The sequence below is a fragment of the Scyliorhinus torazame genome, chromosome 5, assembly GCF_047496885.1.
Source record: "Scyliorhinus torazame isolate Kashiwa2021f chromosome 5, sScyTor2.1, whole genome shotgun sequence".
NCBI classification, from domain to species: Eukaryota; Metazoa; Chordata; class Chondrichthyes; order Carcharhiniformes; family Scyliorhinidae; genus Scyliorhinus; species Scyliorhinus torazame.
Window position 1 is genome coordinate 171,361,618 of NC_092711.1, and position 56,326 is coordinate 171,417,943.

At 46.1% G+C, this 56,326-nt stretch overlaps 1 long non-coding RNA gene across 1 annotated transcript; it reads left to right on the forward strand.

The window, feature by feature from the left end:
* Positions 1-202: 202 nt before the first annotated feature.
* Positions 203-29,687, forward strand: LOC140420663 (uncharacterized). Its single transcript, XR_011946503.1, has 2 exons — positions 203-356; positions 29,313-29,687. It is a non-coding gene; the product is annotated as an uncharacterized lncRNA (long non-coding RNA).
* Positions 29,688-56,326: the final 26,639 nt, after the last annotated feature.

Here is a 56,326-nt window from a genome sequence, read left to right on the forward strand (position 1 = left end):
ACCAACTGAGATAATGTCAGAATGAACACGTTTCAGTCCTGACTGTAATTAGCAGCAATAACAGCAAAGTGCAATCTCTGTTCTCACCGGTAAACTCGCTGGAGTCTCAGCAGGGTGGATGACCCAGGGAATCCCTTTCCAAACTGGATACAGGTGAACGGCCTCTCCACTGTGTGACTGGGTTGTTGTGACAGCAGGCGGGATAACTGAATGAATCTCTTCTCACACAGGGAGCAGGCGAATGTCCCCTCCTCATTGTGAACTCACTGGTGGTTGGCAGAATCTGGAAATCCCTTCCCACACATGGAGCAGGTGACCAGCCTCCCCCTGGTGTAAACACGCTAACGTAACAGCAGGTCAGTGGAAAGGGAAACAGCTCTCACTGGTGTGACAATGTTGATGGGTTTCCAGTGCGAATGGGATTTGAATTCATTCCCACAATTCCTACATTACCACGCGTCTATGGTCTCTCCAAAACCTGAATGGTCCAATGTTATTTCAGGCTGTGTAACTGGTTGAAGCTCTTTCCACAGTCAGTGCTCTGGAGCACTCTCACTTCCCTGTGTGTATTTCACTGCTTTACCATTCACACTCCCATTTAACATGTTTCAAACTGACAGAACAAAAAATCACTTCTCCAAGATAAAAAGACTGATGATATTCATGACCTGAGAAATCGAGCGCATCAATCAGACCCTGCCGTGACATTTGATTTAGTTTCCAGTCTGTAAAAGCTCCCCTTCTAAAATGCTACAAAAATGGTCATTACTGTCAGTTGCATTCAGTTCAAAGCACTCTCGCCTCTGAATCACAGGTCCCAGTATTTATATCTTACTCAAGGATTTGAGCATAAAAACCAAGGATGACTATTTACTACAGTCCTGAAGGTGAACTGCAATGTAGAATTTCAGATGAGGCATGACACCGAGCTTTGATGGATGTTTAAGATTCCAGGTCACTGTTTCAAAGAAGAGCAGGGGAGTTATTCCTGACGTCCTGGTCAACATCTATCCTGTAATCATCAATACAAAAAATGTTGGTGGAATACAGATTTTTATCTCTGATGCCAACACAACTGCAGCAAAAATACATGACAGAAATTCAGAATACAAAATTCTACTTGCCATGAAACATCCTTCTCCCTCTCAAACTATAAAGCTCTGTCCCCCCACGCACTCCCTCCTCCCTATTTATTTTAACTGTAATTCATCCCACTATCCTCCTCCTGCTTTTCCCCAATTCTCCTCCCCTGAAGGTGCTGGCTCTTGGGTTCAGTTTCACTCTCACCTATTGTCCTCCCCAATATGTCACCCAGGTGTCGAAATCTTTACACCTTAAGTTAACAAACTGTTTTGCTAAGGGGAGGGAAGGCATGGTGGTGCAGTACTTAGCACTGCTACCTCATGGCGCCAAGAGAAGTTTGCACATTCCCCCGTGTCTGCTCGTGTCTCATCCCTACAACCCAAAGATGTGCAGAGCAAGTGGATTGGCTATGCTAAATTGACCCTTAATTGGAAAATAAATGTAGCAGCACAGTGGTCAGCACTGCTGCCTCATGGCGCTGAGGACCCAGGGTCGATCCCGGCCCTGGGTCACAGTCCGTGTGGAGTTTGCATATGAGAACATAGAACATAGAACATTACAGCGCAGTACAGGCCCTTCGGCCCTCGATGTTGCGCCGACCTGTGAAACCACTCTAAAGCCCATCTACACTATTCCCTTATCATCCATATGTTTATCCAATGACCATTTGAATGCCCTTAGTGTTGGCGAGTCCATTACTGTTGCAGGCAGGGCATTACACGCCCTTACTACTCTCTGAGTAAAGAACCTACCTCTGACATCTGTCCTATATCTATCTCCCCTCAATTTAAAGCTATGTCCCCTCGTGCTAGACATCACCATCCGAGGAAAAAGGCTCTCACTATCCACCCAATTTAATCCTCTGAGCATCTTGTAAGCCTCAATTAAGTCACCTCTTAACCTTCTTCTCTCTAACGAAAACAGCCTCAAGTCCCTCAGTCTTCCCTCATAAGATCTTCCCTCCATACCAGGAAACATTCTGGTAAATCTCCCCTGCACCCTTTCCAATGCTTCCACATCCTTCCTATAATGCGGCGACCAGAATTGCAGCAATACTCCAAATGCGGCCGCACCAGAGATTTGTACAGCTGCAACATGACCTCGTGGCTCCCAAACTCAATCCCTTTACCAATAAAAGCTAACACACCGTACACCTTCTTAACAACCCTCTCAACTTGGGTGGCAACGTTCAGGGATCTATGTACATGGACACCAAGATCTCTCTGCTCATCCACACTACCAAGAATCTTACCATTACACAGTACTCTGTCTTTCTGTTCATAGAATTCATAGAATTTACAGTGCCGAAGGTGGCCATTCGGCCCATCGAGTCTGCACCGGCTCTTGGAAAGAGCACCCTACCCAAGGTCAACACCTCCACCCTATCCCCATAACCCAGTAACCCCACCCAACACTAAGGGCAATTTTGGACACTAATGGCAATTTATCATGGCCAATCTACCTAACCTGCACATCTTTGGACTGTGGGAGGAAACTGGAGCACCCGGAAGAAACCCACGCACACAGGGGGAGGATGTGCAGACTCCGCACAGACAGTGACCCAAGCCGGAATCGAACCTGGGACCCTGGAGCTGTGAAGCAATTGTGCTATCCACAATGCTACCGTGCTGCCCTGTTATTCCTTCCAAAATGAATCACCTCACACTTTTCTGTATTGGACTCCATTTGCCACCTCTCAGCCCAGCGCTGCAGCTTATCTATGTCCCTCTGTAACTTGTAACAAACTTCCGCACTGTCCACAACTCCACCGACTTTAATGTCATCTGCAAATTTACTCACCCATCGTCCTACGCCCTCGTCAAGGTCATTTATAAAAATGACAAACAGCAGTGGCCCCAAAACAGATCCACTAGTAACTGGACTCCAGGCTGAACATTTCCCATCAACACCACCCTTTGTCTTCTTCCAGCGAGCCAATTTCTGATCCAAACTGCTAAATCACCCTGAATCCCATGCCTCTGTATTTTTTGCAGTAGCCTACCTTGGGGAACCTTATCCAACGCTTTACTGAAATCCATATACACCCCATCAACTGCTTTACCCTCATCCACCTGTTTGGTCACCTTCTCAAAGAACTCAATAAGGTTTGTGATGCACGACCTACCCTTCACAAACCCGTGTTGCCTATCTCTCATCAAAATATTCCTTTCCAGATGATTATACATCCTATCTCTTATAAACCTTCCCAAGACTTTGCCCACAACAGAAGTAAGGCTCACTGGTCTATAGTCACCGGGGTTCTCTCTACTCCCCTTCTTGAACAAGGGACAACATTTGCTATCCTCCAGTCTTCTGGCACTATTCCTGTAGACAAAGATGACTTAAAGCCAAAGGCTCAGCAATCTTCTCCTTAGCATCCCAGAACATTCTAGGATAAATCCCATCCGGCCCAGGGGACTTATCTATTTTCACACTTTCCATAATTGCTAACACCTCTTCCTTATGAACCTCAAGCCCTTCTAGTCTAGTAGCCTGAATCTCAGTATTCTCCTCGATAACATTGTCTTTTTCCTGTGTGAATACTGATGAAAAATATTCATTTAGCACCTCTTCTATCTCCTCGGACTCCACGCACAACTTCCCACTACTGTCCTTGACTGGCCCTACTCTTACCCTAGTCATTCTTTTATTCCTCACATATCTATAGAAAGCTTTAGGGTTGTCCTTGATCCTACCTGCCAAAGACTTCTCATGTCCCCTCCTGACTCTTCTCAGCTCTCTCTTTAGGTCCTTCCTAGCTAATTTGTAACTCTCGAGCACCCTAACTGAACCTTCACGTCTCATCTTTTCATAAGCCTCTTCTTCCTCTTGACAAGTGTTTCGACTGCTTTAGTAAACCACGGTTCCCTCGCTCGACCACTTCCTCCCTGCCTGACAGGTACATACTTATCAAGGACATGCAGTAGCTGTTCCTTGAACAAGCTCCACATTTCCATTGTGCCCATCCCCTGCAATTTTCCTCTCCATCCGATGAATCCTATGTCTTGCCTCATCGCATCATAATTGCCTTTCCCCCAGATACAACTCTTGCCCTGCGGTATATACTTATCCCTTTCCATCACTAAAGTAAACATAATCGAATTGTGGTCACTATCACCAAAGTGCTCACCTACCTCCAAATCTAACACCTGTCCTGGTTCATTACCCAGTTCCAAATCCAATATGGCCTCTCCTCTCGCTGGCCTATCTACATACTGTGCCAGGAAACCCTCCTGCATACATTGGACAAAAACAGACCCATCTAAAGTACTCAAACTATAGTGTTTCCAGTCAATATTTGAAAAGTTAAAGTCCCCCATAACAACTACCCTGTTGCTTTTGCTCCTATCTAGAATCATCTTTGCAATCCTTTCCTCTACATCTCTGGAACTTTTCAGAGGCCTATAGAACATCCTTAACAAGGTGACCTCTCCTTTCCTGTTTCTAACCTCAGCCCATACTACCTCAGTAGACGAGTCCTCATCAAACGTCCTTTCTGCCACCTTAATACTGTCCTTGACTAACAATGCCACCCCTCCCCCTCTTTTACCACCTTCCCTGAGCTTACTGAAATATCTAAACCCCGGCACCTGCAACAATCATTCCTGTCCCTGCTCTATCCATGTCTCCGAAATGGCCACAACATCGCAGTCCCATGACCTCACTTCTCTCAACCTCCTGTATACTGGAGCTACAATTCAGGTTCCCAATCCCCTGCTGAACTAGTTTAAACCCTCCCGAAGAGCATTACCAAATTTCCCCCCCCAGGATATTGGTACCCCTCTGGTCCAGGTGTAGATCATCCCATTTGTAGAGGTCCCACCTACCCCAGAATGAGCCCCAATTATCCAGGAATCTGAAACCCTCCCTCCTATGCCATCCTTGTAGCCACGTGTTCAACTCCTCTCTCTCCCTATTCCTCATCTCGCTAGCACATGCCATGGGTAACAACCCAGAGATAATAACTCTGTTTGTCCTAGATCTAAGTTTCCACCCTAGCTCCCTGAATTCCTGCCTTACATCCCTATCCCTACCTATGTCGTTGGTACCTATGTGGACCACAACTTGGGGCAGCTCCCCCTTAAGGATCCTGAAAACATGATCAGAGACATCACGGACCTTGGCACTTGGATCTCTCTCGTTCCCACAGAATCTCCTATATATCCCCCTAACTATGGAGTCACCAATGACTAATGCTCTACTCCTCTCCCCTTTCCCTTCTGAGCAACAGGGACAGACTCTGTGCCAGAGACCTGTACCCCATGGCGGACCCCTGGTAAGTCCCCCCCCCCCTCAAACAGTATCCAAAGCGGTATACTTGTTACTAAGGGGAACGACCACAGGGGATCCCTGTACTGACTGCTTCCTCCCAGCCCCTCTATCTTTATTCTTCGGAGTAACTACATCCCTGAAACTTCTACCTATGACCACCCTCTGCCTCCCGAATGATCCGAAGTTCATCCAGCTCCAGCTCCCTAACACGGTTTCTGAGTAGCTGGGTTCACTTCCCACAGATTAAATCAGTGGGGACACTGACGGCGTCCCTCACCTCAAACATTCTGCAGGAGGAACATTGAAATGCCTTCCCTGCCATCCCCTCTAGATTAAAAAAAAGAAAGAAAGAGCTTACCTGTTATTCACTCTACCCCTTAGGTTAAAGGAGGTGGAAGGGTGGGGGACACTACAAGTGTAGTGTCTAGGGTTTAGAAACTGCCCAACTTAAATACAGGCAAAAATAAAACACTTAACCAGCAACCACTTTTCCCAGAGGAAAACAGCAATCAGCTGTTATTTATTTATTTATTTTTTTTAATTCAAAAAATATACTTTATTCATAAAATTTATCATAAGCATTGCAGAGCATTTCGAATTGTCTTGACTGTACATTTCCATCAGAGTTACACATTGCCTTGACTTTCTTCCATTCGATTCAATTTTGATAATATTATACACATATCACTGTTTACATTACAATTCCTTCTTAAATATTTACATTGTCATGTTTGTTTTATACATTGGAGTGTTGGTGGCCCAGACCGAGGGGGGTTTACACTGTTACCCGCCCCTCGGTGTACATTTGCTGGAAAGACCTTACACAGTGGTCTTTCCCCATTGCGCCTTGGCGGCATCTGCCCCAAGCTTGAGTGCGTCCCTCAGCACGTAGTCCTGGACCTTGGAATGTGCCAGTCTGCAACACTCGGTCAAGGACAATTCTTTGCACTGGAAGATCAGCAAGTTTCGGGCAGACCAAAGCGCGTCTTTCACCGAGTTGATGACCTTCCAGCAGCAGTTGATATTTGTCTCAGTGTGTGTCCCTGGAAACAGTCCGTAGAGCACAGAGTCCTGTGTCATAGATCTGTTCGGGATAAACCTTGACAAATACCACTGCATCTCTCTCCAGACCATCTTTGCAAAGGCACATTCCACAAGGAGGTGTGTGACCGTCTCATTTCCCCCACAGCCACTCCGAGGGCAGCGTGCATTGACGCAGAGCCTTCGGGTGTGCATGAAGAATCTGACAGGGAGGGCCCTTCTCACCACCAGCAATCAGCTGTTATTGGCCTGCGCAAACAATTTAAATCTTTACTACTTACCCAGCAGTCACTTGAGTGACACTTGACAACAGGTCCTCCACAAACCATCTTCAAGTTAGGGTGACCACAATGCACGTATGCAAATTTCCCCGCAACAGCCAATCAGCAGCTCCGCTCTACTGCCCTCTGCAGGATGCTTGCCTTCACTTGAACACCTAGGGTCTCTTACTCAGGTACACCTTTAAGTTAAGGTGACCCCAATGCACGTATGCAGATTTCTCCGCAACAGCCAATCAGCAGCTCTGCTCTACTGCCCTCTGCTATTTTCCCTGTATCTGTGTGGGTCTCACCCCACTACCCAAAAGGATGTGCAGGGTTGGTGAATTGACCATGCTAAATTGTCCCAGCATTGGAAAGAAAAGAATTGGGTACTCTAAATTTATTTTTTTAATTGGAAAATAAATTAATTGGCTATTTTAATTTTTTAAAATAACTTTTCCTAAGGAAGGCATCACAACCAATGACTGTCCACAATTACTTTGCGTTAGCGCGGGGTTACTGCTATCCCTCCTCCTCACTTTTCATCCCTCCTCCTCACTTTTCATCCCAGTCTCTGAAATTTGGAGACTGGGCTCAGTATGGGTAATGGCGGGTTGGCCTCCCACAATCCCACGCCCTCGAGAAACCGCTTTATCCGCAGTGCTGGCAGGGAGCACGGGACTGCGCATGTCCAAGGGAGAAGTCAGCTGCGCATGCGGAAAAAGGCTATTCCATTGGGCACGTGGTCCGCTCTTCTTGAGGTCGAGACTGCATCCGTGGCCATCATCCATTTCCCTTTGTCTTCAAGCAGCTGGCAACCAATGGGAAGAGTTGAACGACCGGAAGGATACTGCTCCTCCGCCAATCAGAGCTCCCTGATTGTCTCAATGCGGAAGCTGGACTTGGAGGTTTCTGCCCAGCAAAGCTGTTGTTCCCCCAACCCTGAATGAGATTGAGCTTCACACAGACTCCTGTCTCCAACATCTGTGAATAAAACACTTTCTTTTCTCCCCATTTCCATTTCTTTTCTCATTCTGACCTTCAATTGGTCACTAGCAGCAACTGAAGGGAAAAAAGTGAATCCAGGGAGGGTGCAGACCCTGGAAAGCTTGGCCCAGGTCTCTCTCTCTCTGACATTGTCATCCTTTGCTCCCTCAGCTTGACACATTTATTTGTCTGGCTAAAAGGATGGTCTCTTTCCTAATGTTCACAACTAAAGGCTGGTTTCCCCAGGAGATGGTTGAACATTTAAGGTACATTGGATAACGAGAGATATTGGAGGCCTCGTCAAAAAGAAAAAGGAGGCATTTGTCAGGGCTAAAAGGCTGGGAACGGACAAAGCCTGTGTGGAATATAAGGAAAGTAGGAAGGAACTTAAGCAAGGAGTCAGGAGGGCTAGAAGGGGTCACGAAAAGTCATTGGCAAATAAGGTTAAGGAAAATCCCAAGGCTTTTTACACGTACATAAAAAGCAAGAGGGTAGCCAGGGAAAGGGTTGGCCCACTGAGGATAGGCAAGGGAATCTATGTGTGGAGCCAGAGGAAATGGGCAAGGTACTAAATGAATACTTTGCATCAGTATTCACCAAAGAGGTTAGGTGGATTGGCCATGATAAATTGCCCTTAGTGTCCAAAATTGCCCTTAGTGTTGGGTGGGGTTACTGGGTTATGGGGATAGGGGGGTGGGGTTAACCTTGGGTAGGGTGCTCTTTCCAAGAGCCGGTGCAGACTCGATGGGCCGAATGGCCTCCTTCTGCACTGTAAATTCTATGATTCTATGAGAAGGAATTGGTAGATGTTGAGTCTGGAGAAGGGGGTGTAGATAGCCTGGGTCACATTGTGATCTAAAAAGACGAGGTGTTGGGAATCTTGAAAAATGTTATGGTGGATAAGTCCCCAGAGCCTGATGGGATCTACCCCAGAATACTGAAGGAGGCTGGAGAGGAAATTGCTGAGGCCTTGACAGAAATCTTTGGATCCTCACTGTCTTCAGGTGATGTCCCGGAGGACTGGAGAATAGCCAATGTTGTTCCTGGAGGAAATTTGGAGGAAAATGTAACTGGTCTGATTAGTAAGTTTGCAGACGACACAAAGATTGGTGGAATTGCGGATAGCGATGAGGACTGTCAGAGGATACAGCAGGATTTAGATTGTTTGGAGACTTGGGCGGAGAGATGGCAGATGGAGTTTAATCCGGACAAATGTGAGGTAATGCATTTTGGAAGGTCTAATGCAGGTAGGGAATATACAGTGAATGGTAGAGCCCTCAAGAGTATTGAAAGTCAGAGATATCTAGGAGTACAAGTCCACAGGTCACTGAAAGGGGCAACACAGGTGGAGAAGGCAGTCAAGAAGGCATACGGCATGCTTGCCTTCATTGGCCGGGGCATTGAGTATAAGAATTGGCAAGTCATGTTGCAGCTGTATAGAACCTTAGTTAGGCCACACTTGGAGTATAGTGTTCAATTCTGGTCGCCACACTACCAGAAGGATGTGGAGGCTTTAGAGAGGGTGCAGAAGAGATTTACCAGAATGTTGCCTGGTATGGAGGGCTTTAATGAAGGAATCTTAAATTTAAGGAATCTTAACCTGTCGAACCACGCCAAGTTTGGGGGAAGCTTAGTTGATGAATCAAGTCCTGGCGCAATACGACAAGTTGTAAGATTTGTACTATTTATAGACTGTGTTAAGTTGTTCGATTCCTTGTATTATTCGACTGTGTATAGTTGAAGGAATTTATATCATCTCTGCTATTCGGTTATCAGTAGCACTTTGCGAATACTGGAACTCAGCAGAAATTTGCAGTATAAACTCCTCAGGTGCCAAAAAGAATTGTTTTATTTGTAGTCGCTGGATTACAATTTGAAAGTCATTTAAAAGGCAATTCGTAGACAATTCGAAGCTTTCAGAGAATTACAGACATTATCTTTCTTTGCTTAGGCAGACAGCTCGAAAGTAACTTTTAAAAGGTCAAAGTCTGGCAATGAAACATGAAAAGAGAGAGAAAGCTAATCTTCAGCTAAACTCAAACTCAAAGTCAAAAGTGGACTAACATCACTGACACAGACTGTTAGACTGACAGAACCCCCAAACCTAACCTAAAAACTAAACACTAAAACAAAACTGGAGACTAGAATCAAAGGCAAAAACTGACTAAACTAACAGAAAGACAACGCAGCACAACACACCTTCAAAGACACTAAAACCACAGACAACACACTAAAAACTAAACTTAACCTACAAAGACAATACTCACAAAGACAACAAAACCCCAAAATGGCGGGGAGAAACTTTTCAGTTATACACTTTCATATCTGTCTTAAGTCATCTAATTTAACCCCAATATAATCCTAATTGGTTTGGGTTAGACTCAAACACATTTGATTTGATGGCAAGCCGTCCATCTTCAATGTGCAACATCAGCTTTTCTGACCCAGCTGTTATCACCATTGTGAACAATGGTGCCTTCATGTTGCTGTGTATTCAATCCCTTGGCCTTGACAATTAGCACAAGACAGTGTCAAATTATCTTGCAACTGTGTTTTTTTTTTAATGTCACACTGTCTTTGAAAATATGCATTTGCCAGAACAACGGACTTCAGTATAAGTGAATTATGCTGTATAAATGGGTATTAAAAGTGGGGCTCAACATTTATGCTTAAACAGCTATCTTTTACCTATACTAGTTGTATTTGAAATACTTGGCTTCTACAGTCGGCCCTTTGATAAATCGAAAAATTGAGATATATCAGAAAAGATTAAAATACATCATTAATGCGATAGGATAGGTAAAAGCGCAAAGAATCATTGCAGTTTTAAACAATAAAATGGAATTAACATTGCAACAGGCATTTCAAAATAATTATTAAAATTATTATACAATAAAAGTTGAACATATGATCTAGTAATAAATGGTAAAATGATTATCAAAATTGATGTCAAGTCTTTGACATCTTCTGGATAATACACAAAAGCTTGTTGAAAGGGTTAATTTTCTTACAGAGACAAAAGAGGCGTATAGCTTGGAATGATGCCATTCGCATCTTTAAACTTTTTTTTTGTCACTCAAATGGACTGGGAGTAAAAGTTTGATTGCTGCCAAATTCCCGTTATCAAATTTCTTTGAACAACCTGTTCTTTTGGCTTTTAATCAAAGATTGTTGGTTTTTTTTAAACCAGCTTCCACATTGTTTGAAGTTTTAATTTCCAGGCTAATTCCAAACATTTATTTTAAAATATCAAATACAATAACTTATTAAATATATAACTGAACCAATCTTGTGCTGTATCTTGATTTTCTGTAGATGAATTTGCCGATTCTGTTAAAGGAAACACAGCTAACAAGATATGTTAATTTCTTTAAATTAATAAAGCAACGTTCAGAATGACAGTTTTCTTAAGTTGACAGTTCTTGGCAACTTTTTAGCGATACATTGAGGGTTCTTTAGCTGCTTTGATGGCAGCCGTTCTCTTCTGAGTAAGTTCCCTTTTTCGTTTGGAAATTTTCTGTCCCAAGTAAACATCTTTCTGGGCAATTTGTGCTTTGTGAAAGCTAGCTTTGCGACTGTTAGTACTGAGGTGGTTCAAGACCATCCGTAAATCTTTGTCATGATCATCTTTATTGATAGAGGTTATCAGAACATCATCTTCATATTGGATAATGGTGGAAGGCCGAACAGGCAGTTGCCTGAGATGATTCTGTAAAGCCATGTGGTAAACAGTTGGGCTATTATGATACTGTTGTTGATTAACTGTAAAAGCAACCCATGGTTGTAGTTGCTTAGCCAGTGTTGCTGACCAGAAGCCATACTGGGTGTGTCTTGTTGGTACGTGTTACATGGTTGACCACGAGGTGGAGATGTATTGTAGTGAACATTGTCTACTTCATTATCATCTCTTGAATCCATCCGTTGTTTTTGATAGCATTTTGCCATCCAGTGTCCTACTCTACCACAGGAAAGACATTGTGGTATTTTCTTACGTGATTTTAATGGAGCAAGGGTACATGTTTGCTCTGGCGCTGGTGGTGAAATTGTAGTTACAGCTGATATTCCTGCAGGTGCTGCAACAGCCGCCGCTGGAGCAGCAGGTAACATGGGCTGGATTTGAGCAATAGGCTGCATTTGAGCAGCTGCAGTGTTAAAAGTTGCCTGATTGTGCAAACCACGATCTATCTGAATGCATCGTTCAACTATGTCTCGGTATGTGCCAGCTGTGGCCCAAGCTGGTAAAACCAAATTCAAGGCAGCAGAAACTCCAGGTTTAACACCGGCTATAAAAGCCGTTTTTAATGGACTTAAAGTGCTTGCATCCCATGTGTCATTTTCCTGGTCGAGTGTCATCCCTGAATATTCCATCCAAGTACGTAAAAATCTTTCCTCAAAATCCTGAATATCTTCATTCTTTTTTTGAAAGCAAGCTGTGATCTTAGACCAATTGGTCCTCGGGGGGCGAAATTGTAATAGCCAATTCTTGATTGTTAGCCAACCAGCTTCTAAATTTTGCAAATCGTCTCCAAGGGCAACTTCTACTTCATTTCTAAGGGTTGAACTTATACGAGTACCTAGCATGATAGTCAGAATTTGTACTCCATCAAATGGGTGGAGACTGTAAATGGCTTGTAATCTGTGAATTCCATCCCATGTGATCTTACCACCCTTTTTAGGGTGTGGAAGACCCTTGGACCATTCGTCAATTTTAGAAGGATCAATTTGTTCATGAACCCATTGGTGGTCAAATATGTTTCTAGTGATAGTTTCACCATCTTCTTCTATTTTTTTGCTTCCAACTCTAACCCGTTTGCGTTTTAAAGGGGCTAGTCGAATTGCTTTAGTATTTTGTATTGTAGGAACACTATCTTCGTCTGATTCATCCGACAGAGAAAATGATTTATTTTTAACAATTGATCTCGGCTGTGCAATTGCCGATTGTGCCACTAGGTGGGTGGCTTGGACTGCTTTCTGAGTTTGTTCAATCTTTTGTACAGAAAGCATGTTTGTCAAAGAATTACAATGTTCAGTCACGCTGGTTATATTTCTTTCTAAAACACATCTTTCTTTCACTAACTTGCAATTTTCAAGTTCAATTCGCTCAGTTTTTAATTGCAATTGTCGGTATTTTGACTCCACTTCAAAGACTTGATTTTGGAATTCTGTTATTTGAAAAGATAACTGCTGGAGTTCAGAGGTTTTGTTTTGCAAATCTGTTTTAATTTCATCATGATGCTCAAGTTTGGATTTTGCAACTCGTAAATCTGTTTTAATTTCATCATAATGCTCAAGTTTGGATTTTGCAACTTGCAAACCTGTTTTAAGTTTGGATTTTGCATCTTGCAAATCTGTTTTAATTTCATCATAATGCTCAAGTTTGGATTTTGCAACTTGCAATTCTGTTTTAATTTCATCAGAATGCTCAAGTTTGGATTTTGCATCTTGCAAATCTGTTTCAAGTTTGGATTTTGCATCTTGCAATTCTTCAACAACTGTAATTAATTGCCTTTTAGTAGACCTATACTCATCATCACTTCGTTCAGTATTTAATTGCAGCTGTTGGTATTTTGACTCCATTTTAAAAACTTGATTTTGGAATTCTGACTCCACTTTAAAAACTTGATTTTGAAATTCTGCGATTTGAACATTTAACTGCTGGAGTTCAGAGGTTTTATTTTGCAAATCTGTTCTAATTTCATCATAATGCTCAAGTTTGGATTTTGCAACTTGCAATTCTGTTTCAAGTTTGGATTTTGCAACTTGCAAATCTGTTTTAATTTCATCAGAATGCTCAAGTTTGGATTTTGCATCTTGCAAATCTGTTTCAAGTTTGGATTTTGCATCTTGCAATTCTTCAACAACTGTAATTAATTGCCTTTTAGTAGACCTATACTCATCACCACTTCGTTCAGTATTTAATTGTAATTGTTGGTATTTTGACTCCACTTTAAAAACTTGATTTTGAAATTCTCCGATTTGAACAGATAACTGCTGGAGTTCAGAGGTTTTATTTTGCAAATCTGTTCTAATTTCATCATAATGCTCAAGTTTGGATTTTGCATCTTGCAAATCTTCAAGAACTGCACTTAGTTGGTCTTTAGTGGACTGAAGCTGATGATCACTTTTATTTTTAACAATGATCTCTTGCTGACTGTGTATCTGTCCCGTAATTACCAGGGACCATTTTACACGTTCTGCACCATGTAATCGTGTGCATTTTCCCCATGCTCTCTTGATATTATTGAAGGACCACTGTCCTCTGGGGATATCGTACTTTGATTCAATTTTCTTTGAGGTTTCACATAGGTTAAAATGTCTACGAGTGAAAGATCTACAATCCCCCAACATATCTTCAACAGAAACATCTGGTATTCCAGCACCCCCCTTGGATGTAGTGGGGAGTAATTTTCTGTCTGCTAAAGGCTCTGAATCTACACTTTGATTTGGATCAGCCATAACTTTTCTTGATCGTTGACTGCCGTTTTATTTAAGTTACTGCAGTGACTAATCTTCCAGTCACGTCTGATAGTCTGACCGAAGGCACTTGATTTATTTAACACAGTCTATAAAAAATTTTCTTTTCAAGGGTCGAAGTACTGATTGAAGCGGCTTTAAGACTTTTAATGGGTGAAAAAGATATTTCTTACCCCAGTCTAGCCGTGGGTTCCGGCTGTCTTCTGGGCCTCCTCCGATTATCTCCGAAGCTTCCCAAAGGTTCCCGACCTCCTCCGATTATCTTCGAAGCTTTCCGTCGTCACCTGGGCCTCCGAAGGTCGTCCTCAGTACTCCCCCCCCCGACTGCCTGACTACGCCAATTAAAGGAAACTTTAATTTATGGGATCTTAACCTGTCGAACCACGCCAAGTTTGGGGGAAGCTTAGTTGATGAATCAAGTCCTGGCGCAATACGACAAGTTGTAAGATTTGTACTATTTATAGACTGTGTTAAGTTGTTCGATTCCTTGTATTATTCGACTGTGTATAGTTGAAGGAATTTATATCATCTCTGCTATTCGGTTATCAGTAGCACTTTGCGAATACTGGAACTCAGCAGAAATTTGCAGTATAAACTCCTCAGGTGCCAAAAAGAATTGTTTTATTTGTAGTCGTTGGATTACAATTTGAAAGTCATTTAAAAGGCAATTCGTAGACAATTCGAAGCTTTCAGAGAATTACAGACATTATCTTTCTTTGCTTAGGCAGACAGCTCGAAAGTAACTTTTAAAAGGTCAAAGTCTGGCAATGAAACATGAAAAGAGAGAGAAAGCTAATCTTCAGCTAAACTCAAACTCAAAGTCAAAAGTGGACTAACATCACTGACACAGACTGTTAGACTGACAGAACCCCCAAACCTAACCTAAAAACTAAACACTAAAACAAAACTGGAGACTAGAATCAAAGGCAAAAACTGACTAAACTAACAGAAAGACAACACAGCACAACACACCTTCAAAGACAATAAAACCACAGACAACACACTAAAAACTAAACTTAACCTACAAAGACAATACTCACAAAGACAACAAAACCCCAAAATGGCGGGGAGAAACTTTTCAGTTATACACTTTCATATCTGTCTTAAGTCATCTAATTACACCCCAATATAATCCTAATTGGTTTGGGTTAGACTCAAACACATTTGATTTGATGGCAAGCCGTCCATCTTCAATGTGCAACATCAGCTTTTCTGACCCAGCTGTTATCACCATTGTGAACAATGGTGCCTTCATGTTGCTGTGTATTCAATCCCTTGGCCTTGACAATTAGCACAAGACAGTGTCAAATTATCTTGCAACTGTGTTTTTTTTTAATGTCACACTGTCTTTGAAAATATGCATTTGCCAGAACAACGGACTTCAGTATAAGTGAATTATGCTGTATAAATGGGTATTAAAAGTGGGTTTCAACATTTATGCTTAAACAGCTATCTTTTACCTATACTAGTTGTATTTGAAATACTTGGCTTCTACAGCTATGAGGAGCGGTTGAATAAACTTGGTTTGTTCTCACTGGAACGACGGAGGTTGAGGGGCGACCTGATAGAGGTCTACAAAATTATGAGGGGCATAGTCAGAGGCTTTCCCCCAGGGTCGAGGGGTCAATTGCTAGGGGTCATAGGTTTAAGGTGAGAGGGGCAAGGTTTAGAGTAGATGTACGAGGCAAGTTTTTTACGCAGAGGATAGTGGGTGCCTGGAACTCGTTACCGGAGGAGGTGGTGGAAGCAGGGACGATAGTGACATTTAAGGGGCATCTTGACAAATACATGAATAGGATGGGAATAGAGGGATATGGACCCAGGAAGTGTAGAAGATTGTAGTTTAGTCGGGCAGCATGGTCGGCAGGGGCTTGGAGGGCCGGAGGGCCTGTTCCTGTGCTGTACATTTCTTTGTTCGGTACAGTAAATTAACATCGGCCAGAGAAATGTCCAGTGTTGTTATAAGGGACAGATTTGATATATTATTATTGGTTCTATAAAGTACATTTATTATTTCTAGTCTTGTAATATAGTAATGTAACCATGTTATACATTTTCAGTACTCTCTTACCTCAGAGGGTTGTTTATCTCTGGAATTCGTATCCTAAAGGGACCAGTGGAGTCTGGGGGAGTAATTGAATATATTCAACGATGAGCTAGACATAATTATTTGTTTTATTATAAGTGCCCAGTCTTTTGTTTCAATTAAGGGCCCCTCTCCTTTGGACATGTGCAGTTCCAGACTACCCACCTACCTGGGATCAAGTGGTTTCTCCAGCATGGGGAGATTGTGGGAGCTGCGCTCGCCATTATTCGTCTGGAGCCATCTCCAACCTCCTGAGACTCGGATGAAAAGGGAGGGGGTGGACATTGACCCCAACCTGACACAAAGTACATGCGGGTAGTCACTGGATTTGATTGTAACGCCCCCCCCCCCCCCTCCCCCACCTGACCAAAACATATTTTTTTCATTTAAGGTACCCAATTCATGTTTTTTCCAATTAAGGGCCAATTTAGTATGGCCAATCCACCTACCCTGCACATCTTTGGGTTGTGGGGATGAGACCCACACAGACACGGGGAGAAAGTGCAAACTCCCCATGGCCAGGGCCGGGATCGAACCTGGGTCCTTGGTGCCGTGAAGTTAGACAGAATTCTGATTGACGAGGGAGTTGAGGGTCATGGGGAACAGGTAGGAAAATGGACTGAAAGTTAAGATGAGGAGTGAATTCTTCACTCGAGGATGTGGTGAAGCTTTGGCATCCTCTCCCCCAGAGGACTGTGGAGCCTCAGTCATCAAGTATTTTCCAGATCGAGATTCATAGGTTTTGAGATGTTGAAGTCACCAAGAGATATGGGGGAAGAGTGTGGGGAAATGGTGCTGAGCTAGATCGGCCATTGAGCTCATTACAGGGTTGAACAAGTTCAATGGGCTAAATAGCCGACTTCAGCTCCTATTTGTTATGATCTCTGTGTCCAGGACAGGAAGCAGTGAGCATGAATCTGTCAGTCAGCCTGAATCAGCACTTTCAGGAGAATCGGGAGGGTGAATATTTGATACAGCAGAGAGAGAATGGAGGGAGAGTGTGTGGGATGGCAATGTACAGCTTTTGGGGAATGAGTTAAAAGAATGTTCCATAGGAACTAGAATTGTCTGTTCTGAATTTCTATCCTATGCTGACAGAGATGACTTTTGTAAATTGTTCTTCCAGGATATTATAAGAGGATTTACAGACAGAAATCACAAACATCACATCTTAGCACAGTGGGCTAAATAGCTGGCTTTTATAGCAGACCCAGGCAGGCCAGTAATGCGGGTTCAATTCCCGTATCAGGCGCCGGAATGTGTCGACTAGGGGCTTTTCACAGGAACTTCATTTGAAGCCTACTTGTGACAATAAGCGATTTTCATTTCATTTGATTTTCTTGTTATGACAGTCACTTGATTCCTTGGGGAACACACACCCGAGTGAGAGTGTTCCAGAGCACTGACTGTGGAAAGAGCTTTAACCAGACACACAGCCTGACAAAACATCGCCCATTCACAGCGGGGAGAGACTGTTCATGTGCTCTCTGTATGGGTAAGGCTTCAATTGTCTAACCTGGAGAGACACAAGGAGACTCAGAACATGGAGAAATAATGGAAATGCCGGGACTGTGGGAATGGATTCAAAGCCCCATCTGCACGGGAAGCTCATCGGCGCATTCACACTGGGAGAGGCCATTCAGCTGCTCTCAGTGTGGGAAAGGATTCAGTCAGTCATTCACCCTGCAGAGACATCAGCGAGTTCACACTGGGGAGAAACCGTTCACCTGCTCCCAGTGTGGGAATGGATTCACTCAATTATCCAACCTGCAGAGGCACCAGTGGGTTCACACTGGGGAGAGGCCATTCATCTGCTCTCAGTGTGGGAAGGGATTCTGTGTTTCCTTGTACCTGCTGAGACACCAACAAGTTCACAATTGATTACAGGGTTTGGATTCTGCTGTTATTGTTTCTGCTCTCAATTACACCCAGGACTGCATTTTGTTCATTCTGACAGTTGGTCAATGGGGAGGGTCGGAGGGTTTCTTTCTGCTGGACTGGCCTTGTGACAAATTTCATGAAGGATCACAGAGTGAAAGGGTGTTTGGAAGGTAGATGACAGATAGTTCCTGTTTCTGTTTGAAACCCTGAAAGAATGCAGGTTTAGATGAAGATAGGCTTTGGTGGTTACATGGTTCTGTCTCAGAAGGAAACTGTCAAGCTATGAGGGGCAAGTTGATTGGGAACTTACAATAAAATGTATAATGATACATAGGTAATCGCGAGCATTTAAGGAATTATTTCATATTTACATAAACTATAGATTCATTTAAGAAACAAAATTCCAACAGGAAATGTGACGCAACCGTGGCTAACAAGAAAAATTAAAGATTCCATTGGGTCAAAGGAAGAGGCTCATTAATCGATTAAAGATTTATTGCTTCACTGATTTATTGGTACCTTGAAGAATCAATGCAGTATAATTCTTTAAATTCAGTATACATACAGACAGAAAATGGAATATACACAAGGCAAAGTCATTGTTTCAGATAAAAACATGAGAATTGCTGCACAGGAACTTAATTATGTATCAGAATCGAACACTGTTTCAAGAAAAGTTACATAAAAGTCCTCGTAGTGAATAAACCATTGTTCTACAAATACATCTAGTAATGAAAAAGTATTGCAGCTTTAGTAACACAAACATTTACAATATGTAGCAAAACCTTAGCAACAAGCAAGGTTAATGCAGAACACCTTATCTTCAGAGGATTGGTACACGTGGCGGGAGCATGTAGACATTTAATTAATTTGATAGACATTAATGAATCTAAGTAATGACCAATGCCTGGATAACTAATCATGCTCCAAGTGACAGAGAGTTATTTGAATAAATCAGGAAGCCTCAGCTGAGAATTTGAAACCAATAAGGGGGTTAGACCATTGATAAGAATTTATTCAAGAATAAAGTTTCATGACTAAAGTTTGTTCTGTATTCATGCTTTAAGAAATTCTGAACCATCTATTCATTTCCTAATATTTTCTTCGGTTTTCGTTTATCTCCCTTTATGATTTGATGTTTTATTGAATCTAAGTTTTGATTTATTTTTATGTAAGAGAATCAAGGTGGATAATTAGCAATAAAGTTGTATTTCTGGACACCTCCAATCAACCAGATCTTGGGCTCTTATTGAAGATAAAATAAGAGATCTTATCACTCATATAGTTGCCAAAATAAGTGTAACCCTGAGGATTGGAAACTTCTCTTCGAATTCAGCAAAGGAGGATCAAGAAACTCAAAAAGAGAAAACTGAATATGAGAGCAAACTGGCGAGAAACATTAAAAAACGATTGGAATAGCTCCTTTAAAATGTGAAAAGGAAAAGATTAGCAAAGGCCAATGTGGGTCCATTTCAGGCAGAGACAGGAGAGTTTATAATGGGGAACAATGAAATGGCAGAGAATCTAAACAATGTGTGTCTGTCTTCATGGAGGACATGAAATCGGCCCAAAGGCACGAGAGAACCAACGGACTAGTGAGCACGAGGAACTGAAGGAGATTTGTATTAGTGAAAAAGTAGTACTGGAGAAATTAATGTGGTTCAAAGTTAATAAATCCCCAAAAGCTGCTGCTCTACATCCCAGAGTGTTGAAAGAGGCGGCTGTAGAGATAGTGGATACACTGGTGATCATCTTTCAAAATTCTATAGATTCTGGAATGGTTCCTGCAGATTGGAAAGTGGTAAATGTAACTCCACTATTTAAGGAGGGAGAGAGAAAACGGGGAACCACATACCCATTAGCCTGACATCAGTAGGAGGGAAAATGCTACAATCGATTATAAAGGATGTGATAACATACGAATTAGGAGCAGGAGTAGGCCACTCGGCCCCTCGAGCCTGCTCCACCATTCAATAAGTTCACGGCTGATCTGATTGTAACCTCAACTCCACATTCCTGCTAACCCCCCGATAACCTTTCACCCCCTTGCCTATCAAGATTCTATCCAGCTCTGCCTTCAAAATATTCACAGACTCTGCTTCCACTGCCCTTTGAGGAAGAGAGTTCCAAAGACTCCCGACCCTCTGAAGAGAAAAGAGTTGTCCTCCGCCTTAAATGGGCAAGTTGTTACTTTTAAAGTGACTCCAATTTCTAGATTCTCCCACAAGAGGAAACATCCTTTCCACATCCACTCTGTCAAGTCCCTCAGGATCTTATGCGGTTCAATCAAGTCACCTAAACTCCATCGAACACAAGCCCAGCCTGTCCAATCATTCCTCATAAGACCAGCCTCCAATTCCAGGTATGAGTCCAGTAAACATAAGAACATAAGAACTAGGAGCAGGAGTAGGCCATCTGGCCCCTCAAGCCTGCTCCACCATTCAATGAGATCATGGCTGATCTTTTGTGGACTCAGCTCCACTTTCCGGCCCGAACACCATAACCCTTAATCCCTTTATTCTTCAAAAAGCAATCTATCTTTATCTTAAAAACATTTAATGAAGGAGCCTCTACTGCTTCACTGGGCAAGGAATTCCATAGATTCACAACCTTCTCTGAACTGCTTCCAACACATTTACATCATTCCTTAAATGAGAGCTATACTGCACACAGTGCTCCAGATGTGGTCTCACCAATGTCCTGTATAACTGAAGCATAATCTACTTTTGTATTCAGTTTCCCTCACAATAAACAATAACATTCTATTAGCTTTCCTAATTACTTGCTGTACCTGTATACTCACCTTTTGTGATTCATGCTCTTGGACACCCAGATCCCTCTGAACCTCAGAGCTCTGCAATCTCTCACCATTTTGAAAAGAAGCTTTTTTATTCTTCTGGCCAACATGGATAATTTCACATTTTCCCCACATTATTCTCCTTTTGGCAGATATTTTCCCACTCATGTAACCTATCTATATCACTTTGTACCCTTTGTACCACTTTGATCAGGGGGTTGGATAGGGTGGACAGTGAGAGCCTTCTCCCGCGGATAGAAATGGCTGGCACGAGGGGACATAGCTTTAAACTGAGGGGTAATAGATATAGGACAGAGGTCAGAGGTAGGTTCTTTACGCAAAGAGTAGTGAGGCCGTGGAATGCCCTATCTGCTACAGTAGTGAACTCGCCAACATTGAGGGCATTTAAAAGTTTATTGGATAAACATATGGATGATAATGGCATAGAGTAGGTTAGATGGCTTTTGTTTCGGTGCAACATTGTGGGCTGAAGGGCCTGTACTGCGCTGTATTGTTCTATGTTCTATGTACCCTCCTTATGTCCTCTTCACAATTTACTTTCCTACCTATCTTTATATCATCGGAACCAGAGTTAGTCATTCAGCCCATCGAGCCTGCTCCACCATTCAATACGATCGTGGCTGATCATCCACTTCAATGTCTTTTCCCCCACGCTATCCCCATATCCCTGTGTTATTGATATTTAGAAATCTGTCAGTTGGGGAGCACGGTGGCTCAGTGGCTAGCACTGCTGTCTCACGGCACGAAGAACCTGGGTTCGATTCTGGCCCCAGGTCACTGTCCTTGTGGAGTTTGCACATTCTCCTCGTGTCTTGTGGGTCTCAGCCCCACAGCCGAATTAGATGTGCAGCGGAGGTGAATTGGCCTCGCTACACTGCCCCTTAATTGGAAAGAAATAATTGGGTACTATTAAATTTATTAAACAAAAAAAACAAATTTGTCAGTCTCTGCTTTAAACACACTCAGTGACTGAGCTCCCACAGCGCTCTGGGGTCGAGAATTCCAAAGATTCACAACCCGAGGAGTAAAGAAATGTCTCCTCCGAGACCGGTCCTACATGGCTTCCCCCTTATTTTGAAATTGTGTCCCCTGGTTCCAGATTCTCCAACCAGGGGAAACCTCTCACCTGCACCCACCCTGTCTATTCCTTTCTGGATTTTGTAAGTTTCAATGAATTCCCCTCTCATTCCTTGAAACTCCAGAGAAAAGAGGCCTAGTTTCCCCAATCTCCTTTCATAGGAGATTTGCCTGGTTCTTCTTTGGCCCCGGTATGATGGTGATCTTCTTGAAGCAAGTGGGAAACTCAGAACGGAGTAGGGAGAGGTTGAGGATGTCCGCAAACACACCTGTCAGTTGGTCCACGCAGGATCTGAGTGCATGGCAGGGACTTCATCAGGACCTGTCGCTTTCCGAGGGTTCGCTTTCAAGGCGGCCAATCTGACTTTGAAGGCTGTGACGGTGGGTATGGGTGTGTCCAAGGCTCCTGGGGCAGTTTGTTGGTTTCCTGCTCGAAATAAGCATAGAATGCATTGAGTTTGTTGGGAGGGCTGCGCTGCTGCTGAAGACTCTACTTGGCTTTACTTTGTACCCATTATGTTATTTAAGCCTTGCCACAACCAACGAGAGTCCATGTCGTGAATCTGTGATTCGAGCTGAGTCTGGTATTGTCTCTTGGAGTCTGTGATGGCTTTGCGGAGTCATACCTAGATTTCTTGATTAGGTCAGGGTCGCCCGTCTTGATCTCCTCATACGTGGCCTTCCGCCGGGAGTGAATCTCCCGATTAAACCATGGTTTCTGGTTGGGTAACGTACGTACTACCTTCTTTAACACACAATCTTCTACACACTTGCTGATGAAGTCTGTGATGGTGCTGGCATACTTGTTTAGGTTGCCTGCTGAGTTCTTGAATATGGACCAGTCCACTGACTCCAAGCAGTCACGTGGGAGCTCTTCTGTTGCCTTGGACCAGCATTTGCACAACCTTCTTAACCGGATTCTCCGCTTCAATTTCTGCTTGTATGCCGGGAGAAGGAGCACCGTCTTGTGGTCCGATTTTCCGAAGTGCGGTCAGGGGATGGAGCATCAGGCGCCCTTGATGTTTGTGTAGCAGTGGTCAGGGATGTTGGGGCCCCTGTCGGGACAGGAGATGTGTTGGTGGAGTTTTGGCAGTACACTCGAGGTTGGCCTGGTTAAAGTCCCCGGCCTCGATGAACAAGGCCTCCGGGTATTCTGCTTCATTGTTATTTATAGCGGTTACAATTCATCAAGCGCCTTCTTCACTTCCGCCTGGGGTGGGATGTAGACCGCCGTGATGATGGCAGAAGTGAACTCCATGGAAGGTAGTATGGACGGTACTTCACAGTCGGGTATTCCAGGTCCGGGGAGCAGTAGTTCGCCAGGGTCGCCACGTCCGAGCACCAGGAGTTGACGAGGAGAAAAACCCGTCCACCCACTTCAGGGTCAGTCCTGGATGTGATTAACAGCAGGAATAACAGCAGAATCTAACCCATCATCACTTGTGAACCCTTTGGTGTCTCAGCATGTTGGACGACTGAGTGAATCCCTCCCCACAGTGAGAGCAGGTGAATGGCTTCTTTCCAATGTGAACTCGCTGGTGTCTCCGCAATGTGGATGATGTTTGAAACCTCTTTGTGCAGTGAGAGCAGCTAAACGGTCTCTCCTCAGTGTGAATGCGCTGTTGGGACAGCAGTACCTGAGAGCTTTTAAACCCACTCCCACAGTCGGAGCATTTAAAGGTCTCTCATTGCTGTGAGTGACATTGTGGCTCAGCAAGTGATGACTGAGTGAATCTTTTCCCAGTCGGAGAGGTGAACGGGCTCTCCCCAGTGTGACCTCGCTCGTGTTTCATCAGGTTGGATGAGGTTCTAAAGCTCTTTGTGCAATGAGAGCAGCTGAACGGTCTCTCCTCAGAGTGAACACGCTGGTGGGACATCAGTAGCTGTGAGCTTTTGAAACCCCTCCTGCAGTCAGAGCATTTAAAGGGCCTGCTCTTGGTGTGAGTGACATTGTGTTTCAGCAGGCTGGATAACTGAGCAAATCCCTTAGCACACACAGAGCAGATGAACGGCTACTCCCCGGTGTGAAGTCGATGGTGTGTCTGCAGGTGGGGTAACCGAGTGAATCCCTTATCACACACAGTGCAGATGAATGGCCTCTCCCCGGTGTGAACTCGTTCGTGTCTCCGCAGGCTACCAATGTTAGTGAATCCCTTTTCACGCTGAGAGCAGGTGAAAGGCCTCTCTCCAGTGTGAACTCGCTGGTGTGTCTGCAGGTGGGATAACCGAGTGAATCCCTTATCACACACAGTGCTGATGAACGGCTTCTCCCCGGTGTGAACTCGCTGGTGGTTCTGCAGGTGGTGTGACTGAGTGAATCCCTTATCACACACATTGCAGATGAATGGCCTCTCCCCAGTGTGAACTCGTTCGTGTTTCCGCAGGCTGCCAATGTCAGTGAATCCCTTTTCACACTGAGAGCAGGTGAAAGGCCTCTCTCCAGTGTGAATTCGTTCGTGGCTCCGCAGGCTGCCAATGTCAGTGAATCCCTTTTCACACTGAGAGCAGGTAAAAGGCCTCTCTCCAGTGTGAACTCGTTTGTGTTTCCGCAGATTGCCAATGTCAATGAATCCCTTCCCACACACAGAGCAGGTGAAAGGCCTCTCTCCAGTGTGAACTCGCTGGTGTGTCTGCAGGTGGGATACCCGAGTGAATCCCTTCCCACAGTCAGAGCAGGTGAACGGTCTCGCCCCAGTGTGAACTAGTTTGTGTCTCTGCAGGGTGCCAATAGTAGTGAATCCCTTTAAACACTGAGAGCAGGTGAACGGCCTCTCTCCAGTGTGACTGCGTTGATGCCTTGCCAGCTCGTGTAGGGCTTTGAACCCCTTCCCACAATCCTCACATTTCCATGGTTTCTCCATGGTCCGGGTGATCTTGCGTCTCACCGCGTTGGACGATCAGTTCAATCGTCGTCCGCACACTGAACACCTGTACAGTCTCTCCCTGCTGTGAATGGTGTAGTATTTTTTCAGGCTGTGTCACTGGTTAAAGCTCTTTCCACAGTCAGTGCTCTGGAACACTCTCACTCGGGTGTGTGTGTGTGTCTCAGTGCTTTTCCAGACACACTGTTGTTTAAAATCTCTTGAAGCAGACAGAATAGACAAACATTTCTCCTTCTAGATTCTAAGGCCGATGATCCCAAGAATTGAGTGACTCAGTCAGTTCTTGACGTGATATTTAGTTTGAGATATCGGCCTCAAACTCCTCTCGTTCGAACTTCCTGCAAACAGATTTTACAATAGTAATCATTGTCAGTACAGGATAGAAATTCAGAACAGACAATTCTAGTTTCTATCGAACATTCTTTCCTCTCTCTTTCCCTGAAATGCTCTAAATCTCTATCCCACACACTCTCCCTCCATTCTCACTCTGCTGTATCTAATATTCACCCTCCCAATTCTCCTGAAGGTGCTGATTCAGGCTGATTGACAGATCCAAGCTCACTGCTTCCTGTCCTGGACACAGAGACCTGAAAATCTTCATGCAGGCTGCCAGACAGATATATGTCTAGATTACTGGATGAAAAATGTGTGTAATATACAGACTGTATTCACTTAATTTCCCTCCCAATTTTCCTGAAGGTGCTGATCAACAAATCTAAACTCACTAAAACCTGTACAAGAGTAGAGAATCTCCAGACAAGTACACTTACTGATTAGAGATAGGGAAATAGGAGGAAGAATTTTATTTAGCCATGGAGTAGTCATGACAGGGAACTCACTGCCCACAAGGTTTGTGGAAGTCGAGATGATCAATAATTTAAAATAAAATAGGATGGTCACTTGAAGAAAATAAATTTGCAGGGGAACAGGGATATCGAGGGGGAATGGGACTGACTGGATTGCTGTACAGAGACTCAGCATTGACTTGAGTTCCCAAATGGATTCTGTCAGTGCTGCAATGACTGTATGACTGGAAATATATAATGTAGGTCCAGTACTATTTACAAAACTAGAAATAATAATACATGTATTTTATTACAGAACCATCAATAATATATATAATACATACTATATAACAACACTAAACAAATCTCTGCCGATATTAAATTTTTAGAAATTAATTTACGGGATGTGGACAATGCTGGTCAGGCCAGCATTTATTGCCCATCCCCAGTTGCCCTTCCGAAGTAGTGGTGCGTTGCCTTTTTGAACTGCTGCAGTCCTGGAGGTGTAGGTACATCCCGTGCTGGGTTTTTTCATTTGCTTTTTATAAATTTAGAATACCCAATTCATTTTTTACAATTAAGGGACAATTTAGCGTGGCCAATCCACCTACCCTGCACATCTTTGGGTTGTGGGGGCGAAACGCAAGCAAACACGGGGAGAATGTGCAAACTCCACGCAGACAGTGACCCAGAGCCAGGAGTGAGCCTGGGACCTCGGCGCCGTGAGGCAGTACTAACCACTGCTCCACATCCCCCGTGCTGTTAGGGAGGGAATTCCAGGATGTTGCCCCAGGGACAGTGAAGGAACGGCAATATATTTCCAAGTCAAGGTGGTGTGTAACTTGGAGGGGAACCTCCAGGTGGTGTGGTCCCAGATATCTGCTGCTCTTGTCCTTCTAGATGGTAGTGGTTGTGGGTTTGGAAGGTGCTGTCTGAGGAACCTTTATGAGTTACTGGTGTATCTTGTAGATGGTATACACGGCTGCTACTGTTTGTCGGTGGTGGAAGGTTTGAATGTTTGTGGAAGGGGGTGCAATCAATCAGGCTGCTTTGTCTGGATAGAGTCAAGCTTCTTTGTTGTTGGAGCTGCATTCATCCAGCAAACTGGAGTGCATTCCATTACACTCCTGACTTGTGCTTGTAGATGTCTGGTGGACAGGCTTTGGGGTATCAGGAAGCGTGTTACTCGTCGTAGGATTCCCAGCCCTTGATCTGCCCTGGTAGCTACAGTATTAATATGGCTAGACTAGTTCAGTTTCTGATCAATGGTAACCCCCAGGATGTTGGTTGTGCGGGTTTCAGCGATGGGAATGCCACTGAATGTCATGTCAAGGGGTGGTGGTTAGATCCTCTCTTTTTGGAGATGGTCATTGCCTGGCACTTGTGTAGCGCGAATGTAACTTGCCACTTATCAGCCCAAGTCTGGATATTGTCCAGGTCTTACTGAATTTGGGCATGGACTGCGTCATTATCTGAGGAGTTGAGAATGGTGCTGAACATTGTGCAGTCATCCGCAAACATCACCACTTCTCACCTTATGATGGAAGGGAGATCATTGATAAAGCAGCTGAAGATGGTTGGGCCTGGGATACTGCCCTGAAGAACCCCTGCAGTGATGTCATGGACCTGAGATGATTGACCTCCAATCACCACAACCATCTTCCTTTGTACCAGGTATGACTCCAACCAGTGGAGAGTTATCCCCTGATTCCCATTGACTCCAGTTTAGCTGGGGCTCCTTGATGCCATACTCGGTCAAATGCTGCCTTGATGTCAAGGAGAGTGACTCTCACCTCACTTCTGGCATTCAGCTCTTTCGTCCAAGTTTGAACCAAGCCTGTAATGAGGTCAGGAGCTGCGAGACCCTGGCGGAACCCAAACTGAGCGTCCAGGAGCAGGTTATTGCAGAGTAAGTGCCACTTAATCAGACCTTTGATGACTCCTTCCAACACTTTGCGGATGATGGAGAATGTTCTGACAGGGAAGTAATTGGCTGGGTTGGATTTAGCCTGTTTACTGACCCCTTAAATGCCAACCATCTCCTGGAGAAACCAGCCCTTTAATTGTGAACATCCTTTTAGCCAGACAAATAAATGTGTCAAGCTGAGGGAGCAAAGGATGTCAATGTCTTTAAGAGAGAGAGACCTGGGCCAAGCTATGCAGAGTCTGCACCCTTCCTGGATTCACTTCCTTTCCCTTCAGTTGCTGCAAGTTACCAATTGAAGGTCAGAATGAGAAAAGAAATGGAAAGGGGGAGAAAATAAATAGTTTTACTCACAGATGTTGGAGACTGGAGTCTGTGTGAAGCTCAAGCTCATTCAGGGTTGGAGGAACAACAGCTTTGCTCGGCAGAAACCTCCATGTCCAATTTCCGCATTGAGACAATGGGGGAGCTCTGATTGGCGGAGGGGCAGAGTCTTTCCGGTCCTCCAAATCTTTCCATTGGTCAACACCTGAGCGGAAAGGTCAGCGGAAGTTAGCTCCGCGGCGCATGCACATCTGCCCCTCTCCCTGAGACATGCGCAGTCCCGGGTCAGGGGAGGAGGAGATCACCGACGGCCGGAACTCTCAGCCGGTGGCTTGGAAACCGTCTCGAGAATGTGTTGGGGGAGAGGGAACAAAGGGTGGGGGCGGGGCTCGCGTGTCCGCGCGCCGGCGTGTGCGCACTAATACAGTGACGTCACCGCGGAACGGATCGATTCCTATTGGCTGATTTAGAGGATGAGCACCTTTGTGATGTCACAATGTGGAGGTTGAACAATGAGTTTCAGACGAAAACTTCCTCCGGGCAACATCTGGGAGCAAATCAATGTCTCCCCTTTCAGAAGTTCATTAGATATAGGAGCAGGATTAGGCCATTTGGCCCATCGAGTCTGCTCGGTCCTGGCTGATCTCATCCTGGCCTTATCTCCACCGTCCTGAGAGTTCTTCAGAACCCTTCAACCCGATTAAAAATCTATCCAACGCCTCCCTAAATTTACTCAGTGTCCCAGCTCCACCGCACTCTGGGGTAGTGAATTCCACAGATTCACAGCCCTTGGGAGAAGCAGTTTCTCCTCAACTCTGTTTTGAATAGGGCAGCACTGTGGCCCAGTGGTTAGCACTGCTGTCTACGGCGCTGAGGACCTGGGTTCGAGCCCGGCCCTGGGTCACTGTGTGGAGTTTGCACTTTCTCCCTGTGACTGAGTAGGTTTCACCTCCACAACCCAAAGATGTGCAGAGTAGGTGGATCGGTCACACTAAATTGCCCCTTAATTGGAAAAAAAAATAATTGGGTACTCTAAATTTAAAAAAAAAATTAAAACTGTTTTGAATTTGCTACCGCTTATCGTTCTGGAATGCCGAAGAGGCAGCAGCCGCTCCAAGTCTGCTTTATCTTTTCATTTATTTTCTCATCCTGAGGGGTCATTGGTAACTTGCAGCAATTGAAGAGAAAGAAGTGAATCTAGTCTGTATGTTCCACACATTTTGAGTTCAGTCTGCATGGAGATTTTCAGGCCTCTCCAAGACGGGAAGCAGTGAGCAGGGATCTGTCAGTCAGCCTGAATCAGCACCTTTTAGAGAATTAGGAGGATGGATATTACAGAGTGAGAATGGAGGGAGAGTCTGTTGGATGGAAACTAGAATTGCCTGTTCTCAATTTCCTTTTATAAATTCCTTTTTCAGGATATTAGATGAAGATTTGCAGAAAAAAAACGAACGCCACTTCGGGGTTTGGAAGAGTCACTTGGTTTATCAGGACCTGAATATCATCAGGAAAACTATCACTGCAAAAGACACATCTGGGGTTAAGGGTTGCCAGTCAGGCGAAGGAACAGAATGGAAGTAAACACAGGAACGAAGAATCACATTGGGCTGGTTCCAGGAGAATTGAGTGACAACTTCAGCGACGTAACCATGGAGTGTGATTTTTGATTGTGTTAAAAGTAAAAGGGCTACATTCTTTTTATAGTTTAAGGGATACGTTCCCTATTAAAATAGTGTTAAGGCATTGTTGCTTCTAGTTTGTTGCAGTAAAAGTAATAAAACCTGAAGTTTTTGTCTTATGACTCATTAATTTGTTCACTGGGTTTAGAATTTATCTTTTAAAATTCCTGATCTTTTCAGAGATCTTACACAGTTGGTTTTGAGTCACAAGTTTCAACTTCCCATTCAGCCTCAGGCAACTTGCTGTCTCTCTGTTGCTCATGTCAATGACAGCCCAGTAACAGAGCTGAGGGCAGGAGATGCTGTGACCCCTTGTAGTAGCTGGGATCAGTAGAAAGAAGAACCATAATTTCTGGTTGAGCTTTGTGTGAGCTGTCTGACCATGATGACCATATATAAATAGCGAACCAGGTAATATGTTGTGATGAGGGTTTAGAAACAGACCCTGGGTAGACGAGTTCACTGAAGCTGTGGGCTTGTCAGCTGGACAGTGAAACCAGGCGTCCAACAGCCACAGAGACCTCTAATATTGGACACTGGGTTTAATCCTGTTCTGTATTAAACATACCTATTTCATACTGGGTGATTGTGATATAGTTAATCTGACCCTTTATTCATTCAATTCCAAAAGTGAATAACATTGATTCAAGTACAGTGACTACCTTGTCAATCTGTCAATAAAGTGGTGTCAGTTCATGCAGATCCATGTCTGAACTCAATTCCATTACTTATTTTTGTTACTGACTAGACTGTCTCTCTCGTCTCTCCTCTCTCTCTCCTGCCTCTCTCAGTCTCTGGTGCTCCTCTCTCTCTCTCTGGTGCCTCTCACTCCCTCTGCTTCCTCGCTCTCCCTCTGTCTCTCTCAGCTGCCTCTCACTCTCTCTCTTCAGTGCTTAGGAAGGCAGTTGGGATAGTTTCCTTTGGTAGCCAAGGGCTGAGATTATGAGAACAGGGAGATTGTGCTGGAACTGCATCAACCACCAATTTGACCACAGCCATATTACAGGAAGGATGTGATCACACGAGAGAGACTGCAGAGGAGATTTATTTATTTATTTAAATTTAGAGTGCCCAATTAATTTTTTCCAATTAAGGGGCAATTTATTGTGGCCAATCGACCTACCTGCACAACTTTGTGTTGTGGGGGCGAAACCCACGCAAACACAGGGAGAATGTGCAAACTCCACGCGGACAGTGACCCAGAGTCAGGATCGAACCTGGGGACCTCATGCCCCCCGTTGCAGAGGAGATTTATGATGATTTATGGGATGGAGAATTTTAACTATAAGGAAAGCATTGGGGCAGCACGGTAGCATTGTGGATAGCACAAATGCTTCACAGCTCCAGGGTCCCAGGTTCGATTCCAGCTTGGGTCACTGTCTGTGCGGAGACTGCACATCCTCCCCGTGTGTGCGTGGGTTTCCTCCGGGTGCTCCGGTTTCCTCCCACAGTCCAAAGATGTGCGGGTTAGGTGGATTGGCCATGCTAAATTGCCCATAGTGTCCAAAATTGCCCTTAGTGTAGGGTGGGGTCGCTGGGTTATAGGGTGGAGGTGTGGACCTTGGGTAGGGTACTCTTTCCAAGAGCCGGTGCAGACTTGATGGGCCGAATGGCCTCCTTCTGCACTGTAAATTCTCTGTAAACTCTGAAATATTGGATCTCCCCAGTGTGAATTCGCCGGTGTACAGTGAGATGCTTCGATCGCATTAATCTAGTCCCACAGTGAGAGCACCTGAACGGTCTCTTATCAATGTGAACAAGCTGATGGGACATCAGTTTCCCGGACGTTTTATAGAATTTCCCACAGTTTAGACATTTGAAAGTTCTGTCTTTAATAATAATAATCTAGGAGTAGATCCCTGGAGATTTGCTAGACCGAGGAGTAAAGAGTTTTCCTTCTTCTCCCACGTCCATAAAGTATACTCCCGGATAGACTTTTTTGTCCTAGGAAGGGCGCTGATCCCGAAAGTGGTAGGAACGGAATATTCGGCTATAGCCGTTTCAGATCACGCCCCACATTGGGTGGTTCTGGATCTAGGAGAGGAGAAGGAGCAGCACCCACTTTGGAGATTAGACAGGGGACTGTTGGCGGATGAGGGGGTATGTGGAAGGGTGAGGGGATGTATTGAAAGATACCTAGAGGTCAGTGATGATGGAGCGGTCCAGGTGGGAGTAGTATGGGAGGCGCTGAAGGCGATGGTTAGGGGGGAGCTGATTTCCATAAGAGCCCACAGCGGGAAACAAGAGGGTAAAGAAAGGGAGAGACTGATCGGGGAGATTCTGAGGGTGGATAGGCAATATGCGGAGGCCCCGGATGAAGGGCTATACAGGGAAAGACGGAGACTACAGACGGAGTTTGACCTGCTGACCACGGGTAAGGCAGAGACGCAGTGGAGGAAGGCACAAGGAATACAATACGAATATGGGGAAAAGGCGAGCCGATTGCTGGCCCAACAACTTAGGAAGAGGGGGGGCGGCGAGAGAGATCGGAGGAGTTAGGGACGGGGAGGGAAGGATGGAGCAGAGAGCGGGGAGGGTGAAGGGGGTGTTTAAGTCATTTTATGAGAGGCTGTATAAGTCCCAACCCCCGGAGGGGAAAGAGGGAATGATATACTTCCTGGATCAGCTGGAGTTCTCGAGGGTTGAGGAGCAGGAGGTGGCAGGTTTGGGAGCGCAGATCGAGGTGGAGGAGGTGATTAAAGGAATTGGGAACATGCAGGCATGAAAGGCCCTGGGACCAGATGGGTTCCCGGTGGAATTTTACAGGAAATATGTGGACCTACTGGCCCCACTCCTAACGAGAACCTTCAATGCGGCTAAGGAAAGGGGGACACTACCCCCGACAATATCGTTGATCCTGAAACGAGACAAAGACCCGCTGCAGTGCGGGTCATACAGGCCCATCTCCCTCCTAAATGTAGATGCCAAGTTACTGGCCAAAGTGATGGCGACAAGGATAGAGGACAGTGTCCCAGGGGTAGTACATGACGACCAGACAGGGTTTGTTAAAGGGAGGCAATTGAATGCCAATATACAAAGGTTGCTGGGGGTGATGATGATGCCCCCACCAGAGGGGGAGGCGGAGATAGTGGTGGCGATGGATGCAGAGAAGGCATTTGATAGAGTGGAGTGGGACTACCTGTGGGAGGTACTGAAGAGATTTGGATTTGGAGAGGGGTTCATCAGATGGGTTCAGCTCCTGTACGGGGCCCCGTTGGCAAGCGTGGTTACAAACAGGCAACGATCCGACTATTTCCGATTACATAGGGGCACAAGACTGGGGTGCCCCCTGTCCCCGTTACTGTTCGCGTTGGCAATCGAGCGATTGGCCATAACGCTGAGGGGCTCTAAGAAGTGGAGGGGGGTGCTCAGAGGAGGAGAGGAACATCGGGTGTCATTGTATGCGGATGATTTGCTGCTATATGTGGCGGACCCAGTGGAGGGGATGCCAGAGATAATGCAGACACTCAGGGAGTTTGGAGAGTTCTCGGGATTTAAATTGAATATGGGAAAGAGTGAACCTTTTGTGATGCACCCCGGGAAACAGGGCAGGGGGATAGACGATCTGCCGCTGAGGAGAGTAGCAAGGGATTTTCGATATCTAGGGATCCAGGTGGCCAGGAACTGGGGAACCTTGCATAAACTTAACTTGACGCGACTGGTAGAGCAGATGGAGAAGGACTTTAAGAGGTGGGACATGGTGCCCTTGTCATTGGCGGGTAGAGTACAAGCGGTTAAAATGGTGGTCCTCCTGAGGTTTCTTTTTGTGTTTCAGTGCCTCCCCATACTGATTACAAAGGCCTTTTTCAAGAAAGTGGACAGGAGTATCATGAGCTTTGTGTGGGCTGGAAAGACCCCGAGGGTAAAGAGGGGGTCCCTGCAGCACAGTAGGGACAGAGGGGGACTGGCACTGCCGAGTCTGAGTGACTATTATTGGGCCGCCAACGTGTCTATGATATGTAAGTGGATGAGGGAAGAAGGGGCGGCGTGGAAAAGGCTGGAGATGGCGTCCTGTAAGGGAACAAGTTTAAAAGCACTGGTGACGGCGCCGTTCCCGTTCCCCCCGAAAAAATACACCACAAACCCAGTAGTGGTGGCGACTTTAAAGATTTGGGGGCAGTGGAGACGACATAGGGGAGTGACGGGTGCCTCGGTGTGGTCCCCGATAAGGAACAATCACAGGTTCGTCCCGGGGAGGATAGATCCTCCAATCTTGGCAGCGAGCAGGAATTGGGCAGTTGAAGGACTTGTTCTTGGACGGGATGTTCGCGTGTTTGGGAGCATTGGTAAAAAAATATGGGTTGCCACCTGGGAATGCCTTCCGATATATGCAAGTGAGGGCATTTGCGAGGCAACAGGTGAGGGAATTTCCGCAGCTCCCGGCGCAAGGGATCCAGGACAGAGTGATTTTGGGGGCATGGGTCGGTGAAGGTAAAGTGTACGATATATACAGGAAAATGAGAGACGAGGGGGAGACGATGGCAGTGGAGCTGAAGGGTAAATGGGAGGAGGAGCTGGGGGAAGAGATTGAGGAGGGGCTGTGGGCAGATGCCCTAAGTAGGGTAAATTCCTCGTCCTCGTGTGCCAGGCTTAGCCTGATCCAATTCAAGGTTCTACACAGGGCGCATATGACGGGAGCAAGGCTGAGTAGATTTTTTGGAGTGGAGGATAGGTGCGGGAGGTGCGCGGTAAGCCCGGCGAACCACACCCACATGTTTCGGTCATGTCCGGTATTGCATGGGTTCTGGGTGGGTGTGGCAAGAGTGATCTCAAAGGTGGTGGGGGTCCGGGTCGAACCGAGCTGGGGGTTAGCGATATTTGGGGTTGCAGAAGAGCCGGGAGTGCAGGAGGCGAGAGAGGCCGATGTTTTGGCCTTTGCGTCCCTAGTAGCCCGGCGAAGGATTCTACTTATGTGGAAAGAAGCCAAACCCCCGGGCGTGGAGGCCTGGATAAACGACATGGCAGGGTTTATAAAATTGGAGCGAATAAAATACGCACTAAGAGGTTCGGCTCAGGGGTTCACCAGGCGGTGGCAACCGTTCCTTGACTATCTCGCAGAGCGATAAGGGAAAACAGGAAAGACAGCAGCAGCAACCCAGGGGGGAGGGGGGGAGGGGTGGGGGGTGGGGAGGGGGAGGGGGGAGGGGTGGGGGGTGGGGAGGGTGTATTCGGTGTTTGGGTTTTTTTTGTTGTTCTTTTCTTTCTTTCCATGCTAGTTGTTTATATTTATTTTTTCAGTATTATTATTTCTCTTTTCTTGTTCTTTTTCTGCACTTGTTGTTAGTTTAATATATTGTTTAAATAATGGTCAATGTACATTTTGTTACAAAGTTGTAAAAATGGAAAATTCTTTTTGATCGAAAATCTTTAATAAAATATATTTCAAAAATAATAATAATAATCATCTCTATTGTCACAAGTAAGCTCACATTAACATTGCAATGAAGTGAAAAGCCCCGAGTCGCCACATTCTGCCGTCTGTTCGGGTACACGGAGGGAGAATTCAGAATGTCCAAATTACCCAACAGCACGTTAGATAAACTCGGTCAGTTCTCACTGGAACGACGGAGGTTGAGAGGCGAGCTGATAGAGGTTTACAAGATTATGAGTGGTATGGACAGAGTGGATAGTCAGATGCTCTTTCCTAGGGTAGGAGAGTCAAGTACTCGGGGACATCGGTTTAAAGTGCGCGGGGAAAAGTTCAGAACAGATGTGCGAAGCAGGTTTTTTACACAGGGTGGGAAATATATGGAACGTGCTGCCTGGGGAGGTGGTGGGAGCAGGTACGGTAGTGGCATTTAAGGGACAATTAGATAAATATATGAATAGGGTGGGAATGGAAGGATATGGACTCCATAAGTCCAGACGGTTTAGTTTAGGCAGGTACCAGGGTCGGCGCAGGCTTGGAGGGCCGAAGGGCCTGTTCCTGTGCTGTATTGTTCTGTTTTTTTTAAATTTAGAGTACCCAATTCATCTTTTCCAATTAAGGGGCAATTTAGCATGTTCAATCCACCTACCCTGCACATATTTGGGTTGTGGGGGTGACACCCACGCAAACACGGGGAGAATGTGCAAACTCCACACGGACAGTGACCCAGAGCTGGGATTGAACCTGGGACCTCGGTGCCGTGAGACTGCAGTGCTACCACTGCGCCACCGTGCTGCTCTTGTATTGTTCTATGTTCACCTCTTTCGGGACTCGGAGGAAACCGGAGCACCCATAGGAAACCCACGCAGACACGGGGAGAACGTGCAGACTCCGCACAGACAGTGACCCAGGCCGGGAATCGAACCTGGGACCCTGGTGCTATGAAGCAACAGTGCTAACCACTGTGCTACTGTGCCACCCCAATATGATCCCACTAGTATTTCAGCAAGGTGGATGACTGCATGAATCCCTTCCCACAATCAGATGAATGGCCTCTCCCCAGTGTGAATTCGCTGGTGGGCAGTGAGTTGAGATGATCGCCTGAACCCAGTCCCACAGCGAGAGCACCTGAACGGTCTCTCATCAGTGTGAATATGTTGATGGGACATCAGCGCCCAGGAGCCTTCATAACATTTCACATAGTCTGGGCATTTAAAATGTCTCCCATCAGTGTAAACATGTTGATGGTACATCCGTTTTCCAGAGCTTTTAAAGAACTTCCCACAGTGCAGACATTTAAAAGGTATTTTGTCAGTGTGAACTCGCTGGTGTCTCAGCAGGGTGGATATATGAGTGAATCCCTTCCCACACTCAGTGCAGGCAGATGGTCTCTCCCCGGTGTGAACTCGCTGCTGTTTCAGTCGTTTGGTGGATCATGAATCCTTTTCCACACACACAGCAGGTGAACAGCTTCCCTCCAGTGTGAACCCGCTGTTGTGTCAGCAAGTTTGATGACCAAGTAGATCCCTTCCCACACACGGAGCAGATGAATGGTCTCTCCCCAGTGTGAGTGCATCGATGAGTTTCCAGCTCAGACGGGAAACCAAATGCTGCCTTACAATCCCCACATTTCCACGGTTTCGCGCCAGTGTGAATGCGCTTGTGTCTTGACAGGCCAGAAGATTGGCTGAAACCTCGTCCACACACACAACACATGTATGGTTTCTCTCCACTGTGAACAGTGTTTTTTCCTTCCATGTGAATCGATGGAATTCCCTGCCCAGTGAAGCAGTTGAAGCTCCTTCATTAAATGTTTTCAAGATAAAGATAGATAGTTTTTTGAAGAATAAAGGAATAAAGGGTTATGGTGTTCTGGCGGGAAAGTGGAGCTAAGTCGACAATACATCAGCCATGATCTCATTGAATGGCGGAGCAGGCTCGAAGGTCCAGGTGGCCTACTCCTGCTTCCAGTTCTTATGTTCTTATATTATGTTCAAAACCTGCTGATATTCAGTAACGATAACTGAAGCGACTCCGTCAGATCCTGATGTGATGTTTCCCAAATGCAAACCTTCCCCTTCCAATATCCTGTGAAATCAGTTTAGACAGATGAGGTACCCTCAATAATGATGCTTAGAGATTAAACTGTAAAGAAGGCTTTATTAGGCTAATAACTATGCTACAGATTTGGACGAGAGCTGACTGCTATACAGACCATGAGGCAGGCCTTTATGTATGGCTCCCAGATGGGCGGAGCCAGAGGCGGAGTCCCCAGGGTTCCAAGCCTGGTCTTAAAGGGGACATCACCTTACATGATGATAAGGCAGTAACCGTTCATCACACTCACCCCCTGTTTAAAAAGGAGTCCGGCGGGGGTGAAGTGCCATCATAGGTCCATCCGTCTCGGCGGCCGGATCGTCCTCCTCGATCTCCTCAGTTCGGGCGGTGGTGCGGCGGGCACGGACGTCCCGGTTGAGGGCACATCCGGGAGCACAGCGGTCGGAGCTTTGGTCTGGGTCGGGGCAGAGGAACTAGGCAGGGCCGGGGGTAACGGAGCCGCGGGGTGTGTAAAGGGGGGGCGCAAGGGGGGGCGCACGGTAGGAGCTCACCAACGGGTGGTAGGGCCGGAAGGGGGTGTGTTGTAGGGGGCGACGGGTCCTGCAGGGGAGCGGCGCGGGAAGGGGCGTCTGTGGTGGAGGATCCAGCGGGCGCCAGATCCCGGAGGGAAACCGTATCTTGCCTGCCGTCGGAGTACTTCACGTAGGCGTAACTGGGGTTGGCGTGGAGCAGTCGGACCTTTTCAACTAGGGGGTCCGTTTTATGGCTCCTCGCGTGCCTCCGGAGAAGAACAGGTTCCGGAGCCGTCAGCCAAGGTGGAAGCGAGACCCCGGAGGTAGACTTCCTGGGGAAGAGAAACAATCGCTCATGAGGGGTCTCATTTGTGGCCGTGCAGAGGAGTGACCTAATGGAGTGTAGGGCATCGGGTAGGACCTCCTGCCAGCGGGTGGTTGGGAGATTTCTCGACCGCAGGGCCAGAAGGACAGCCTTCCACACGGTCGCGTTCTCCCTCTCCACCTGCCCGTTTCCCCGTGGGTTATAGCTGGTCGTTCTGCTCGAGGTGATGCCTTTGCTGAGCAGATACTGACGCAGTTCGTCGCTCATGAACGATGTACCCCTGTCGCTGTGGATATAAGCAGGGAAACCGAACAGGGTGAAGATGCTGTGCAGTGCCTTAATCACCGTGGCTGAGGTCATGTCGGTGCAGGGAATGGCGAATGGGAAACGGGAGAACTCATCGATCACGGTGAGGAAATAGGCATAACGGTTGGTGGACGGGAGGGGCCCCTTGAAGTCCACGCTCAGTTGCTCAAAGGGGCCCGAGGCCTTCACGAGCCGAACCTTGTCTGGCCGATAGAAGTGCGGTTTGCACTCCGCACAGACCTGGCAGGCCCTGACCATGGCCTTGACCTCCTTGGTTGAGTAAGGTAGGTTGCGGGACTTGATGAAATGGACGAGCCGGGTAACCCCCGGGTGGCAGAGGTCATTGTGGATGGCTTGCAGGCGGTTCTCCTGCGCGTTGGCGCATGTGCCACGGGACAGGGCATCTGGGGGCTCGTTGAGCTCCCCTGGACGATACTTGATATCGTACGAGTAGGTGGAGAGTTCGATCCTCCACCTCAAAATTTTATCGTTTTTTATTTTGCCCCGCTGCATGTTATCGAACATATAGGCGACCGACCGTTGGTCGGTGACGAGGGTAAACCTCCTACCGGCGAGGTAGTGTCTCCAGCACCGCACAGCCTCCACAATGGCCTGTGCCTCCTTTTCGACTGCAGAGTGTCGAATCTCGGAGGCGGTGAGGGTTCGGGAGAAGAACGCTACTGGTCTGCCTCCTTGATTGAGGGTAGCAGCCAGGGCGATGTCTGATGCATCGCTCTCTACCTGGAAAGGGATGGTTTCGTCCACCGCGTGCATGGCGGCCTTGATGATGTCGGCCTTGATGCGGTTGAAGGCCGATTGAGCCTCAGCCGAGAGGGGAAAAGTGGTGGTCTTTAGGAGTGGGCGGGCTTTGTCCGCATACTTGGGGACCCACTGGGCGTAATAGGAGAAAAGCCCCAAGCACCGTTTGAGGGCCTTGAGGCTGCGGGGGAGAGGGAGTTCCTTAAGGGGGCGCATGCGGTCGGGGTCGGGACCTAGGACCCCGTCTTCCACGACATAGCCGAGGATGGCCAGCTGGGTGGTGTGGAAAACGCATTTGCCCTCGTTATAGGTCAGGTTAAGGGCTCGGGCGGTCTGGAGGAACTTATTGAGGTTAGCGTCATGGTCCTGCTGATCATGGCCGCAGATGGTGACATTGTCCAAGTACGGGTATGTAGCCCGCAAACCGTACTGGTCCACCATTTGGTCCATCGCCCTTTGAAAGACGGAGACCCCATTTGTGACACCAAAGGGGACCCTGAGGAAGTGGAAGAGCCGGCTGGCTGCTTTGAAGGCAGTATAGAGGCGGTCTTTTGGTCGGATGGGGAGCTGGTGGTAGGCAGATTTGAGGTCGACCGTGGAAAAGACTCGGTATTGGGCGATCCGATTTACCATTTCCACGATGCGAGGAAGGGGGTACGCATCAAGCTGCGTGAATTGGTTTATGGTCTGGCTATAATCCACGACCATCCGTTTCTTCTCCCCGGACCGGACTACCACCACTTGCGCTCTCCAAGGGCTGTTGCTAGCCTCGATGACCACCTCTCCCAGTAAACGCTGGACCTCTGACTTGATAAAAGCCATATCTTGGGCACTGTAGCGCCGGCTCCTGGTGGCGACGGGCTTACAGTCGGGAGTGAGGTTAGCGAATAGCGAGGGGGGTGCGACTTTCAGTGTCGCAAGGCAGCACACCGTGAGGGGGGGGAAGGGTCCGCCGAACTTCAGTGTCAGGCTTCGGTGGCTGCACTGGAAATCCAGTCCGAGCAGCAGGGGGGCACAGAGGTGAGGGAGGATATAAAATTTGAAACGGGTGTATTTGGCACCCTGGATCGAGAGATCCGCAATACAGTACCCCGTGAGTTGTACCGAGTGGGACCCAGATGCGAGGGCTATGGTTTGGGATGTGGGATGGGTGCGTAGGGAGCAGCGCCTTACCGTTTCAGGGTGGATAAAGCTCTCCGTGCTCCCGGAGTCGAAGAGGCATGCAGTGTCGTGCCCGTTAACCTGGACCTGCATCATGGAGTTCTGCAGGTGTTTTGGCCGAGTTTGATCGAGGGTGATCGCACCCAGTCGCGGGTAGTCGGAGTCGTAAAATGGCCGCTGCCGTTGGTCGCACGTGTCGGGTCGAGAAGATTGTCGCCGACCAGATGGCCGCTCCCATGATTCGCACGAGGCTGATGACGCGTCAGAAGGGGACGTGTCGGGTCAGTGCGCAGCAGCATTGCGAGGCTTACGGGCCTGAGAGCCTGATTTTCGGGCCGGCTGTTCTTTGTTTTTCTGGCCTCTGGGTCTGGCCAGGCAGACCCTCGCAAAGTGCCCTTTCTTCCCGCAGTCGCTGCAGATCGCAGAGCGAGCTGGGCAGCGTGGGCGTGGGTGCTGGCCCTGCCCGCAGAAGTAGCAAGGTGTGCCCCCATGGTGAGCGGGTCGCCGCGTGGCGCAGGCCTGTACTATGGGCGAGTCTGAGGAAGTCCGGGGGGGGGCTGGCAGAGTCCGCGGGGTACGTACCCAAGTTACGTCGGGCCACCTCCAGCGAGGAGGCGAGCGTTAGCATCTCCTGGAGGTCTTTTGCCCCGTTTTCGAGCAGTCGCTGCCGGATGTAGGTCGAGCGGATGCCGGACACGAAAGAATCTCTGATGTGCAGGTTCATATGGACTTCCCCTGTCACATCCTGATGGTCACAGTCCCTGGCCAGCGTGGTAAGTTTCTCAACAAACTCGCCGAGCGATTCCCCCGAGCGCTGCCGGCAGGTAGAGAGCAGATGCCGGGCGTGCACCTCATTGACGGGTTTGACAAACCGCTTGCGGAGCAACTCAATCGCTTCCTCATACATCGTCGCCTTTTCGAGCGTGGCGGAGATTCTGTGACTCACCCGAGCGTGGAGTAGACGCAGCTTGCGTGGCCCCAGGATGGGAGTCTCTGCGGAGTCCAGGTAGGCCTCGAAGCACCGCAGCCAGTATTTAAAAATTTCCTTTGCCTCCGGCGTTCGTGCTTCCAGATTGAGCTTCTCTGGTTTAAGGCCTGCGTCCATCCTGAATCTAGTTTAGCCTAATAAATTGAGGTACCCTCAGTAATGATGCTTAGAGATTAAACTGTAAAGAAGGCTTTATTAGGCTAATAACTATGCTACAGATTTGGACGAGAGCTGACTGCTATACAGACCATGAGGCAGGCCTTTATGTATGGCTCCCAGATGGGCGGAGCCAGAGGCGGAGTCCCCAGGGTTCCAAGCCTGGTCTTAAAGGGCACATCACCTTACATGATGATAAGGCAGTAACCGTTCATCACAACAGAAAAAAAGGAGTGAGAGAAAATCCAGAAAAACACAAAGGTGGATTGTAAAATTGAGCTGAAATCTGGTCATTTGTGAGGCCGTCACGAGGAAAAGGTGACCTTGAAAACTGCCAGATTTTCACAAAAGAACAACTGATTCACTGATGTCGTTCAGGGAAGGGAACCTTCCACAGCTCTGGGCCAGAAGAGTTTCAGGCTTCTGTGGGGGAAGGAGAGTGAGAAAAGATTGAGAGCAGAGGCGGAGAAGGAGAGGGAATTTCTCTTTCCAAAATCTAACCAGAACATTGACAGAATCTCCCAACCCCTCAACCTCCACCTCCTTGAAGGACCAGGATATCGGGTCTGTGAACACCATCACATCCAGGTTCCCCTCCAAGGCACACACAGTTCTGACAGTAAGTAATGGGTGAGCAGAAACTTTCTCCACTTCAACATTGGGAAGACATTGCGTTCAGCCCCTGTAACAAACTCAATTTATTAGCCACTGACTCCATCCCTCACCCTGGTCGAGATTGAGGTTGAAAGACATTGTCCAAATGGTTGGTGTGATATTTGACCCCGTGAATTGCTCCCAACCACATATTTACATAATCTTGAAGACTGGATTCGACCTCAGTAACATTGCCTGACTCCAGCCAAGGCTCAGAGCATCTGTTGCTAAAACTCTGATCTATTCCTTTGTTACCACTGAGAGATCTATGCTCCTCGAATTGATACTTCCTGAGTATTCCTGATTTTATTTACTCTGTCTTAGGTGGCATCACCTGAAGGAGCCAAGACCACAAGACTTTGCACCCTGTACACCACCTGCAGCGGTATCAGTCCCAGCCTCGCACACAAAGTCGAGGCGTTTACCCTCCGCAGCACCTCAAAGCACACCCCCTCCTCCAGCGCTTTTCCTCCCACTTTGCCTTAACCCCTCCATGGACATGCCATCCTCCTCCAAAACCCCCTGTAAATCACCGAGACGAACCCCCCCACCCCCCCCCCCCCCGTCCGCTGACAGCACAGCCTCCAACAGCGAGGAGACAGGCATTATTGGGAAGGTCGGGAAGACCTTCCTTGCAAAGTCAAGCACCCGCATATACCTGAAACATTCTCCCCACGCCAACCCAAACATCTCTGTCAGCCCCTCAAAGCTCGTAAACTGCCCTCCCAGAAGCAAGGATTCTATAATTCTAACTTTTAAAAAATATTTTAGAGTAGCCAATTATATTTCTTTTCCAATTAAGGGGAAATTTAGCGCGGCCAACCCACCCAACCAGCACATCTTTGGGTGTGAATATAATTCTAACTCAGGATGACCACTCGTGTGCCCTACTGAACTTAACTTTACCCCTTGTCATTGTCAGCAGTCCCTTCTTGGTGCAATATGTAGATAGTCCAACGAGGGAAGGGGCAGTACTGGATCTGGTGGGGAATGAGCCTGGACAGGTGGTTGAGGTTTCAGTCGGGGAACATTTTGGGAGCAGTGAGCATAATTCCATATGTTTTAGGGTACTTTTGCCACAGATCTTTGGGCACATAAGGCAGGACGTCCCTTGAGGTAGTAGGATCCAGAGAGCAGGATTTACATCCTTTTCTTTCCTTCCCTGCTTCCACCCTGCCTCCTCATTAAGACACTGGGACTCGAAGGGTGACCCAGTTTGATGGACAGGTTGTCTCTATTCGAAACAATGGGGAACAAGCTCCACCCAGCTCTGAAAATATTGCCCCCAATGTGATGGCGGCCGCACATGCTCAGTGCTGCACATTGCCCACAATAAAGATGGTGATCATTAACCGGGATGACTTAAGGAATCTTTGGACCCGCTCAGTATAAATGGGATTGATGGGTTTTTGAGGGAGTTTGTAGATGACAGAACCTGTATAGAAATCTTCCCGTCCACACGCCGGTTCCATCATACGCTCCAATCTGCGATTTTCCGCTTACAAATTACAGATCCGAGAAAAAAAGCATCCACCCCTCGCCATTTCCCGCATTGCGCATGCTTCATTCACTGCCCCTCATTCGCTCCAATTGGTTGGAGGACCAGCTGCTCCCATTCGGTCCTCCATCCCGCCCCCTATTACTAGTGGTCCGGAGCCGCCGTCAATCATTCCCCTGGGCATTGTGATCTGGAGCATGTGCAGTGCGTTTGATGAGGTGAGACAGTAGCGCGCAGGCGCAATGCTATTGTTTGTCTGGAGGAGAGTCCTTTGTCCCGGGGAAGCAAAGTTAGCGTCAGGCGGTGGGAGGGAGGATCCGCAAACCCTTCACAATCATTGTCAGCTCCCTGATTTGCAGCTGCGGGGCTTCTCCCTCCTAGGAACAGGCCCAGGTTAAAGGTCACCATCCTGCTTCAGCGACTGGAGGATGGTTCACATCAGAGGATGGGGGAGGGAAACAATAAATAGTAGCTGACACTTTGCACTCAAATCAATGAGGACTCTGATCTCTGGAAAGGAAGGAAGCCCTGGGAGGTGGGCGGGAGGATTCACAAACACCCGCTGCAGGCCCCAAACCGCCAAAAAGAACCCACAGATCCTGATTTTGAGCTCACGGGGCTTGTTTGCTTCAGCTGCGGCCGCCTTGGTGAAACAACAGAGTGGGCGGGGCATCAGGATTCCAGTGACCAGGAGAGAAAATTACCGATTTATTCTCACTTTACACAGAGGGACTTGAGAACTGAACCCAGCCAGAGTGGAGGGAGCGGGTAAACTGTAAAGAAAGGAATTTTGAAGGTGGTTTGAAAGGTTTGGCAGACTGACAAACTCTCATGGTGAAAATTAAAGGTAAGCTTGCATGGGTCTGTGTGAAGAGGTGGGCGGTGTTGGGTGGGCTGCTGACAGAAATGTGAGGCCAGGGAGGGGGTGGTTGGCTGCCAGAACGGTTGGAACAGAGTTCTACATAGGTCCAGTTGATGAGTCAGACACCCAAGCAGCAAATCTCAGTGGATTCAAATATGGCCCATAAAATGTGGGCTGGTTTGTCACCCTGGATTTGGATTCCAGCATAGGGAGGAGGGAGAATGGATGTGATGAGGATTTACTGTTTCGCAGAAAGAAGTGCAGAAAACCTGTTCCATACAAACTAGAATTGTCTCTCCTTCATTTTTATTCGGTGTTGACAATGATGATGTTTATAAACTCTTTTTATGGGAAATTTGAAATTTACAGGTGTGAAATCGTCCAACCTGGAGAGACACAAGGACATCCACACCACAGACAAACCATGGAAATGCGGGGCCTGTGGGAAGGCATTCATATCTCCATCCCAACTGGAAACACATCTGCGTAGTCACTCAGGGGAGAGACCTTTCACCTGCTCCATGTGTGGGAAACAATTTCATCGATTGTTCAACCTTCGCACACACCAGCGAATTCACACTGGAGAGCGGCCATTCATTTGCTCTGTGTGTATGAAGGGATTCAGCAGTTCATCACAAACGTGGTCACACTGGGGAAAGACCGTTCATCTGCTTCAAGTGTGGGAAGAGATTTACTAATTCACCTGACCTTCTAACACACCAGCGAGTTCACACCGGGGAGAGGCCTTTCAACTGCTCCATGTGTGGGAAGAGATTCACGCAGTCACAAAACCTAATGAGACACAGGCGAGTTCACAAATAACTTTTGGAAGTATATTCAACTGAACGGATGATCTCAGTGTCAGTGACAAAGAAATCAATGAGCTCCTTGCACTTGTTTGAAGTCAGGAGAGAGATTTAAGAAGATGATCATGAAGAACAGAATCTGGGTTGTCCTTGCTGCCAGGATCAATCCAGAAATAGTGATCAGTTTAGGCAGAGGTGAGCAGGGCCAGGTAGAGCTGGATGTGTTGCTGCTGCCTCTGGTAATCAACAGTTCAACCAGTTGATAAGACTGCGCCAAGTGAAAAGGGAATTGGTAAGAGTGAGAAAATGGGCAGCAAATTATCTTCAAGTTTACAGATGATAAAAGTTGGGATGCTGTTCAGGAGTGTGTTGCAATTATCAAGTTTAAAGATAACAGTTGCATAGATGTTGGTTTCAGAGCAGACACACTGAGGTGAGGGCTAGGGCGGGCAATATTATTGAGCTGGATATAAACAGTCTTAGTGATGGTGCAAATATGTAGTCAAAAGCTCATCTGGTCAAATATGACATTGAAATCTGCATTAGTCGCACACAGTGCGCGTACCACCTACAAGATGCACTGCAGCAACTCATCAAGGCTCTTTAGACAGTACTTTTCAACCCGTGACCACCTCATACGACAAGAACAGCAGACACATGAGAACACCATCACCCGCAGGTTTCCCTCCAAGCCACACAACATCCTGACTTGGAACTATGCCACTGTTCCTTCACTGTTGTTGGGGGAAAATCCTGGAACTCCCACCCTGGCTACGCTGTGGCTCAACCTACACATCATGTATTACATCGGTTTGAGAAGACAACTCACCACCATCTTCTCGAGGGCAATTAGGAGTGGGCAATGATTTCTCCCAGCAATATCCACTCCCTGTGAAAGGATAAAATGAACACAGTTGCCAGGGATGTAGATGGTGACTAGAGAATAGAGTTTGTAGCAGGGCCGTAAGACAATGGCTTCACTATTTCTTTGTTAAAATAAATTTAGAGTACCCAATTATTATTTTCCAATTTCGTGTGGCCAATCCACCGATGCTGCACATCTTTGGGTTGTGGGGATGAAACCCACGCAGACACTGGGAGAATGTGCAAACTCAATGACTTCACTATTTCCAATGTTTAATTGGAGGGAATGTCTGTTCACCCAATTCTGGATGTCAGACAAGTCAGGACAATGTGTGAATTGGAGGTGGTGGTTTTCATATACACCTCTTACTTTGGGGAAGTTGGGGGTTTGAGATTCTGTCAAAGTTATTGTTCAAGTTGTAGTTGTATAAAATCTGTCTCCTTCACCTCCTGTCTCTCCACTTCTATTTGTCCCCTTCTGCTCCCAAAGTGTCCAGAGTCTAGTGTCAGCCCACTGACCCAGGGTGACCGGCCGCCAGCTTGGTAGAAACAAAGTAGAAACTTGGTAGAAGCGGCGCATGTGCGGCCATTTTGGTGAGGGAACAGGAAGTGGAGGCTTCAGGGTCCCAGTGACCAGGAGAAAAATCATTCTGAACCCTGGACCAGCTCTACCCTCCCATCCAATAATTTTAATATTCAAACATATTTTTCTGTTGATATTTTTGAAATACCCTCGTACTGCCCACTGCAAAACCTTCATTGAACTACCTGTATCACAATGGCAATTGATCAAAACTCAGTGAGTTCCAGGTTCTGCCTGAAAAGGCAGTGCGATATGACATACTAATTAATTTTAAAAGAGAGGTGAGGATGAGAAGGTGCATGGTGAGGGACATGAAACGGGAATGAGGGACTGAACAAGTCCGTTCTTTCTAAAAGGCAGCACAGGAAAGATGGGCTGAACAACCCCCATCGCCCCCTCTTGTGCAATGCACTTCTACAATTCTCTGAACCTGAATGGAACCAAAATAACATCCGAAATCGTTATTGGTCATTTTACTAAATGTAAAGAGGACACTGTCCATCAAGAACCACTTAAGAGCAGAATAAACAGGAGCAGTTGGAGGACATAGAGCCTGCTCCACTTTTTCTCCTTGTCGCCATTTTCCTTCTTTCCCTCTGTATCCAATAATCTCTTGAATTCAGTCTTGAATATACTCAGCGACTGAGCATCCACAGCCTTCAAGGGTGTCGAATTCCAATTGACAAACTTGAATGAAGAAACACCTCATCTTATTCACATATCGCTATTAACATCTCAAGATGTTTTACCGGAAGATAGGCAGACAGTGGTTCCTACAAATAGTTGTTTGTGGTTCATTGCAGTTCCTTGACAAGGTATCGGCTGTATTCTGAGTGTTGTAAAGGCTGAGCTGCCTTTGCTGGTTTGCCTGCTTTCCAGAGATGATCAGACAAGAGTAATGCTGCTGGGCTCAACGCTTTTTCATCAACAATGATTCAGCCTCTGCAGGAAATTGAGAAAAGAGGCAGCATTGCTCTGCGGCCACACAGGATAGTACTGGTTAGATTCAATGTCTTTATCCAGAGGGTGTGGAACTTGCTGCCACGGGGACTGGTTGAGGAAAACAGCATGAATGCACTTAGCAAGTTGCAGACACAAGAGAGAAAGGAATAGAAAGACCTCCAGACAGAGAGAAGTGATAGGCTCATGGGGAATATATACACTGACACTGGGTACAGTGACCTGTTTTTGTGCTGTCCATTGAGTTTCATTCTACTTTGATTCTTTTTACAGGGTATGGAATGGAAAAACTTACAGGCAGCAAACTCAAGGTTTGAGAGCCTTTTGATTTGTCAGGATATGAATATCATCGGCCCCTGAATGTGGAAGGAGAAATGTTTGTCTTCTATCTGTGGGAAGGTCAGTGTGACTGGAAAAAGCACCGAGACACATAAATACGCAAGTGAATGTGTTCCAGTGAGCTGACTGTGAAAAGAGCCTTAACCAGTTACACAGCCTGAAAAAACATCACATCATTCACAGCAGAGAGAAACTGTACACGATGTTCTGTGTGTGAATGAGGCTCCAATCTGGAGAGACACAAGGTCATCGGCACCATGGAGAAACGGTGGAAATGTGGAGACTGTGGGAAGGGGTTCAAATCTCCATCCCTGCCGGAAGCTCATCAACGCAGTCACACTGGGGAGAGACCATTCACCTGCTGCCTGTGTGGAAAGGGATTTACTCAGTCAGCACACCTTATGAAACATCAACTTGTGCACAGTAATAAGAGATCTTTTAAATGTTCTGACTGTGAGAAGAGCTTCAAAAGTGAAATGGATCTGCTGAGACACCAGCGAGTTCACACCGGAAAGAGGCCATTCACCTGCTCCGAGTGTGGGAAGCGATTCACTCAGTCAGCCAACCTGCTCACACACCAGCAGGTTCACACTGGGGAGAGGCTGTTCCCTTGCTCTGTGTGTGGGGAAAGATTTAATCATTGATCTAACCTGCAGAGACACCAGACAGTTCACACTGGAGAGAGGTCGTTCACCTGCTCCAAGTGTGGGAAGAGATTCCTTCACTTATGGAACCTTGCTACACATCAACTTGTTCAGTGATCATAAGAACTAGGAGCAGTAGTCGGCCATCTGGCCCCTCGAGCCTGCTCCGCCATTCAATGAGATCATGGCTGATCTTTTGTGGACTCAGCTCCACTTTCCGGCCCGAACACCATAACCCTTAATCCCTTTATTCTTCAAAAAACTATCTATCAGAAACCTTTTAAATGTTCTGACTGTGAGAAGAGCTATAAAACTACATCTGATCTGCTGAAATACCAACGCACTCACACTGGGGAGAGGCCGTTTATCTGCTCTGTGTGTGTGAAAGAGATTCACTTGGTCATCCCACATGCTGAGACACCAGAGACTTCAAGAGTGACTGCAGGGGTTGGATTCTGCTGTTATTGCTGCTGTTAATCACATCCAGGACTGAACCATGTTCATTCTGACAGCTGGAGTTTGTTTCTGCTGATAATAATCCCTGTAACCAGTTGGAGTTTAATATTTTGATACTTGTCAAATGAATTAATGTTTCAGACACACACTTTGTTGGGACCTTAATTTCTCCAGGATAAGAGGCAACTAATTTGTGTCCTGTCACAGATTGCTCCATTTTGGGGACTTTTCTCCTTTCTAACTCTAGATTATTTAAATTCTCATACCTTATTACTTCCTTGGGTTTGGGGGTGAGACCCACACAGACACAAAATACTGTGTTTTCTGTATTGGGCAATTACATTAAAATCTGGAACACATGTAGATAGGGATTGGTGTCTCCATATCATGTGTATAAAGTATTGATGTTCTCTAGTTATGCTCTTCCCCACATTCTCTCCATATCCTCTCTCACAAAACCTTCCATTATTTTAAAGATTTCTATTAGGTTATCCCCTCTGCCTTCATTTTGAAGGAGAGAGGAGACCCAGCCTGTCAATCCTTTCCTGATATTTTATATGTACCTACACATTTCTGGTTTCACAATTATAAATCTTCTTTGCACCCTCTTCAGTGCCTCGGTATCATTTCATAATATGGTGACCAGAACAGCATGCAGTGATCGGTGAGATACTTGATCCAGGAGTCACAGATAACCCCAAAAATGGGACCAAGCCAATATGTGATTTTACGCTGGTTTATTGAGAAACAAGAGTTTAAAAATGATGCATAATGGACACAAAAAAATCATACAGCCTGAGAATGATTTCCCAGTCCCAGAGGACAGACAAATGATGCAGAAGGAGTACTGGTCTCCATTACTAGTGGCTGCAGTCTCCTCTGGATGGTTCACTGCTGTGAGCCAGTGTGGGTGTTGGGTGAAGCCAGTCTGGACCTTTTTATTAATCTCTTCCTGTTTTAACCTTTACACAGACAAATGGTTTGCGGATGGATCCTGAGATCCAATCATATCAGGATTAGAAATGTCAATTTAAGAGCCTGTGTTGGAGAACAGTCCTGGGCAGAAAGAACAGGTCTGTCCTGTGTTTGTCACCCAGCAAGCTGCTGTGGAAGATTTCTTCACAGGCGAGAAAGGAAGTGAGCTATTCCTATAATATTCAATAAATGCCTTCATGTTTTATCATTTATTTCTTACAAATCTTCTCGTCTTGAGAAGTGAATATCCTTATTGACTTCTCTCAACTGATTTCTGATCAACCCACCTATTTCTACACTACAAGTTTGTTTTCATAATTTCTTGATTACATAGATAACACACTTAGATAACATACTAAAACTGCTAAAGTTATCAGAATCAGCAACACAAATGCTTGAGCTGCCGCCAAGAATAAAAGTAAAATCCTTTCCAGTAAAATGTGATAACTGTTCACTTAGATTCATCTTTCCCAGCTGCAGAGCATCTCACACCATTCCAAATTATTGGCATGTTGAAAATACATCAGCTTCAAACAGAAGTTCATGCACGGACTTTAAAGATTCTCCAGCTCTCTGTTCACCTACCTCCACCTTGTGGATATTTTCTAAATCCAGATTCTCGATCCCTCTTCACTTTAATTACACTCCCACTGACAGATACAAGTGTGTATAATTAGATTCTGATTGTTCTAAAGTCAGTTTTTCAGTGGAGTATGTGTCAATATCATAATGATTTAAAACGTTGTCTCATTCTACTGACCACATTAATCACTCGATGTTGTTCTGTTATCGAATAGCTGAGTATGTCTGGGACCCGTTCTTCAGTGCAGCTTCCAGCTTCACCATGCATTTCCACATCAGCACACCCACACTGGTATCCCAGTATCAGGCTCCATGTGCCATACACGTCACTCTTGGACTTTCAGGTGATCTCACCGAAAAATCTGGTGGGGGGGGGGGGGGGGGGGGGAGACGGACGGACGGACGGGGGGGGGGAGGGGGGGGACATCTCTGTCAGAGGATCTGTACTTCTCTCTCCCTGCATGGTTCCAATGCCTCAGTCAACGGCCAATCAATTCAGTTTATCTTTTAAAGTTCAGAGGCAGGGACATATTTATCTCCAAGAGAAAGTTATCAATTTATTTGTCTGATCTACACTGATTTTCACTGGAATGTACATCGATATAACATCGTTCTATTCTATTGAGCTCTCCCCGGGGTGAGTTATTCCAATTTCCATTGGGTGATGTGATTTTCTCTATATCTTATTCTAAGTGGGCCATCCTATTAATTATTATCAGTCTCATTCAGGAGTCCTGGAGAAACTTTACTGTCCAATAGTAATTGCATTCACACAATATTGTCTTTGTATATCAGAGACACAAGTATTTGAAATCAGTTTGGAGATAACTCCCATATCTCCCGTTCTCAAACACCTGTTTTGAAAGATAAGAAATGGGATAAAACCAAATCTTTAAAAGGCAAATTGTCACCGTGCTGTCAGTGGAAAGGGTTAACTTCTCTGTTTGTTTGCAAAGGGATTGGAGCAAACTTTCCCAACTGTGCCGACTTTAGGTGACTTTCCTTTTCAGATCAATGAACCAAACGCTGTCTGTGCGGAGTCTGCACGTTCTCACCGTGTCTGCGTGGGTTTCCTCTGGGTGCTCCGATTTCCTCCCACAGTCCAAAGATGTGTGGGTTAGGCGGATTGGCCATGCTAAATTGCCCTTAGTGTCCAAAAAGATTAAGTGGGGGTTACTCGGTTATGGATTACGGGGATAGGGTAGAGACGTGGGCTTGAGTAGGGTGCTCTTTGTAAGGGCCGGTGCAGACTCGGTGGGCTGAATGGCCTCCTGCACGGTAGATTCTATAGTTTTTAGTCCAGTAATTATAAACATATATCTGTCTGGCAGCCTGCATTTAAATTTTCATGTTTCTGCGTCTAGAACAGGAAGCAGTGAGCAGGGATCTGTCACTCAGCCTGAATCAGCACCTTCAGGAGAATTGGGAGGGTGAATATTAGATACAGCTGAGTGAGAATGGAGGGAGAGTGTGTGGGATGGAGATTTACAGCTTTTGGGGAATTAGAGAGGAAAGAATGTTCCAGAGAAACTAGAATTGTCTGTTCTGAATCTCTATCCTGCACTGACAGTGATGTCTTTTGTAAATTGTTTTTCCAGGATATTAGAAGAGGAGGAATTACAGACAGAAATCTCAAATGTGTCTCGATCTGATAGATTCACTCGTTTCCTTGAGACCGGAATATCATCGGCCTTTGAATCTGGAAGGAGAAATGTTTTCTGTTCTGTCGGCTTCAAAAGATTTTAATCATCAGTGTGACTGGAAAAGCACCAAGACACACACACCCGAGTGAGAGTGTTCCAGAGCGCTGACTGTGGAAAGAGCTTTTACTAATTAAAAAGCAGAAGAAATTTATCACATCCTTCACAGCAGGGAGAGACCGTACATGTGCTCTGTGTGTGGATGACATTTGAACTGATTGTCCAACCTGCAGAGTCACAAATGCACCCACACCATGAAGAAACCGTAGAATGTGGTGGCTGGGAAGGGATTCAGATCTCTATCTGTGCTGGAAACGCATCGTCGCACCTCGAAGCTGAGAACGACATCTGACCAACATTTCCCCTGGAGACGTTCTGAGACAGTGGAACACAATCAGCAGTCACAAACCTGAAGAGGAGAAGGGAATCCCAAAAGATGCTTTTTTGGACTAGGAGAGCAGATTTTGGTCTGCAGCTGCTCCACCAGCGAGAAGAGGGTCCCTGTAACTGTGTTGTCTGAAACTGGCCCTGTCTCCCACATTGTGCAAACTGAAGATCAGTGAGTGTGGAGACAACACAGATCAGTTGTTAGAGACATCCATCAATGTGCCAGTACCGTGTGTGCTAGAACTACCTCAGGATGAACCACCATCCATACTACCCGATCATGTGACTGCGACTTCTGGTCAATCTGCAGAAACCGAGATTGCTGAAGAACCCCTTGCTGCTCCTAATCTTCTGCAAAAGAGACTATAACACCTTCCAGGGGAGAGACATCTTCTGAAGACCCGGGGAGGACATCCAAGGTCAAGAAGAACCAAATCCCTTAAGTGAGCAGGCAACCAGTGCAGAATAGACACCCGCCCGATTGTCTTTCCTATTGACTGTATAATTCTTTGCCTGTTTTTGTGTATATGTTTTGATCATGATGTAAATGTGGTTTTTTTGATTTGATTTGATTTATTATTGTCACGTGTATTAGGATACAGTGAAAAGTATTGTTTCTTACATGCAGTACAAACAATGCATACCGTAAATAGGGAAGGAAGGAGAGACTGCAGAATATAATGTTACGTTGTAGCAAGGTGTAGAGAAAAGATCAACTTAATACAGTGATTGAGGCTTTCTTAACCGGCCAAATTTTAGCGGGGTCGGTTCTATTCGGTTTTGTCCCGGGTGCTCAGAGGTTCACTGAAGGGGCCAAATTTTAGGGCAGCCCGATTTCGTGTAGCAGCAAACACCAAAAGGTTCAGAAGTGTAAATAGCATGTGGGATCAGCCAAACATGACCTCCGAAAAAGAGGAAAGAGAAAGGGAAGTGGAATGAGTCGGGTTATGGGATCAATACATTCTGCATCCCACAACCAAACTGTGGAGCAGCTCCCTCAATAAGTTCACAGCTGATCTGATTGTAACCTCAACTCCACATTCCCATCGACCCCCCGATAACCTTTCACTCCCTTGCTTCTCAAGAATCTATCCAGCACTGCCTTCAAAATGGTCAAATCTCACCAGCTGATTATGGGAGGGGGTGGTGCGGATTGCAATTGTGTAAGGGAGCCAAGGTTGGATAGGTTCAGCCTTAATTTTCACAGTAACTTCATTGCAACGTTAATGTAAGCCTACTTGTGACACTAATAAGACACAGGTGCTGAATTAGGCCACTCGGCCCATCGAGTCTGCTCCGCCATTCAATCATGGCTGATATTTTCTCATCCCCATTCTCCTGCCTTCTCCCCATAACCTTGGATCCCCTTATTAATCAAGAATCTATCTATCTCTGTCCTAAAGACACTCAGTGATTTGGCCTTGATCGATAATGTCCAATTAAATCCGTTACCTTGATAGTGGGGCTTGTCGCAACCGACCATGTCGTTGGTGTCCGAGGCACGTGGGCCTTCCCAAATGAGGAAAAATCAAATGCGGCAAAGAGTTCCACAGATTCATCACCCTGTGGCTGAAAAAATTCCTCCTCACATTTGTTTTAAAGGATCCTCCCTTTAGTCTGAGATTGTGTCTTCTGGTTCCAGTTTTTCCTACAAGTGGAAACATCCTCCCCATGTCCACTCTATCCAGGCCTCGCAGTATCCTGTAAGATTCAATAAGATCCCCCCCTGATCCTTCTAAACTCCAACGAGTACAGACCCAGAGTCCTCAACCGTTCCTCATACGACAAATAAAGTGTTGAGCAAGTTTAATGGGCCAAATGGTCGACTGCAGCTCCTATTTGTTATGATCTCTGTGTCCAGGACAGGAAGCAGTGAGCAGGGATCTGTCAATCAGCCTGAATCAGCACCTTCTGGAGAATTGGGAGGGTGAATATTAGATACAGTGAATGGAGGGAGAGTGTGTGGGATGGAGATTTACAGCTTTTGGGGAATAAGGGAGGGAAGAATGTTCCAGAGAAACTAGAACTGTCTGTTCTGAGTTTCTATCCTGTATTGACAGTGATGTATTTTGTAAATTGTTTTTCCAGGATATTAGAAAAGGAGGTATGACGGTCAGAAATCCCAAACATCACATCTTGATCTGACAGTCACTTGATTCTTTGGGACACACACACCCGAGTGAATGTGTTCCAGAGCACTGATTGTGGAAAGAGCTTCAACCAGTTACAGAGCTTCACAGCGGGGAGGGACTGTACACGTGTTCTCTGTACGAGTAAGGCTTCAATTGTCTAACCTGGAGAGACACAAGGAGACCCAAAACATGGAGAAACAGTGGAAATGCCGGGACTGTGGGAAGGGATTCAAAGCCCCACCTGCACTGGAAGCTCATCGGCGCATTCACACTGGGAGAGGCCATTCAGCTGCTCTCAGTGTGGGAAGGGATTCAGACATTTATCCACCCTGCGGAGACATCAGCCAGTTCACCCTGGGGAGTGAGCATTCACCTGCATTCAGTGTGGGAAGGGATTCTGTGTTTCCTTGTACCTGCTGAGACACCAACAAGGTCACAAGTGATTACAGGGGTTGGATTCTGCTGTTATTGTTGCTACTCTCAATTACACCCAGAACAGCATTGTGTTCATTCTGTCAGTTGGTCAATGGGGAGGGTCGGAGGGTTTCTTTCTGCTGGACTGGCCGGTCTCACGACTTTGCCTCCAGTGGGCTGATGCTCTTGAGCCTTGTGGCAAATACTTGGCTTCAAATTTCACAAGGATCACAGAGTGAAAGGGTGTTTGGAAGGTAGATGACAGATAGTTCCTGTTTCTGTTTGGAACCCCAAAGCATGCGGGTTTGATGAAGATAGGCTTTGGTGGTTACATGGTTCTGTCTCAGAAGGAAACTGTCAAGCTATGAGGGCAAGTTGATTGGGAACTTACAATAAAACGTGTAATGATACACAGGCAGTCACATTTAAGGAATTATCACATATTTACATAAAATATAGATTCCTTTAAGAAACAAAATCCAACTGGAAAAGTGACGCAACCGTGGTTAACAAGAAAAATTAAAGATGTCATCAGGTCAAAGGAAGAGGCTCATTAATCGATTACAGATTTATTGCTTCACTGATTTATTGGTACCTTGAAGAATCAATGCAGTATAATTCTTAAATTCAGGATACATACAGACAGAAAATGGAATATCCACAAGGCAAAGTCATTGTTTCAGACAAAAATATGAGTACTGCTGTACAGCAACTTAATATGTGTCATAGTCTAACAGGGTTTTAAGAAAAGTTGCATAAAAACCCTCAGTGAATAAACCATTGTTCTACAAATACATCTAGTAATGAAAAAGTATCGCAGCCTTAGCAACAGAAAAATTTACAAAATGTAGCAAAACCTTAGCAACAAGCAAGGTTAATGCAGAACACCTTATCTTCAGAGGATTGGTACACGTGGCGGGAGCATGTAGACATTTAATTAATTTGATAGACATTAATGAATCTGAATTTCTTTAAGAATAAAGTTTCATGACTAAAGTTTGTTCTGTATTCCTGCTTTAAGAAATTCTGAATCATCTATTCATTTCCTAATATTTTCTTATGTCTTTGTTTAACTCTCTTTATGTTTTGATGTATTATTTGATCTGAATTTTGATTTATTTTTAAGTAAGAGAATCAAGGTGGACAATTAGCAATAAAGTTGCATATTTGGACACCTCCAATCAACCAGATCTTGGGCTCATTTTTGAAGATAAAATAAAAGATCTTATCACTCATATAGTTGCCAAAATATGTGTAACCCCGA